Below are 64071 nucleotides of genomic sequence, written 5' to 3' on the forward strand. Positions count from 1 at the left end.
TTTTTGCTCTCTTCTCTGGAAGACCAACCCCAAGTATTTACTTCAGCAGATTATGCAGGATTTTGCTGATTAAAGAGATTGTACAACAAATGCTTTGGGAGCTATCATACCTCAAAATTTGCCCATCATATTTCAAAATATTTTGGCTCAAGCACTTAGAAATAAGCCTGACTATCTCTCTCCTTAGCAATCAACCCACAATTAGGGTTTAGCTTCTCTCAAAGATCAAATCATGTTCTAAGACCTCAAATGGATCCCATGGCCTCTTTTATGCTTCAAAGGGTCCTCATGCCAAGTTTCAAGCTCTTATTCATAAGATTGCTTAGTCAACAGCTCAAATGGTCAACAGTTGACTAGTCTGACCTAAAAGTCAACTATGGTCAAAGTACAACCAAAACTTTTGATTTTTGGTCAATATCAATATTTTAATGTTAGATTCATCATTTGATCAAGGATTGATCATGTTTCATCTAGAAGAGCTCCAAAATCATCAAAACCCTAAGTTTCTAAATTAGGGTTTTTTTAAGGAGAAAGTCAACCCAACTTTGACTGATCATATCTCTCTCATGCTTTATCAGAAATTCCCCAATCAAAGCTTATTCTCAAGGAAATTCAATTCTCTACAACTTTTATGTTGGACCCAAGGTCAAGAAATGCTTCCGCATAAGAGATATAAGTCAAAACATTACAGGTCCTTCTAGAAGCTCGCAAAAAGCAGTTTTTTGTCAAGAGCCATATCATCAAGATAAAATCCTCAAATGGAAAAAAAGGTCCCAGAGTGTCCTGTAAAGGATGCTTGGAGGTTTCCAAAAAGTCCTAGAACACCTTCATATGATATATATTGAATGAGTTAGGGATTGCAAAAGTTGGGCAATTCTAAGAAAATGCACATAAGGCAAAGTGGTCAATTTTTATTATTTTTATTTATTTTTATTTCATGATTTAATCACTTAAATTCAAATTAAATGGAATGAAATAATGAAAATAATATAAGATTTGATTGAGATTAAATTTCTATCAAAAATTGAGGAATATATTGACATAAAAGCAAGAGAATTTTGTGGAGAGAGAAGGAGATATGATTTGAACCAAAATAGTATGATTTATAAGACTTTTTTCAATCAAATATTCTATCATCCAATCATGGATTTCTTGGCTCTTTTGTTGACCTAAATTTCAAGCTATATATATGCAAAAGGAGTCAGCCACAAGGGACGAAAATTTTCAGAAGAAGAATAGGGGTTTTAAAAGTGCAAAATATTCAAAGTTTAGGGCAAAATCGTATGGCTCTTTCCAAGCAACATCAAGGACAAACACTTGTCCCATTCCACTCAGAAGGTAATATAGAGTAAGTCCAGACATTTTATAGAATGCAATAGCACTTAAAACTTGAGTTTCACAAGCTCCATAAGCTCCATATTCATGACGATTGTATCTCATAAAATATTGTGAAATCTTGTGGTTTAATGGTTTGTTTAAGTTTATAGGATGTTTTAGAGAAGAATAGACCCCTCATTCATAAGATTTGAGGCCGAAACCATGAGTTGCCATGGTGTTAGTTACCAATTTGTGTAAATATCTTAGGTAATTTTTGGTAACTCTCAAGTCTTTTTGTGGTTAATAGTAGTATTTTATTGTCATTTGGTATATATTTATTCTTATATTTATATTATTGTTGAATAGTTCTTATCTTTGCAATCTATGTTGGATTTTGTAGTTTTTATAGATAATTGGAAGCTGGGACCATGGAAAAAGCACTTTGAAGATGTTCCTAGACCAAAGCCAAGGATTGCTGAAAAGAGGTAGCGCGCTAAGCGAGGTTGAGCCCGCTAAGCGCGCTTTTGAAGAAAAGAAGGAAGTTCTGGCAGAGAGTTCCGCGCTAAGCGAGGTCTGGAGCCCGCTTAGCGCGGTTGGGCGGTTTAAGCAATTATTGATAGCGCGCTTAGCGGGCTGCACCGCGCTAAGCGCGGTCTGCGAAACTTTGTTTATTTGTTTATGGGCCAGATCACTTTTGAGAGTGTGTTGGAGATATTTTAGAGAGAAACAAGAGCAATATACACTGTAGCAAATATAGAGTTGAAGATTGGAAGCCTTGATCGTCGATTAATCGCCATTTAATGCTTGTTGATCTTCATCCTTACCTTCTTGTGCAAGCTACCATTCTCATGGATAGCTAAACCACTTTTGTATCAAGATAAGATGTAATCTTCCTAGCCTTTTGTATGTTTTTCTTGTGAATATATGTGTATGAACAAGTGATGATCAATATAGATGGTTTAGTTTGTTTATTAAAGCTTTTCCTTTGGTATAAATGTTTGAGACATCAATGTTTGTATCTAGACTTAACTAATCATCTTTCAAACTATAAGTTGCAGACATGGATTTAGAGTTTGATGTTTACTAAGTATCGGTTCTTAAAACGTTATTTGTATTGTTTAAACGGTGGAGAAATCGTCGGTTAAACAATGCGGTAAATCTAACTATATCGTTGCGGACACGGACGATATAGGTGTCGATACGTAATTATATTGATCGTTAGCAAGTTCATAAGCATCTATTTATAAGGAAACATACAAATTTAGGTCGATGAAATCGAATCTTGATACATTTTCTTTAACTTAGAACTTTCACTAATTTACTCTTTGCTACTAAAAGAATTGAATGATCTTTTGCAAACCTAAAACTAAAGTAACATTAACTCAAGACAAAATAGGCTATAGAACGGCGGTGATATCGCAATAATCCCTGTGGAGACGATAATAACGAAAGTACACCACAATACTCTTTCAACAAAATGGCGCCGTTGCCGGGGATTGTTGTTTAGATATTGCAAGCATTGCAATAGTTTGTTTTGTATTGAGTCTCATAATTAATATCTTGTTTCTAAATTTATTTTCCTTGTGTTTGTTAATTTGCTTGGTTAGTTTTTCAGATTACAGTTTATGCGAGGACGTGTACCCGCAGATCAACTCCTTTTTGATCCTGAGATTGAGAGGACTGCTCGTAGAGAGAATAGCAAAACTCGTAGGAGGAGACAACTAGCTAGGGAAAGAAGACAACAACAAGAGGCATCTTCTTCTTCAACTCCTGTTGAAAACTTGGTTGAGGAAGAAATGGCTGCGGATCCACCACCTCGAGGGCCATGTGTTAACAGCCCTCGTCTCAATGCACAATTTGCTCGTGATCAGGCCAATGGAAGAAACTCCGAGATGAAGACGGGGTTACTTCAATTATTATATCAAAATCCGTTCACAGGGGCAGATCACGAGGATCCATTTACTCATCTAACAAAGTTCTACGAGATTGCCGGAACAATTGGTGCTCCGGAAGACCAAGAAGAACAGGTGTTCAGGAGACTTTTTCCTCATTCCTTAATTGGAAAAGCTAAGGAATGGTACCTTGATCAACCTAATAATGTCATGACAAATTGGAACGAGTTAGAAGAGAAGTTCTTGGATCGGTTCTTTCCTCACAATAGGTTCATGGAAGCGAAAACTTCTATTGCGGTGTTCTCTCAAGGTTCGAATGAATCTCTCAATGAAGCATGGGAGAGGTTCAAGTCCATGGTTAGAAAGTGCAAAGGTCATGGGTTTGATGAATTGTCTCAAATCCATATCTTTAGAAATGGACTCCAACCTCAACCAAAAACTCTTTTAGATGCTACCGCGGGTGGTTCGTTGATGTCAAAAACTGCTGCAGAAGCGATTGCTATCATTGATAGAATGGCTTTGAATGATCATCAAGGGCAACACAACCGTAGTGCATTGCAAAGAAAACCGGGAGTTCTTGAATTGAATACTAGTGATGCAATACTTGCTCAAAACAAGTTATTGACACAACAAGTAGAATTGCTCACTCAACAAATGTCAAAACTCCCTCAACAAATCAAAGAGATAAATGGGAGCCCTTCTAAAAATCAACATGTGATGTGTTGTGAATTGTGTAGGGGTGACCATCAAACTGGTTTTTGTCCTCCACCGGGTGAAGAGGTGAATTATGTGTCTAATCCTAATCAAGGATATGGTGGAAGACAACAACAACAACCTTACAACAATAACCAAGGTTACCAACAAAGAGGTAATCAAGGTTATCAACAAGGATGGAGGCCGGAAGCGGGCCCATCGAATCGTCAAAATCCTTATCAAGGCGGTTACAATCAACAACCTCAACAAACAAAGCTTTCTATCGAGGACACTCTTAGCCAATTCATGCAATTGCAAATTGCAAGCCAAAAGAGTACGGATGCCGCAATTAAGAACCTTGAAACTCAAGTCGGGCAATTGTCAAAGCAACTTGCCGATCAAAACAAAGGTCCTTTTCCGGCTACTACACAAGAAAATCCTCGTGAGCATTGTAAGTCAATTCTAACTCGTAGCGGTAGAAATATTGATATGGGTGTAGGAGAAATAGTTGAGGAGGAGATTGTTGAGAGTGAAAAAGATAGGGTGATTGAAGTAGAAAAAAATGTTGAGGGTGATTTAGTTGAAAATGAGAAAGAGAAAGAATTAGTGGAAAAAGAAACTCTTGAGAAAGTTGTAGAAAAAGAGAGAAAAAAATTGAGTGTGAGTGAAAAGGGAAAGAAGAAGGTGGATGATTCTATACAAGTGAAGAAATTACCTTACCCTCCCGGTCCGTCAAAGAAAGAAGATGCAAAGCACTATGCTCGGTTCTTGGACATTTTTAGCAAGTTGCAAATCAATGTTCCTTTTTCCGAGGCATTAGAGCAAATGCCGATGTATGCAAAATTCATCAAAGACATCATCACTAAGAAGAGAAGATTCTTGGATCCGGAGGTAGTAACGGTGAGCTCTTGTTGTAATGCGTTAATTCAACGCACTACTCCGATAAAATCAAATGATCCTGGGCGGGTAACCTTACCGGTGTCTATTGGAAATGTTCACATAGGCAAAGGTTTGGTAGATACCGGTTCTAGCATTAATTTGATCCCATTGTCTATGGTGAGAAGATTAGGAATCAATGATTTGAAGCCGACAAGAATGACGTTATCATTAGCAGATAAATCCACAGCTCATCCTCATGGAGTTGCGGAAGACTTGCTTGTCAAGGTCGACAAATTTTGGTATCCTGTTGATTTTATCGTCATAGACATGGAAGAAGATCCTGAGATTCCATTGATCTTAGGAAGGCCTTTTATGAAGACGGCCCGAATGATGATCGATATTGATGATGGCTTAATGAAATTAAGGTACCAAGATGAAGAATTATGTCTTGATCTCTTTGAAGCCATCAAGCATCCTAATGATGAGGATGATTGTTTTAGAATCGATGCTACCGAAAGGGCTATTATGAAAGTGGAGAATCAAATGCACTTGTCGAATCCTCTTGAGAAGACTTTAATGGAAGCTCTCGAAGTTCTCACCAAAGATCAAGAGAAGGAAATTGAAGATTGCTTGAGAAATTTAGAGGCTTGTGAGGAGATGAATCCATTTGAAACTCAAATTGAAGAGTTGAAGGATGAACCTAAAGTTGAAGAGCAAAAGGTGGAGTTGAATGTGTTACCATCTCACTTGAAATACGTGTTTCTCGGTGACAATTCTACTAAGCCGGTTATCATTAATAGTGGTTTGTCTAACAAGGAAGAGCATCGATTGAAGGAAGTGTTGACGAAGAATCAAGAAGCAATAGGATGGGTTTTATCCGACTTGAAGGGTATTAGTCCGGCCTATTGTACGCATAAGATTATGTTAGAAGATGATTTTCGGCCCGTGGCACAACCTCAAAGGCGATTGAATCCAACCATGAAAGAAGTTGTTAGAAAAGAGGTTGTGAAGTTATTAGAGGCGGGGATGATTTATCCCATCTCCGATAGCGAATGGGTGAGCCCGGTGCATGTGGTTCCTAAGAAGGGTGGATTGACAGTTGTGAGAAATGAGAAAAACGAGTTGATTCCTTCGAGAGCGGTGACTGGGTGGCGAATGTGTATTGATTATAGGAGGTTGAACCAAGCAACAAGAAAAGATCACTTTCCATTACCTTTTATGGATCAAATGTTAGAGAGGTTAGCCGGAAGAAATTTCTATTGTTTCTTGGATGGTTATTCGGGATACAATCAAATATCAGTGAATCCGGCGGACCACGAGAAAACTGTTTTTACATGTCCTTTTGGCGTTTTTGCATACCGAAGAATGCCATTTGGACTATGTAATGCTCCTGCAACATTTCAAAGGTGCATGCAAGCTATCTTCTCAGATTTGATCGAAAAAAGCATTGAGGTGTTCATGGATGATTTTTCTGTGTACGGGTCATCATTTGACTTGTGCTTGAAGAACCTTGATGTGGTGATGGAGAGATGCATTGAAACAAATTTGGTTCTCAACTGGGAGAAATGCACTTTCATGGTGACGGATGGGATTGTTCTTGGCCACAAGGTTTCTTCAAAGGGTCTTGAGGTCGATCTGGCAAAAATTAAAGTTATTGAAAAGCTTCCCCCTCCGGTGAATGTGAAAGGCATAAGGAGCTTTTTGGGACATGCTGGGTTCTATAGAAGATTCATCAAGGATTTCTCCAAGGTTGCAAAGCCTTTGAGTAATTTGCTCAACAAAGGTATGGAATTTAATTTTGATGAATCATGTCTAAAAGCTTTCCTAGAACTTAAAGCAAATTTGACCACCACACCCATAATTGTCGCTCCTAATTGGTCGCTTGAGTTTGAACTCATGTGCGATGCGAGTGACTATGCGGTTGGTGCGGTCTTAGGCCAAAGGAAGAACAAACAATTCCATGCTATACATTATGCGAGCAAAGTTTTAAATGAGGCACAGGTTAACTATGCCACTACCGAAAAAGAATTGCTCGCAATTGTATTTGCATTGGAAAAGTTTCGCTCTTACCTCATTGGTTCTAAAGTTGTGTGTTATACTGATCATGCCGCAATCAAATATCTTCTCACCAAGCCTGATTCAAAACAGAGGCTTATTCGGTGGATTCTTTTGCTTCAAGAATTTGATCTTGAAGTGAAAGATAAGAAAGGTACAGAAAATTTGATTGCGGATCATTTGTCTCGGTTAGTGAATACCGAGGTGACAAACAATGAAAAAGAGGTGAGGGAAGAATTCCCCGATGAAAAACTGTACATGGTACAAGAAGTTAGACCCTGGTTCGCAAATATGGCTAATCATAAAGCATCTGGCTGGATACCTGAGGATCTAACTTGGAATCAAAGAAAAAAGTTTTTGAACGATGCTAATTTCTATGTTTGGGATGATCCTCACTTGTTTAAGTTGAGTAGTGACAATCTTTTGAGAAGATGTGTCGCAGATGAGGAGACAAAAAGCATTTTGTGGCATTGCCACAATTCGCCTTATGGTGGTCATTTTAATGGTTTGCGTACGGCCACAAAAGTCCTTCAATCGGGATTTTGGTGGCCTACTTTGTTCAAAGATGCTTACCACCATGTTGCCTCATGCGACAGTTGTCAAAGAACTGGTGGAATAGGGAAAAGAGAGGAAATGCCCCTCCAAAGTATTATAGAAGTTGAGGTATTTGATTGTTGGGGTATTGACTTTGTTGGACCATTCCCTTCCTCAATGTCAAATGAATACATCTTGGTAGCTGTGGATTACGTGTCTAAGTGGGTGGAAGCGATTGCTTCACCCAAAGCGGATGGTAAGACCGTGATAAAGTTTTTGAAGAAAAATATATTTTCGCGGTTTGGCTCGCCAAGAGTATTAATTAGTGATGGTGGATCTCATTTCTGTAATGCTCCGCTTGAAAAAGTGTTGGAGCAATATGGAGTAAAGCATAAGGTAGCTACTCCATATCATCCACAAACTAATGGGCAAGTTGAGAGGACCAATCGAGAGATTAAGAGAATTCTTGAGAAAACTGTGTCTAGTTCTAGGAAGGATTGGTCAATGAAGCTTGATGAAACCTTGTGGGCGTATCGGACCGCTTTCAAAGCACCGATCGGTCTTACACCATTCCAAATGGTGTATGGTAAAAGCTGTCACCTTCCCGTAGAACTAGAACATAAGGCATATTGGGCCTTGAAGCTTTTGAATTTTGACCACAAGTTGTGTGGAGAGAGAAGAAAAATCCAACTTAATGAGTTGGAAGAGATGAGATTGCATGCCTATAAGTCTAATTCGATTTACAAGGAAAAGACCAAATTCTATCATGATAGTAAGGTTAGAATGAAGGACTTTAAGGTAGGGCAATTAGTTTTACTTTTCAATTCCCGGTTAAGACTTTTTCCGGGAAAGTTGAAGTCTAAATGGTCCGGACCGTTTTTGGTCAAAGAGGTTAGAAGCCATGGGGCTATTGTGATAGAGGACCAAAAATCAAAGCAAGAATGGGTAGTTAATGGTCAGAGGTTGAAGGTTTATCGAGGATGCGATTTTAATCGTGAAACTTGTGTTTTATCGTTTGGTGATCCTTGATTGCCTTTGACCGTCGAGCTGACCGACGTTAAACAAAGCGCTTATTGGGAGGCACCCCAATTTGTAAATATTCAGCTTGTTTTATGTGTTTTTTACCGTTTATGTTTTTTGCGTTCTGGTCGAGCCAAAATCAGTCTACCGGTAAAGTTACACTTGCTGGTAGCAGAAAAAATTTTCTGTGTTCTGTCAAGGGCGCTTAGCGCGCCACTAGCCCGCTTAGCGCGCTTTTGCAATTTTGGAACCCCAAGTTCCGGAGACTTGCGCGCTTAGCGCGCTCCCTAGCCCGCTTAGCGCGGGTCAGTTTTAAAAAAAAAAAAATTATTTTTGATTTTGGGCCCTTTGTCTTTGACCCGGCCCAACACGAATTCTGGGTGAGGGAAGTAGGGTTTGCTGCTTTGGTTGCCTCATTTCTCCCATTTTCTTCTCCTAGTTTTCTTTCTTTCTTTCTTTGCTTACTTTTTGTTTGGCTAATTAATCATAGTTCTTGTGCCTTCTTCATCATCACCAAGGTAATGTCTTCATCTTCTTCTTCTTATTTCTTTTCTTTTATGCTTGCATTATATATTAAGGTTTAATTTGTGATTTTAGGAATATATGATTTGGTTAGGGTTTTGTGAATTGAAAACATAGTATAGATCATGTTTCCTGTGCCTTATAAGTGTTTAATCTGAATTTGGGTGTTGTTGAAGCATGGCTGAACCCCTGGTTCGCAGGGGATTTTTTCTGCAAATCGCAGAGCCCGCTTAGCGCGGTAGGCCCGCTTAGCGCGGTCTGGGGATTTCAGAAAAATCCCCTCTTCTGCCTGTTTTTGTTTGATGCAGGGAGGAGTGGAATTGTCTTTGCTTTTTCTTGGGCTGTTTATTATTTTTTTTTGTGTTATATAATGTGTTAACATGTTGGTTTTGTGGTGCCGTGTTCCTAATTATTTCAGATGGGACCGAAATTCCTGGGCTCTAAGAAAAGAAAGACCGGAACCGAAGGTGGCAGTTCTTCTCAAGCACCTAGGGCTATTCCGTTTAATCAAAACCGTTTTAAGAGTCATGTTCAGGAGGCGAGGTATAAGAAGTTAGAGGTTAGGACATGGTGGCCAGAGCGAATTGTGAGGATCAATCCTGAGGGAACCTATGGGTGGTGTCATCGCACCATTGAGGAGTATGGTTGGCTTAGACTTTGTGAGCCTGCACCTAAGTTTCATTTGGAGATTGTAAGAGAGTTCTATGCTAATGCCGTTCCAAATGAAGAATTTCCGGTTGAAGGTGTTCCCTTTGAGTTCAAAACTTGGGTGCGTGGTAAGGAAATTGATTTTTCTCGTCAAGCTATCCGTGAGTTTCTTGGAACTCAATTACCTTTTGAGGATGGTGAGCTGTGTGGGTATCATGTGCAATTGGCAAGGGGTAATTTTGATTGGGAGCATCTGAGGGAGGTCTTGTGTTCGGTTGGGCAATCTTATGATCTTAATCCTTCACAGCAGCCCCAGAAATTCTCTAGGAAGTCGTTGTCTACTAATGCTCAGATTCTAATGTCTGTGGTCCTTCATAATTTGAGGCCTAGGAGTCACACTTCTTCTTTACCCGCTGAGTCTGCTGCTTTGGTTGCTCGTATGATTGAGCATGAGCCGATTGATATTACTCGCATTATTGCGAATGAGCTGAAGAGGGTTGCTTTGAGTGGAACTCGCCATGGTGATCGTGCTCCCTGCAAGTTGATATTCCCGGGTTTGATCATGAATCTGTGCAGGAGAGCTAGAGTGCAAATTCCTTCTGAGGGGCTTATGTCCATTGACACTTTTATTGATGATACTTTTATTGAGCGTTATTGTTTGTCCAGGTTAACTGCTGTTCCTGTTGCTGCTGCTCGCCCTGCTCGCCGCCGTAGTGATCCTGATAGAGAGGAGAACTTGGCATTTCATATGGCACATCAGAGAGCATTCATGTTTATGCATGACGCTATGTCTCAGCTGAGGTTGCAGATGATGGAGCCCCATGTGGCTCATCCGTGGAGTTCTCGCCAAGATTTGGTGGATTATGCTAATTGGCCTGAGGTCAGTCCATTTCCTGAGGAGGAGGGAGATGGTGGCGAGAATGAGAATGTGGAAGATGATGATGAGGATGAGTAGTTCTTTTTAGTTGATACTTAGTATGTTTAGTTAGTATGTTTAGTGCTAGTTTTTTTTTATTTTTGACTTAAGCTTTGTAGTTTTTGTTCCGTCCTTTTATAGGATGAGGTATTTTGAACCTTAGGCATTGCTATGCCTTTTTGGATATTTTGACACCTGTTGGTGTTTGTTTTTAATTTATTAAGTTTTTAGTTTAATTGCTTTTATTTCTATATACATATGCAATTGTGTTTTTAAATTTTTGTTGTTGTTCTTGTGAAAGTGCTTCCTTTGATGAAGCAAGCTTTTACAACCAATTGGGGCGGTGATGATATAGTGTGAAATTAGCACGTGCAAGGTACATTTCTACCGTTCCTTTAAATATACCATGAATGAGATGCTTGTAACTGTACAATTGAGATGTCATATTTTCTTTAACAAATATAGTTCAATAATGAATCATTTTAGTTCTAAAACTAGTGTGAGGAGCCTTTCCATTGTACATATATATATTATTTTGTGGTTACCAACAATGTGCGTTTAACTCGTGTTTATTATGTTTAATCTTGCGTTTTTTATTTTAATTGTGTAAAGCATGAAAGTGATCAAAGCATTTTGTTTCGCATTACGAGTATAACTTCTCTTCCAAATATAACCTACCCGGTGAGTGTGTGAGTATTTGCTAACCACTTTGAGCCATTTTGCCAAGATTCAATCGGTATCATGTCATGCCTTATAATTGCCGATTTTTGATTTGAATCTTGATGACTTTCTTTGAACCTTGAAAAGTACCATGAAATGTGGTTAGGATTGATTCCTTTTCGCCTTAGAATAGGGAGCATTCGTGATTATGTGGTGGTAATATTCAAGTTGGGGAGAATAAAATTTTGATCTTGGTTGTATTGGTGTGTAGAAGAAAATAAATAATTGCTCAAGAGAGAAAAAGAAAAAGAGAAAAGAAAAAGAAAAAAGAAAAAGAAAAAGGAAAAGAGAAGAGCTTTGTATATAGCTAGTTCTTTTAAAATAAAAAGATGAACTCTTGAGCAATAAAATTGTGTGATCGGTTGATAAGGATGTGTGGATTTAATCATGATTTGAATGCTCTCTTAGGAATTGACCCCTTTTGTTTCAATGGCCTTGAGAAATGACACTTCCTTGTTAACCAACCCAAGTTTCAACCCTTAAGTCTTTGTGATTCTTGCTTCTACGCTTTTTATATAAATGTTGTGTAGATGATTGCATAATTAATTCTGGATGTTGGCGACATTGTTGTGTGAGTGTTAGGTCCTCAATTTTGTCTCTTACTAGAGAAGTGTGTAGGTTGTGATTCAATTTTGAACTTATTTTGTTTTAGGAGCTGTTTACATCAATTGTGTATTTAGTATTAGTATCTCAAGCATGGTATTATTTGAGCAAGGGTGAGATGTTGCTTGTGTGCTTATGGAATTTGAACCACCCATTTGTTCTTGTCTTAGCTTGTGCTCTCTTGGTTTTGCTTGTTGATTGTTTTTGTGTTTGTTTTCGTTTGAGGACAAACAAAGGTTTAGTTGGGGAGAGTTGTTAGTTACCAATTTGTGTAAATATCTTAGGTAATTTTTGGTAACTCTCAAGTCTTTTTGTGGTTAATAGTAGTATTTTATTGTCATTTGGTATATATTTATTCTTATATTTATATTATTGTTGAATAGTTCTTATCTTTGCAATCTATGTTGGATTTTGTAGTTTTTATAGATAATTGGAAGCTGGGACCATGGAAAAAGCACTTTGAAGATGTTCCTAGACCAAAGCCAAGGATTGCTGAAAAGAGGTAGCGCGCTAAGCGAGGTTGAGCCCGCTAAGCGCGCTTTTGAAGAAAAGAAGGAAGTTCTGGCAGAGAGTTCCGCGCTAAGCGAGGTCTGGAGCCCGCTTAGCGCGGTTGGGCGGTTTAAGCAATTATTGATAGCGCGCTTAGCGGGCTGCACCGCGCTAAGCGCGGTCTGCGAAACTTTGTTTATTTGTTTATGGGCCAGATCACTTTTGAGAGTGTGTTGGAGATATTTTAGAGAGAAACAAGAGCAATATACACTGTAGCAAATATAGAGTTGAAGATTGGAAGCCTTGATCGTCGATTAATCGCCATTTGATGCTTGTTGATCTTCATCCTTACCTTCTTGTGCAAGCTACCATTCTCATGGATAGCTAAACCACTTTTGTATCAAGATAAGATGTAATCTTCCTAGCCTTTTGTATGTTTTTCTTGTGAATATATGTGTATGAACAAGTGATGATCAATATAGATGGTTTAGTTTGTTTATTAAAGCTTTTCCTTTGGTATAAATGTTTGAGACATCAATGTTTGTATCTAGACTTAACTAATCATATTTCAAACTATAAGTTGCAGACATGGATTTAGAGTTTGATGTTTACTAAGTATCGGTTCTTAAAACGTTATTTGTATTGTTTAAACGGTGGAGAAATCGTCGGTTAAACAATGCGGTAAATCTAACTATATCGTTGCGGACACGGACGATATAGGTGTCGATACGTAATTATATTGATCGTTAGCAAGTTCATAAGCATCTATTTATAAGGAAACATACAAATTTAGGTCGATGAAATCGAATCTTGATACATTTTCTTTAACTTAGAACTTTCACTAATTTACTCTTTGCTACTAAAAGAATTGAATGATCTTTTGCAAACCTAAAACTAAAGTAACATTAACTCAAGACAAAATAGGCTATAGAACGGCGGTGATATCGCAATAATCCCTGTGGAGACGATAATAACGAAAGTACACCACAATACTCTTTCAACACATGGTTAGGGCATGGAGGAAGGGAGCTCTCGTATTCAAAGATTCAGGCCGTTTCGACTCAGACCAATGCCCCCATTGAACTCGAAATGTGTCAATTAGTGGATCTGGACACAACTTGTGGCTGCTTAACATGAATTGTTTGAGTTTTAATTGTTTCAGGAATTCCTAAGGAAAGTTGCGGCAAAATTCGCAAGAGATTCCACGAGAGAATCTGCAGGTAAAATGAGGACGAAGATGAACAGTAATGAGAACTCCTTTGGCCGTGTGTGTGGGGTCCTGAGTGGCCATTCAACAAGTCCACACTTTCTCTCAGCGTCATATTGGACGGTCAAAGAAAATATGGGACCCACGCGTTGGATTATTGATTTCAATTAAAATTTTGTTTATAATTTATTGATCTCGCTTCCACTAACAACCAAGAATTTCAGTGCAGCTGGCAGTGGAAAGTATTCTCAAACATTGAGACAGGGGTTCGATCCCTGGGGAAGTGTTTATATTTTTATTTGCTCACCATGTTAGTTCCAGCATAATCCGTGCCTCACGCAAAGGCGCTTACCATGCACTCTCAGCCTGGACCATAAGATCTCCACCAGATGCAAATCGAAAGACCCAACTTGCAGTCTCCATGGTACATCCTCCTGGAAGCGCCTCATTGGATCATACGCCCATCTCTTGTTAGTTTTTTTTCTTTCTTTCTGTTTGTTGTTTATTTATTTATTTTTTTGTGCTTTTTTACTAACCATTAATGGGATAATGATTAAAACTAAACAAACCCAATTAACTTTTGATTAACCACAAAATTAGCATAAAATTAGGATTTTTCATTTTAATTAATTAGTTTAGTTAAAAATAATTAGTTTTAACTTTTTAATTAAGTTAATCTACTTTAATTAATTAGGTAATTTAGGTCTTAATTAATTAGGTTAATTATTTTATATTTAGGCTAATTAATAATTTAGGTTTAATTTAATCTTTTAAATAGTTTAATTTTAGATTTAGCCTTTAAGCTTCACAAACCATAGATAATCCTAGAAGCCTTAAGGTAGGTGTTGTCCATTAATTGTAGGCTTAGGTTTTAGCCACAAGGTTCTTTAACCATTAGGTTTTTCCCTTAGGTGGATGTTGTCCACGAATTAGGGTTGGTGTTCTCGTCCATTCTTTTTAGGGTAGCATTTTATTTTTAGGCTTATACTTTTGCCTCTAATTTTCTTAATTGTAATTTCACCGCGATCTTCTCTTCTCATCTTAAAAATTATGTGATTGTCGCGTGCCTGTTAATTTTTATTTATTTAATTTTCGTTATTTATATAAAATTCTAGAAATTATGTATAGGTCGCAGAAGGTTTTTTTATGTAATAGTTGTAGGCTTTATTTTCTGCCTTTAATTTTTGCACTTTATTTTCTGCATTACACGGGTTTTTTGGCTATGTAATCCCCCACCCGAAGCCTTGTAATAGTTGTAGGTTTTATTTTCTGCATTTTAATTTCCGCACAATATAATTGCGTGGTTAGTAAACTAGGGAGTGATAAACCATGAACTGAACATAGAATCACTAATTTTATAAGATAAAATATCCGAACTGAATCACCTGATTATGATACACACACCTTTAATGGTAACCTTTCTTATGCTGCTTGTTGCCTTTTAATTACGATTCTAAAATAGTCTAGCCCCTCGATTCCGAGGATACCCAAGCAAAACAAATATTACTCTCAGTTCATCATCGTAAGATCGTAGTCCCTTCGAAGTTGCCTTAACAGTAAATGATCTTGTCCCTCGATGCCGCCTCAAAAATAAAAATGATTGTCTCATTGCTAAGGTATCCTCGCCTATTGCCTAAATGACTATTCTATCATTCCCTAAAGACTACCTACCCTCTATATGGTAGGGACAGTTATATGGCGAACGATACTTTCTCGATGACCCTTTACATCCAATAAAAAAACTACCTACCCTCTTATGGTATGGATAGTCTTCTCAAACTAAAAAGTTAAAAGAACAATTTTTCTAACTTAGGGTAGGTGCTCCTGATTACTTACTCTTTTCAAATTCAAAACTCTTTTTTCCCACTCATTTTCAAATACTTTCAAAAACAAGGCTACGGTTATTTACAAGCTAAAGTCCTTAAACAAGGTTTTTTTCTATTCACACACTACACTTCAAACATTTTGAAAACAAGTAAGCTAAGCAATTAAGAGCCCATGGATAACCATGGATACAAAGGGTTCTTACACCTTTCCTTTGTATAACCTACCTCCCGAACTCAAAGTCTTTTAAAAGGTCTTTTTCTGTTCTTTTAGCCTTTCTAATTGGATAAAATAAAAGTCGGTGGCGACTCTTGCTATCCGCAACATTTCAAAAAGTCAGTTCTCCTACCGTATTACAGGGGCTAAACATTTATGTATTGTTCACATGTTTGGAACCTACTCCTAATCTAGAAGAGGAGGCATCTGGGTATAAGAAGTTTCAAGGCTAGAAACTTGTTAGACATATATGTTGGTTAGGACATGAACAACATATATTGTACTTTTTGGATTAGTTTATTTCTGATCTAAGAAAGTATAAGTGCAGGAGCTGAGCTTTCTACTGTATTTGAAGGACATTTAATCAAGGTTCTTCATGTATGAAGTCTAATTCAAATGTCAAGGACGTTATCTCTGACATATGTTAGGTTCTCCTGACCAAAGGAACCAAAAATTTAGAGAAAAGGATTTAAGACAGCCGTTATCCAAAGGTTCGAGGTTGATAGCTTTTTCTATAAATAGAATAGAGGTTATTTACTCAAACTTGATTCATATGTTAAGTATATGAGAGCATGAAACTCTAATTCTGAACAAGAAGAACTATTATCCAATAAGGGATAATGAAAAGTGTATCAACCTAGGCTCAGTGGTTGATAAGTATATGCACTTTGGAAGTTTCATCCAAGATTTTGGATTGACTCTTCGGTTTTTTCTTGAGAAAAGAGGGTTGAGCATACCACATCAAGAGCAAGGTATGTACACTCAAAGGAGGTCTCTCTCACGTTAGTCTAAGTGTGATGTATCCTCACAGCTTGGAATCATTGGCTATGCACTAGGGATAAATTTCATTAGTGAGCCTTGAAGATGTTAAGGTGGTTATGGTATTGTACTGATATTATCATCTACTAGTTGCTTTTGCCTCAGATACCTGTTTAGATGGAATCTTCTTTTTAGGTGAAGAAGTTTGACTCCTACCACCTCAATGCCAGACATGACGTTTGTACATATGTTCCTGAGGTGTGTACCATGCATGTTACTTCATGAAGTCATTATTTGATCATGAACAATGATCAGTTGCTGAAGAATCATCTTGTATCCCCTACAAGAATTATACAAAGATTACTATGGAAGTTCCTCCATATACCATATTTGTTGAGTCTATGTATAAAAGGTAGATGTCGGATATGATATTAAGACATTTATCTCTTCAGCAAAGAAGGCCCAAATTGTCTAGAAGAAAGCACTAGGTCAATCCACTGACCAAATCTGGAGTTATTTATGATGAAAAAGGTTATCATGACTTTTGTCAAGGAGAATAAACAGCCTAAGCCATAGGTACGCAGAAGAAAATACTTGAAGGAATTTTGTGCATGAGACCAATGATGAATGCTTTGTGGGGATATGAAGTGTTTATCTGAAGAGTTATGCAATTATGCAGTCCGAACTCTCAAGGTTTCAGAAAAGTATGGAGAATTTATTTTTCTCTATGTGGCTGAGTAGCTTGATCAAAAGATCTACTGACTACTAAGAGGTTATTCTCTCAGTGGTGGTGTACGACAACCAGATTTAGCTATCAAAGACGATGTCCTAAATAATGGTGGAACATCATGATTACTGGTTGTTAACAATTTCATCACTATATTCAGAAGTGGTGCATCTGAATATGACAGGAGCAGTATCCTGAGCTTTTGTCCCTATCCACAAGGGTGTACAGTGAAAGCATTACTCTTGAAAGACAACAATGAAATCCAGAAATTGCTAGTGGTTATAAATCAGATAGGGGATCTGATCAGCATGACTTTCAAGGAAAGTTTCTTCTTCAACAAGGGACAGAGTGATAGTCTGGAGATTGTATAACAAAGAAGCTAAGTACATTTGCTTTGGAATATATGAAAATTACAAGTCAATTGTGTCCTTGCTCATGTGGACAGCTCAGGGTACTTGATAACTCTCTCAATGAGCTGTTGGTTCTAGATCTGTAAAAGTCAAGAGTGATTTTACAGTATGAAGTCATACTCAGCTGGTATGTCCAACCAGGAGTATATATTAGTGGTTACCCTACATTATGGGAAGATGAAGTACCTTAGGATTCTTCATTCCGTGCTTCAAGGTTCATCTTCAACTGAAGCATTATTGTCTATAACAAGAGAAGTATTAGACCTGTTCATGGACTAGAGCTGCAGTAATGCAGTTGTGGGGTGGAAATGTCAGTCAACATGTCGTGACATTTCAGTATGCTTGACAGGGCATAGATGGTTGAACTATATGAATATGATTGGTTTAATCATTTGATCGTACGTTTCTCAAGATGAACTCTGAGAGATTATAGGGAGTCAAGGAGAATTTTTTTCTCTGCAGAATCTGAAGGGGTATTGAGATCAGCAAAGACAGTGTACTTCTGCTTCTAATCATATGGAAAATCTTTCAAAGACTAATCTTTTCAAGCCAGAAGAATAATGTCGAACAAGGAGTCAGGACATACCTCAAGACATGTTTTATCTTCGAAGACCAGCATGGATTATTCTTAAAATATTATATCTAAGATGTGTATTGATGGTGTGTATCACGTGTTTTGACTTGGTGCATTTTTTGGAAAATGTCATTTCCAGAATAAACTGGGTGTATTAAAAGCATTCATTGCTTTCAGCCGGTGCACAGGCTTACCTGATGCATTTTTTGTGAAATAGCGGTTCTTGACCAAGACAATTGCTACAGTCTAGATACATTATTTTGGTTACTTAGGTATTTAAAGTGTCTTTATGTTTCTTTTTCTCCACTTCACTTTTTTATGTGTCTTTGTTCGTTTTGTTCTCATGTCCTTCGTTCGGATATGGGTAAGTTTAGAGTATATGAAGGTTATGTTTGTAACCTTGTGGTAAACATAGGGAAAAAAGGTTGTGTTCAGACATTGTTAAGTCTGAGGTCAATCTTTACAGGTGTTTTGCAAAGATGTCGAATAGAATGTTCTTTTCTGAGTCTGGTTTTTTTGCAGTTTTGCAAGTTTTTCTTTTTGTGTCTTGTTTTTATTCTAAACACAAATTGTATCATATGTTCTGAGTTATCCAATATAGAGGTCTGCTTTCTCTATGTCAGTGAATGGATAGTTCAAGTGTTTATTTCTGTTGGTGTGTTTCCTTTTATGCTCTAGAAGAGGATGTTGTGTCAATCTGTGTCTTAGCATAGTTCTCAGTTTGAGGGGGAGTTTTAAGTATCTTCTTCCTCATGTGCATCATGGCGTCAGTTTTTCTCCTTCTATGTGAAGTTGGTGTCTGTGGTGTTATGTTTTCTATGCTATAGTGATTTCTCCTTCAAGAAGCCTTTGTCATATTATGGCTAAAAGGGGGGAGAAGTGGTTATGTTATGTTATCTCTGAAGAGCATCTTTTAAGGGGGAGAAACTATTTGTTATCTGTGGGATCCTTAAGAGAGAGAGAGAGAGAGAGAGAGAGAGAGAGAGAGAGAGAGAGAGAGAAAGAAAACATTGGAAAGTGGGACTTCCATAAAGAAGTCCTGGTATGATGTCTCGACATCATAGACGAAGACTGAAGATTGTCTCATACAAAGATTGAAGCTCATAAACAGTGACTATCTGAAGACTTCCAAATTGATGTTGTTGTACTTAATTATTAAAGACCATTGAATTTGTTTAGCTTCTGTAATACAAAGGTTGTATAAATTAGTTTTAGCCAAAGGGGGAGATTGTTATTTCTCTATAATTTGAATTGGCATTTAGTTTAATAAAACTAATATAGCTGTAATTAATTAAGTAGGAATTATACTTGTAAGAGAAAACAGGTTGAAGATCTAGATGACAGAAGAACATGTTGTGTTGAAGTGCTTCAACATCTGGAAGAAATGTGTCAAAGAAGATGTTGAAACATGTTCCATTCGACATCGCGCCAGGGCTTATATTTCAGTTACTTCATACTCAAGTAATTGAGAGCTGCAGAATATTGCTAACCAATATTATGCAATCATGTGTGGCCTAAAGAAGAGTCTGGAAGAATTAAATCAGAATATGTTTGATTGAAGACTTTCTAATTTTGGAGATTTATTAGGAATATTTGATTGAAGACCTATTTTGTAGGAGAATCTTTTGGAGATTTGTAACAGCTAATGAAGTTGTAATTAGAAGCCCAAGTCTAGTTGGAAATAGGTTATAAATAGAAGTTTTGTATCCTAAGTTTAATAGGGAAACCAATATGTAAAATTATAAGGGTTGTGTTGGTTGGTGAAACCACCCGGTTTGTGGGACGGTCACCTTGTTCTCACTCAAAAGCCTTTAGGTAATGAGTTGAGTATTGTTCTTGGAGGAAGCTTTTAAGAAACTCCAAGTTGGTGTTCTTAGTCTAGAGTCAAGGCTGAGTATGGAGGGAAGTGCGACTTCCTTCCCGACATATGAGTGTGTCTCCTCATCATGGAAGTGTGTCTTCTATTATGTAAACACATGATTGTGGAAATTAGACTGTTGGTACAGCTCCTGGGACTGGAATCTGTATAACACGCACACAAGGAATGATTAAAGAATGCACAAGAAAAATCATGAATTCGGATTGAGATAATCAAAATTAGAAAACAAGTCAGAAGAGCACTAAGGCCGCCCGTAGCAGACACTAAGACCTATAGACCAACCCATTTTTCCCCATATAAATTCTGGAGGTCGGCTATGGCCACCCATAGTGGGTGCTACGGCTCGTAATCGTGCCTAGAAATTTCTTTTTTCTCATATTAAATCTTTTAACCTGAATTTTTCTCAATATCTCACCCACTACTCAGTATTACCACATTCTATTGTTGTTAACAGGTTAGAAAATTTTACCATTCATATCATGCAACAATAAACATCCAATTTCATGATCTTTAATAAATCAATGCATAATAGCGCAAAATAAACAAGAAATCATGAATTAGTGTTCTAACCCCATCATGCATCAATCCTAAAGTGGTCTAAGCCCAATCATAGCCTAAAAAGAACCCCAACTCTATATGGAACCTAAATTGGAGAGGTGAGATGGAGAGAATAATGATAAACAATTGGTGAATTAACCTCTCTAAGCTTGACTCTTCTTTAAAAGTGGTGAAACTTCAACATGCAAGCAAAAGTTCTGTCCAATTACCAAGCAACTTTCCTCACTTTTCCTTCCCTTTCTAGCTCGCCACTCTCACTCTCCCTTTACTCTCTCAAAATTTTCTGAATTGAGACAATGAGAAAAAGAATGGGAAATTGAGACTCTCTCCTGTTTATATACTTTTCCATGAAAATACTAAATCGTCCTTACATTTAAGCCTTATCCACTAAACATGCCACTAGCCACTAATGAACTTTGATTAGTGTTACAAGAAATCTTACAATTCAATTAATTCTTCATCATTCTACAAATCAAGATAATGAAACCAATGGATATTATAATATCATAATGCTTCTTCTTATATTTTTTTATGTTTTTGTTAATGATTGGTGTTAATGGATAATGAAAATGATGATCAGTGGCAGAGCCAGAAATTTTATGCAGCCTGGGCAAAAACTTTACACCATTGATTATTCATCTGTTTTAATTTTCACACCTTATTTTTACTAATTTTGCCCCTAATTTTGTCCCTAATTTTGTCTAAAAATCTACTATTAAATTTGGGGGAGTACAAAGAAAATAGGGATTGAGTCTAGACGCCTTCCCGGACTAGTTGGGACTTGGCTCCTCCCCTGATGATGATTTGGTTTTGCTAAATTTGTTGGTGTTATTTATTTAGTATAATGTCTAAAATAAAAAATGAAAAAAATTATAATTAAAAATATTTTCAATGCGTAGAGATTAGTTTTGGAGCTTTCACTTGTAACAATGGTGTAGAAACGAAAAAAGGATTGTGCACAAATTAATTTCATAATAAAAAATAGATAATAAAAATGTTAAACCACTTAACCTAAAAAGATAAAGAAAATATTTGCAATATACTCTTTTAATTTTTTGTGTGTTTGTTAATAAATGATGTTGGTGGATGATGATGATTCGATGTTGTTGAATTTGTGTTGTTCTTCTACTTTGACTTCTGTTTTGGAAGAAGAAAGTGAAGAAATTGAAGATGAATGTGATGATGAAAAATTATGTTTAAAAAATTATGTTTAAAAAATTATATACTTTAATAATATAAATAATTTATAGAAAAAATTTTATATTTAATACCTCATTCAATACTTAGTTAAAATCAAGATTATACAAAAAACTAGGAAAACGGGCAACAAGTTGCACAACTACTCCTTTTTGGATGACAAAATCAATCCCCTTAAAAATTAAATTCATTGTCCTAGGTGACGCAAGATTGTTATGTATAAACCTTTGAACTCTATGTAAAAGATCAACCATTTCTGATGCTAGAAAACCAAAAGCGTCAAAGGCAAATGGTATAAAAACATGTTGATTGTCGAAACATGATTTCTCATGCTCGGCCATTTTACTTGAAGCAGCTTTGAAGCTACCTATCTCACAATAAAACCTCCAGTCCTCAGTCCCACCAGTGGGGAAACTCTAGTCAAATTTACACATGCATTTTTTCCTCATATCCATCCATACACCAGAACATCTGCTAGACTAAGAGTCGACCTCCCCTCCTGTGGATCAGTCAAGAAATTCACACGCATCTCTTTCTTCATAAATACCCTCGCACGCCTAAATATATCAAATAGGACATCATTAACAAAGTCATGTCGGTATTTGAATCATATAAGATATTTACAATAAATAACATGTTACCCAAATATATCCAAGCACGCCTTGCGGAAAATAGGACAAACCTCATCAACGGGAAATAAGGGAATTATAAGCTAGTGTTTAAGGATGTTACAGTACTCTACCGGGGACATATGTTGGCCTAGACCGTCAATAAGGATAGCAAGAAGAAAATCTTAAGTATATTATGTTTCAAACAACCATAAATAACTTTCTATCTTATGGTTATGTTAAACTTTACTCTCATGTCATGAACACTTTTATTAAATAAGGCACTTGCCAAAACATGTTATGTAGGAGAGACAATTTCCTTTCTAGTAAAACCGCTAAGGTCAAAATCTGGAATCACAAAACTAAGACCATGCAAAGCTCTGTAGAAATAAGGTTCATGTCGTTTACCCAATTGTTTCTCAATATATGATCATATAACACCCAAGACTGAGCCCTAGAAGTAACAAACGTGAATGAGGATGCTTCTACTGCCGAGTATAAACCCAATCCCCCAACTCTAATAGGTAAAGAAGCCACCATCCATTGAAGGTCCACAAAAAAGACCTCCACCAACCACGATGACTTCAACTCCCCTTTGCAACTCTTTATCAAACCAAATAGTTTCTTTCTCCATATGATTAGGTTGACACATTTTAAGAACAAAAAATAGTCTGGCGATACCCATGCAAGAACGAAGTAGAAGAAACCCACTTTGAGGAACTCTTAGTTGTGGCAGGAGATCGATGAGTTCAATAGCCATGTCCGCTCTCTTCATTGACAACCCTCGATAAAACCTTCATCTCGTCTAACAGCAGCTCCAAGCAGCTTCAACCCTAACATTGGCCTCCCAACATCTAAAGGAAATAACTCCCCACAAAATTTACTATCCTCACACAAAGGGCAAACGATCTCAGTTTTATTTATGTTATTTAGTTTCAAAGTGACCTAATGACCTGCAATTGCAGATCAAAAACCATGGTGAAGAAAAATAAACGGATCCAGACTAAATGGTACCCCCTAACCACCACCAATGTCTCTTGCATGCGTACACTCTCTTAAAAATGGTGACAGAATCCTAGTTACTGGTCATTTTTGCCTTCTATAAACACACATGATTTCTCTCATGTGTTTTGATTTTTTTTCTTACATTTTTTTATTCGAGTTATCGTTTATCTATTAAAAATAAAAATATGATTGTCAACCTAATTAAATGTGTGCATTTCTTAGGTACACACTCTAATTTAATTAATTTGAGCCTTTTGAGTGAGAATATAATTTTTTTATCATAAATTATTAATTTAAAATTATCAACAACTTATTTACATTAGTATATTATGAAAAATACAAAAAAAAATGTTGCTTCCAACTATTGAACATGTACAAATAAGTTACACTCATCTAACTCAATTAACATATATATTTTGAGATATCTCACTTGCACCCACACGTCCACACCCAATTAATATATAACTAAAACTTAATATACATGGGTATAATAAACAAAAGGTAAGGTATATTTTAATTGCAATACTAATATTGTTACTTGAATTAATTTTTGTAGTTTCTCTATTCGGGTAAAAATGCAGAAAAATCCAGAATACAACTACCACTCCCAATGTGAGAAGGTAAAAATCACAAACCTTAGCTTTGCTGATGATTTACTCTTATTTGCTCGAGGAGACTTCATTTATGTGGATCTCATGATGAAGACTTTCCATAGCTTTTCAGCGGCTACTGGGTTAAAGATGAATGCTAGTAACTGTAAGATTTATTTTGGCAGTATGGATGAGAACACCAAGCAGGAAATAAAACTATTAACAGGTTTTCCTGAAGGGCCACTCCCATTCCGATACTTAGGAGTCCCTATAACAACTATGAAAATGAACTGTCATCATTATACGGGTTTGGTAAAGAAAATAGTTGGGAGGATAACTCATTGGAGAGCTCGAATATTAAGCTATGCAGGCAAAATTCAATTACTGAAGAGCATCACGTTTGCAGTCACCAACTATTGGATGCAATGCTTTCCCCTCCCTAAGCATGTGATCCACAAAATAGATGCGATTTGTCGTAGTTTTATGTGGACAGGTGGCAAGGAAATAAGCAGAAAATCACCAATCTCGTGGGATAAAGTCTGTAGGCCGAAATGCAATGGTGGAATGAATTTAATTTCTCTGCAAATCTGGAATCAGGCTACATTATCTAAGCTGCTCTGGAGCATAAGCTGTAAAGCCGACAGTCTTTGGGTTCGTTGGGTTCATGCCTATTACCTGAAGAAAGACAAAATTATGGATGTGAAGATTAGAATAAGCTGCTCTTGGATCTTAAAAGCAATTCTAAAGCAGAGAGACAATGTAAATAACATGCAGGTTTGGCATATGATGCGGTAGAAGAAAGTATTCCACATGAAGACCATGTATATCGCCCTGTTGAATATTGAGCAAAAGGTTAGTTGGAGAAATCTGATGTATCACAATGGTGCTAGGCCAATGGCCATTGTTATCCTTTGGCTCACGTGTCACGAAAGGCTAGCGACTAAAGGAAGACTCCATAAGCTGGGTTTTATGGATAATAACATGTGCAACTTCTGCCCCAATGCTGAAACAGTCCAACTCCTGTTCTTTGAGTGTGACAAGATGAAGCAGATTTGGAGGATAATGCTCAGATGGCTGCAAGTTACCCATGAACCTGAATATTGGATTGGAGATGTGAAATTGCTAGTCCAGAATTGCAAAGGGAAGGGAAAAGAGCCAATGTGATAAGGATGGCAATTGCGGAAACACTATACGAATCCTGACAGCATAGAAACGACATTAGCTTTGGAAAGATTGTGAATAATACAAACATTGATGAGAAAATTATAAACACCATAGTCTATAGAGCCTGTAACAATTTCAAGCTAAGAGATTATGTAGCTAGATTAATGCTATAAGAGTTCTTGATTTAGATTTGTCCTTTTTGGACTGGATCCAAACGATCGCCTTGTATAGCTTATTTTTTTGAATTAATAAAAGTCTCATTTAATTAAAAAAATATATATAGTATTGTAGCGGGGAAATTCTGAGATTGAAGCCATTATATTGACTCGGCTCATTATTTGTTTGAAATCGCCACCGCGCTTTATTATTTCCAAAGGAAAAGGGAAAGGAACGTAAAACCCAAAGTTTTGTTTTTAAAACAAAAAGAAGATATCTTAGGTACGGGTGTTGATTATACAAGGGGAAGGTTTTAAGCACCCCTCATATCTGTGGTACTCCACAAGAACCTTTTTGAAAATCTGTGTCATGTGTGCTAAAAAAGGGTTTGTTTAATTTTTAAAATAAGCTCGGCAAAGCGTTAAGCTTTGTGCCTACATACCTCCTCCGTGCAATGGAGAAGTCAGAGCTAATGTAGTTCCGCTTAAAGGGAAAATAGTTTTTAAAAGGGATAAACACTTTATCATTGTCGAAGAGAATACTCAGCCATTGATCTTTATCATGAGAACAAATGGATTCTTTGCATCACAAATGAAAGAAGGGCTCCAACTCGGATAAAAATCAACGAGTATGCCATTAGCTCTCTCACGTGGAAAATATCTCATTATATCAATCAATTTCAAAATCGTGGGGTATCGCAACTCACTACAACAATTAATGGTGTCTAAACTTTTGAAGAAAAGCCACTAAGGGCAAAAGATATTTTAAAGAAAATGTTTTAAAAAGGTTGCAAACATAAGAAGATTTTGGAAAAAGGGAGAATATTTTGAAAATCTAAGAAGGGGAGGAGATGAAGAGGCTATCCTAGTACATAAAATAAAAGTTATGGAAAGAAACGGTCTAACCGAAATAAGAAGCCAACACTTGACATTAAGAGTCAAGGTAGATTTCTCATCCTTTGGAATATCAATACAAAACCAATACATTACCACTTGGGGATCCAGATGAACTTATTGTCTTTAGCACAACTTCGCATTAAGCACATTAAAATTTTGACGAAAATCGGGCAGAGTAACGACTGTTTTCGGGTAAAATCCTTATCTCAATGCCTTGGAATTAACCATCAAGGACTTTCAAGGAAATACCTGCACACACAAACATACAACAATCCAATGCCAGACAGACAGAACAATCACAGAGTAATAACAGAATCATAGGGTCCAGAGGTACTAAGTCCATAAGTCCAAGTCTCCAAAATGCTTGGGATAGTAACCAATAGTCCAAAAGAGCCTTATGTGTTTTTTTTAGATTTTTAGTTGTTTATTAGTGTTTTAGCATAAAAGATAAAGTATGGTCCAAGTGGACAAAAAAAAATAGCGGAAACATAAACAATACGTCCAAATGGACAAAGAGAAAATAGCGGAATATAAATGTCCAAATGGACAAAGAGAAAATGGCGGAAACATAAACATGATGAAATGATAAAATAAAGCAATAAAGCGAAAAATAAAGAGAGATATAATAAAGTGCATAAATTAAAGTTAATTGTTAGATGTTAAAGATAAACGTCTTGGAACTTGTCAAGTATGTTATCAAAGTTAGTAGTAAAGATCGAGGGTGAGTGAAGGATGTTCTCGGATTTAAATTCAATGGACATTTATCAGAAGCTTGATAAAATCATAGTGACTGCACGATAAACCTTCATAAGTCTTAAATCAACCGCATACAATTATCTTCCATATTTGATCTTTTTGATTCGGGACACGAAATATTGCGCTATGTTAAGCAGATCGCCAAGTGATTTATATAGAAATCACCCTACAACGAGGCCGGTCAAAACTTTATGTGCTAATGCATGCGAGAAAAGCGATATGTAGATCACTCTCCGAAAGCAATAACGCACGAAAAGAAAATAGATAATGATCTAGTATTTACCAAGAATCCATAAGAATTCTCAAGGTGTTAAGACTTTCATCGATCAAAAGAAAAAAAGAAATAAAAGATGAACCACATTCAAAAGCTCCTTTCATCCATAATTTCAATCACTTAATATTGCGGATTCGGATTTTCATCCTACCAACGCCATAAGTCCATCGATATTAGAGAGAAATTAGGCCTCTAATTTGTGATTCAAAGAAAATATCAAAAGAATGGAGTAGAAGAAGGGTTAGAACCAAAAACAAGTCAAAAATAGCAAAAACAAGCATTCTGCCTCACTGGAAATCGATTTCCCTCTATAGGAAATCGATTTCCTGCCTGCAGAATTCAAATCTGGCGCAAAAAGCAGAGTGGAAATCGATTTCCCTCTGTAGGAAATCGATTTCCTGCGCACAGTTTTCAAAAAACAGCATTATGAAGCATAAAACTTGATTTAGACAAACATACAAACACCTTATGATCACATATCAATTGGAGCACGAAATTTCCATCAATTCACCATCAAATAGGGCCAATATAGCATCAAAGATGCATTGAACACAAGAAACAAAGATCTACATCTTAGAGTTTAGAATTTTACCACTTATTGAACAAAATGTTGGAGTAGCTTCATGAACAAGCACCAAATGAGTAGATTGTTCAAAATTGGAGATGAACAAACAAAGAAAAGAGTGAAATGTAGGAGTTTTAGTTCAAAACTAGCAAGATTCAAGGTGAATCTCACTAATTCTATGAAAATGAACTTTGGGTGAGGGTTTTGGAAAGGATGAGAAATGAATTTGCAAAATTTTTTTTGGCTCTTCAAGCTTGTGAAATGAGGGAGGCAAGGCCTCTATTTATAGAATTGGAGGAAGAGTAGTGGTAACTTGGTCATTTTGCATTTGGTAATTAATTTGTGCTTAATTGGTGTTTAAATGGTAAAATGAGACTAAAATGGGATTAATGAAGGGAATTATTTTTGATGAGGTGGAAAATTGGTAAAATGACAAAAATGATCAAAGAAAATAGGTGCCAAAATGATGTCATACTTCCCTCTTTATTTTTTTGAATTTTCGCCCCAGGAAATCGATTTCCCATATGGGTAAATCGATTTCCACCTTCAAATTTTCAAAAAAATTTCTTGCACTGTTTTGATTTTTGCCCGATCTTTTACCTGTAAAATATAAACAAAAGAGACAAAATACATTTTTTGGATTTTGGTTAGTAATAAACAAATTAAAAGCTAGAGGTGCTTGATGATTCCCCTCAACAATAATCACAGTATGAAGAATAGAGCTTCACAATACTGCTCTTAATTGATGATTAAAATGCAATCAATGTTTAATCTTAGGGTCAAAAATTGGAATATGACAAGTATAGTTAAGTATTGGCATTCACCTTTATAATATTATAATTTATATAAATTTAGAGTATCTAAACAGTTAACAGATTCCTGCTTTTTCTTACCTTGAAAAGTGAAAAAAATATCAACAAATAATAACCAACAAAACTATGAAATATCTTACCTAAGTCCTTACATTTTCCATCATCATTGTCTTCTTAAATGCAACTCCAATATTTTTCACTCTTCAACCACAAATGAATGAATCATCCGCGTTTAACCTTACCCATCAACAAGTAAATAAATTTCACATTCTCAACAAAATTATTAACAATTATTTAGAAAAACATATTGTTTCTTAAATAAAATTGTATACTTATTCATGTTTTAGATAAATAGGACTAAACTGGTGAGAAACGCCTCTTATATGATCAAAATAAAGACAAGCTGCAATTCTCCAGCATTCTCAAGAGATACAGTATTTGTTTGATAAGACATATTTTTGAGTTTATGTCTTCTAGTTTATAGCTTATAAGCTCATATGACAATTTATACCTATTTAGTAACGATATTTTTATCACTAGCTTATAATTTATTTTACTAACTTATAACTTATTTTCCAAATAGCGTTTTAGCTTATAGCTTATAGCTTATAATTTTATCTTCCTTATTTACCCTATTTATTTAAGCATAAACACATTTTTATTCTTTATCATTTATTTTAATTTCAAATTAAATAATTATGTATTAAATATCTTTTATATTATTATACATTTATAAGTTATTTGAACCACTAATTTTATCAAACACTTCAATTAGCTTATCAGTTATTAGTCTCAACTATCGGCCAAAAACTATAAACTATCAGTCATAAGTCATCAGCTTTAAGTTATAAACTGTCAGTTAGCTTATAAGTCAATTGCTATTTTTACCAAATAAACTCATAGTCAGTGTTTTATTTGGAGATGCTAGTGGCAATGAGGTTTTTTTTATTTTCAAAAATATTTATTTATTTAATTTTCAATTTTATTTTTTAATATTTAGACGGATAATTAGACTAGTTATTGACTGCACATTATTATTATTATTTTTTCAATATTTAGTCTAATATGTCTATTATGGACTGAAGGGCTAACATGTCCTATTTTATTTTATACTATCATTATCATTTTATTTTTATATGACATTTTAATATATTACATTATCATAATATATTTTATAAAATTTTACATGAATTCTGTTAAGAGTCCCACATTGAATAATATATGGCCTAAACATGTTCTTATAAGTGGGGACACACTACAAGAAATACTGCATTTTGCCAGGGGTTAAACCCCTCACTAAAGGCAAAACCCCCTCACAAATGCACAATTTGCGAGGGGACAGCTCCCCTAGCAAAACAGGGGGTCGCAAATCCATTACCGAGGGGCTGTCCACCTCGTTAATTTGCCAGGTGCTTTCCCCCTCGCTAAATGACAATTCAAAATTCTGCTCTGCACCCTACAGAAATAGGCACCAGCTAGCCGTCTGCAATGGGGCAGACTGCGTCAGAAAGTTTGCTTGGGGTTAAGCCCCTCGCAAATTGTAATATATTTTTTTTTTTGCTTGGGGTTAAGCCCCTCGCAAACTGTTTTATGTAAAAAAAAAAATATAATTTTCAAAACCGTAAATAACAATTAAAATATATATATATATATAATATAATTTAAATTAAAAAATATATATAATAATTCAAATTAAAATAAAATTATTATAATACATATAATAATTAATATTTAAGCAAATATATTAAAAATTAAATTCCATACAAAATTACAATAATATTTAAAAATAAGTTTAAAATAGTTAACACAAATTGTTCCATACAAATTAAAATAAACATAAATATGAAAATTTAATTATTCCCCCCATCTTGTTCCTCCTCTTCTTCATCAGCTCCTCCATATCCACTAGTTCCTCCAAATCCACCACCACCCATATTCTGTGAAGCAAAAAATTGATCAAACCTTTGTGACCGCTCATTTGCAATTCGCATTGCTTCTTGATACTCTTGTGCCTGCCTCCTCAATTCTTCCTGAAATTCTCTCCTCATTTCTTCCCGTAATTCTCTTTCTCTTCTTTGCATTTCCTCCTGCATCTCTAATTGTTTTCTCTTCATCTCTTCAATTTCCAAATTTCTTGCTGCTACTTGTTGTGCTGCCTCAGTATTTGCCAAGTTTCTCACAGTTTCAAGCATTTCAGCGGTTAATATAGGTGGAGTGGATGATCCTTCTCCATCAGCATATCTCATTTTGAAATCTCTACTACGCCGCTTGATATTTTTGGAATACCCTCCAGCACAATACACTCTCCCATTTTTCTTCTTTCCACCTGAAACCTTATACCAAGTTTGAAAACCAATACTAGGGTCAACAGGATACCCCGGTGGTGGTTCAGGTATTTCAGGATGCTCTGACAACTTTAGGGCAAGTTCTTTATCAAAATTCTCCTATAAAAAAATTAAATGTTATCATGATTCAAATAAACTATGTACATATAAAAATTATAAATAAAATATCTTTGATATAAAAATAACTTACTTGTGTGATTTTTGCGCGCTCGTCAATAAACTCTCCATTTCTCTTGAGATGAGTCTCCATGTGAAGCTCATTAAGAAGTGGAGTTCTGCCTAATTCTTCACGCTAAATAAGTAAAAAAAATTAATCATACATAATGCAACATTTAAATAATAGATTTAATAAAAAATTAATAAATTTATATACCATTCTTCGCGCAACTTCAGCCACACTAATACTTCCTGCTGCGTAGTTGCAGCCACCAACTTCAGATGCTCTATTTTTCTTTGCCTGCTCCGATATTTCCTTAAACTTATCAGAATTCCAATGATCAATAAGCTTTGGGAATATATCTTCTCCTATCCAACGTGGACGTGTCCCTTTTGCTTCCCATTTCAGTCTAACATTCCTCATAGTATCAGAAAATCGAGCAGCACATTTTGAGTGAAAGTTTTCTTTAATCGCGGCCTCATCTCTAACATCCCAAATACAATACTCCTACATTGTTGTATGAATTTAAAAATATTAAATAAAGTAGAATCATGAATATCACAAAAATTAAAAAGGAAATGTCAAAATGAATAAGTAAATTATACCTTAAATGCCTGAAACCATTTTTCCTTATCATCTTCATGTACAGCTCCATAAGACGGCCAGAATTGTGTGTACTTCTCTTTAATAATATTTGTTATGATCGATACTGCCTGATGTGAGGGAACAATTCTAAACAACAAAAATCTTGAGTTAGTATTGATTAAATAAAACTCATATTTAAAATATAATATAAAAACACAAAGACTTACGATCCTGCATCGGGATAAATGACTAGTCTGCCCTCATGATACTTAATTGTTTGAGTCGTATTTTTTTTCAAAATACGCTTCCTCTTCGTTTGCTCCTCAGCACTAGTATCTCCATGACAGCTGGTATCTCCAGGAGCACTGGTATCTCCAGGAGCACTGGTATCATCTTCTGAAGGGATGGGTAATGGCATGCTAGATCCACCTGTCTCCATATGCATGGGTAATGGCATGCTACCAGATCCACCTGTCCCCATATGCATGGGTAATGGCATGCTAGATCCACCTGTCTCCGTAGGAAAATATGTGGGGTAAGAGTATCCAGGAGGACAAAAAAAAACCTGATCCAGGGGGCATGGATAGTAATCCAGTGAAAGATCCAGACATGGGCGGTGTAGGATGCATAGGCGGTGTAGGATGCATAGGCGGTGTAGGATGCATAGGCGGTGTAGGATGCATAGGCGGTGTAGTATAGCGTGGAGTAGAGCGTGGCATAGGAACAAACATATCTGAGTTAGGAACCTCCTCTACAATGAATCTAGTGCGACGAGGCTTTTGTTGACCCTTACCTTTATCATCTTTTTTGGGTGGCATTTTTTCCTGTTACACAAGATAATATTTGAAAGATAATTGCACAAGATAATATTATCAAGTTAATATTACATAAGATGATATTTGAAAGTTAATATTACACAAGATAATATTTGAAAGTTAATATTACACAAGATACTATTACACAAGATAATATGTGAAATACTTAAGATAATATTACATATTCAATTTATTCATCATCATAATCTTCGTTGTCTTCATCGCATCTGATATTATTGTCTTCAGACTCTCCCAGCTCTTCATGCTCTTCTTCCATAGGATTTGTTGACAACAAGATACTTGCGTCAACTTGTTGACCATCAACTGCAGTATCACACAAACTTACAATCTCCTCGGTTTCAATTACCTCATTAACAGGTGAAATCTCATCATGTTGGTATGCAACATCTTCCATTAACTCATCAGTCTCAATGTGACCCATTGGGTTGGATTTGATTACAACACACCATTCTCGTTTCCGTGGGGTAATTGAAGGATAAGGTACATAATAAACTTGCCTAACATTATGTGCCATAATGAAAGGGTCATACTCTTTGTACTTTCTATCTCTTCGAATCTCAACAATGTTATACTTTTTATCAATTTTTGTTCCTCTAGAAGATGGATCATACCAATCACAATAAAATAAGACAACTTTATTTTCCGAGTCCATATAATTATAAACCAACTCGTAAATATGTGTGATAACCCCATAGAAGTCGTCCTCACCACCCTCTGTAACTCCTTTTACGACTACACCACTGTTTACGGTTTTCTTCCCTACACTCCATTCATCAGTGTGAAATTTGTAACCGTTTACAAAATATGTGTGCCATTCATTTACACGTTGACTAGGGCCTTCAGACAAATTTCGCAAATGTATTAAGTCAGGACTTAGTGTAACAATACATGATAATTGTTGCTTAAACCATGTTGGAAAATAGGCATGTGTGTAACCAGTCGATGGTTGTTCGCCTGTGCTTTGATAATAGTAGGTACCAAATGCCCTATTTCGAAAAGAAAAAAAGGTTAGAGAAGGTAAATCTTAACCAATTAAACATATACACTTAATTTAAAATATACTTACTCAAGATATGGTTTAACTTCAACGCAGTTAATCAGCACATGAACATGAGCAGATTGCATTTCTTTTTGTGAAAGCCAATGCTCACTCTTCTTCCCTGCGGGACGGCCTGGACGACCGAAAACTGATAAGGTAAATTGACTTCTTTCACTAAAGTGAACTTCGTTCCTTATGATTCTTGGAGACAACATCATGTGATTGAAATAATGAGAGCAAAAATGTGATGTTTCGCGATGTATATAATGTGCACAAATTGATCCCTCAACTCGTGCCTTATTTTTAACTGATCGCTTTGAATCACCCATGAATCGTTCAAATGGATACATCCATCTATATTGAACAGGTCCACCTAGAAAAGCTTCATAAGCAAGATGCACAGGGAGATGCTCCATAGAATCAAAGAAACCTGGCGGGAATATTTGCTCCAACTTGCAAAGAATGACAGGAATATTTCGGTCCAATTTAATGATGTCGTCTACTCTTAAAGTTGAAGCACAAATGTCTTTAAAAAATTGACTAATCTCAGTAAGTGGATTAAGCACATTCTTGGGCAGTGAACTGAATGCAATTGGAAGTAATCGTTCCATGAAAATATGACAATCGTGACTTTTCATTCCATGCAATTTACCAGTGTTGGCGTCAGCACATCTTGCCAGGTTAGAAGAATAACCATCAGGCATCCTCAATTCATTTAACCACCGACATACAGCTTTTGCTTCTTGGGGAGTAAGAGTGTAACAAGCCTTGGGTTTTAATAATTTTCCGTTTGGTCGAGGTTTCAACTCCAATTCTTTTCGATTACAATAAAGTTCCATGTCTTTCCTAGCCTTCTCATTGTCTTTTGTCTTCTCATTATCCATCACCGTGTTAAGCACATTATCAAAAAAGTTCTTCTCAATATGCATAACATCAAGATTATGACGCAACAAATTATCCTTCCAATATGGGAGGTCCCAAAAGATACTTCTTTTTGTCCAATTATGGTCAACCCCATATCCTTTAATTCTACGTGTTTCACCATAGTCTGTGAATTTTGGTAGGTCACAAACATTATTCCATACTTGAGTCGATGACAATCGAGGGGGAGGTAGATCTTTTACTTTTATTCCTTTTCTAAAAGCATCTTTATTCCTTCTAAATTCATGGTTGGTAGGTAAGAACCTACGATGACAGTCAAACCACGAACTTTTCCCACCAAAGTTCAAAGTAAACGCTTTTGTGTGATTCATGCAATGCGGACATCCCATTTTACCATGTGTACCCCATCCAGACAACATGCCATATGCAGGAAAGTCATTAATTGTCCACATCAAAGCCGCTCGCATATTAAAATTTTGTTTACGAGACACATCATAAGTCCACGCTCCCACCCACAGCCTCTTGAGATCATCAATTAAAGGTTGCAAATAAACATCGATTCCTGCCTTTGGACTCGACGGTCCCGGAATGATGCATGTCAAAAACATGTAAGGTTTCGTCATGCACATCTCAGGAGGGAGATTGTACGGGGTAACAATTACTGGCCAACAAGAATATGCATTTCCTGAAAAATTATAAGGAGTGAAACCATCTGAGCATAATCCAAGTCGGACATTCCTAGGTTCAAGTGCAAATTCAGGATGAACTCTATCAAAGTGTTTCCATGCCTCGCCATCAGATGGATGTCGCATCATGCCTGAACTAATTCTGTTTGTATGGTGCCATGCCATTTGGCTTGCACTGTGCATTGATGCAAACATTCTTTGCAACCTAGGTATTATTGGTAGATAGAACATAGATTTCACTGCAATGCGATTTTGTCTTTGGTCAACTCCTTTACTGCTAACTAAATACCTCGGACTCTCGCAAAACTTACATTCCTCCAATTCCCCATCATTTGTACCAAATTCGTTGTCATAAAACAACATGCAACCTCTAATGCAACAATCAATCTTTTTTACTTCTAATCCCAACTTCGACACCACCCTCTTTGCATCATAATAACTTATAGGCATGTTTTCTTTCATAGGAGTCGCGTCCAACATCATTTTCGCAAAGAATTCTAAACACTGATCAGGAACATTCCAATTTGACTTCGCAGCCAAAAGTCTCACACACATTGATAGCTTAGAGTCAGAAGACCCCTCAAACAATGGTATATTTATTTCTTTCAACAACTGATAAAACCTTTGAGCTTTCTCATTCGGGAGCTCTTCTCCATCCATGTCTTGTGGTTCATCATACGCCACATTCACCCCTAATGCGTCAGTGAACATCTCCTCGACAAAATTAAATTGCTCATGGCATTGCATTTGTGATGAACTACTCCCTGGATCAGCTCTATTTATATCTGGTTCTATATGTGTTTGACTACTAGAAGCCTCTCTATTCATCTCCTGCATTGTTTCCCCATTAGATGTCCAAACCCAGTAATTTGGCCTAAAACCCACTCTCTCCAAGTGACGTTTCACTTCACTAGGGTCACTGATAATATTTCTGCAACCACACTTTAAACACGGACACCTTACCCCTCCTTCCCTGCGACAACATTCTTGAGCAAACGCAAACGAGAGAAACGCGGCAACTCCTTCCATAAAAAGTGGTTTAAGCCCACGTCGTCCAGGAAACATTCTATCGTACATCCAACTACGATAAAATTGGTAATGTTTCATACTGCACATGTGAATCATGTTTAATTATATTAAATATTTGTCTTTTTCTAAACGTATATAAACTATATATATACTTGTTTTTAATCCTAAACATACATACTTGCTTTTAAAATATTTTTATACCGTTTTAATAAATATATTGTTTTTATATACTACTTTTTATTACATACAATAAACTATCAATATATATATATATATATATATATATATATATATATATATATATATATATATATATATATATATATATATATATATATATATATATATATATATATATATATATATATATATATATATATATATATATATATATATTAAATTTAATATAAACTATCAAATATAATTTTAATTTTAAAAGTACAAAATTGAACAAAATTGATTCTTTTAACTATCAAATATAATATATTATTTTTATATACTATTTTTTATTACATACAATTTTTATATACTACTTTTTATAAACTACCAAATATAATTTTAATTTTAATTTTAATTTTTTAAATACAGATTATTTTTAAAACTATTATATGAATATATATATTTGCAATGCTTTTTAAAAAAACTTATACAAAAAATCACATAAACTTTGAGGAGTTGTAATATACTATTTTTTTTATATACTGTTTTTTTAAACATATTGTTTTTGTGGAGTACTTTTTTATATTATATACAAAATATACTTTTTAAAACATATATATTATTTTTTATATTTTGCAAAATGTTATACTACTTTTTTATACATTGTTTTTTTAAAAATTTTATTTTTGTATAATGTTTAATATATATATATATATATATATATATATATATATATATATATATATATATATATATATATATATATATATATATATATATACATATTATAAACTATACAAAATAAATATTCTATTTTAATTTTTAAAGACACATAGTTTGTTTTTATACACTGTTTTTTATATATTATTTTAAAATATTTAAAATATAAAAGATATTTTTATATACTCTTTTTTAAAACAGATTATTTTAAGCATTAAATAAACAGTTTTATATAAACTATAAATTATATACTGTTTTTTGTTTTGATTTAACTAATATAAAAAAATTGTTTTATATAAATAAATATTTTGACAGTATATAAAAATACAGTTTTTTTTTAAATAAAAAAAATATCATTTTTTGAAATTAATAAATATACAATCTTTATATTTACTTAAAAAAACGAAAATACACATAAATACACATAAATATACACTCTTTAAAATTAACACAATAAATTTCTAATATAACACAATAAATTTATATACTATTTTAATTTAACAGTTTATATAATATATACACCAAATATTGTTATACAGTTAATAATATATAAATATCTAATAAATAATAATAATTTCGAAATTAACTTTTTTAAAAAATAATAGTTTATATTATTATTATACAAATAAAAAAACACACAAAATCAAATGTATAAACACCAAATATATCTACTGCACCTTTTAAAAACATACAAAATATATAAAAAGTTTAGTAATGTGCACCTGGAATTGATGAACAAATGGTTGTGTTTCTTGATGCTTTGAGTTCCAAAATTCTGCTCCCTTTAAGCAAATCATTTGATACATGAAAAACAAGAAATAATATTAAAATTTCGATTACAAATTAACTATAAAAATAAAATTATAACATAACAGAATAATTATGTTTACTCACCAAGAAGAACAATATTTGCAGAAGAGAAGATTGAAGGGAAGAAGAAGTAGAATATTTGCAGAAGAAAAAAATTTGGGGAGATAAAGATAAAGAAAACTTACCCTTTGAATGAGGAAGGGAAGGGAGAAGATAAAGAAAACTCTGAACGGTAACAAAAGCGGTGGTTGCGTGAATTAATTATGATGTCATTATTTCCGACGGGCAGCCCCTCGCTAATCAAACGCTACAAGTTTCCGTGGGGTAGCCCCTCGCTAAAAAGAAACGTTGGAAACATAAACTGCACGCGCAGTCTGTAACAGCAGAACGGTTCAACTTTGCGTGGGGCACCCCCTCGCTAATATACTAGTGGTTTATTGGGAGGGGTGTCCCCTCGCTAAAATCTGTCAAAATCCTATGCCTAATTTGACTTTTTAGCGCCATTCCCGTTTGCCAGGGGTTGCCCCTCGGAAAATGGTTTTTTCAAAATTTAAATTTCCCTCTTTCTCTTTTGCGAGGGGTTTCCCTAAGCTATAATTAATTTTTTTTGTTAACCTGAATTTAGCTTTGCGAGGGGCTTTACCCCAAGCAACATTGATTTTTTGTGAGGGGTTTTACCCCTGGCAAATATCCCTGGCAAATTCAACTTTTTCTTGTAGTGACAATCCTCACCCAACAAGCCGATTTTGTAAGAATGAGTTAGGTCAAACCACATTTCTTAACATGGTATCAAGAGCTTCGTTTAAGATCCGGTAGGCCACCTTATATGGTTTCCGCTATCGGACCACCCACCATTTATTTGCACGCTTCAGTTGTCTAGTCCTGAGCGTGAGGGGGGTGTTAAGAGTCCCACATCGGACAATATATGACCTAAACATGTCCTTATAAGTGAGGGCAATTCTCACCCTACTAGCCAGTTTTATAGGGATGAGTTAGGCCCAACCGCACTTCTTAACAAATTCTAAATATTAATTGAACTCAAGTTATATTCTTTCTATGGAGTCAAATTTATAATTTACAATGTATAAATTTTAAAGTTCTAACAGTTTAAGGTAAGGAAATGGTTCTTTTAGTAGAAATAATGAAGAAATAGTGACGTGAAAGAGAAGTAAGGAAGAGAGAGTAAATTAAACTTCTCTCAATTGATTTATAAATTGATTGATTTAGAATAGAGGGAGAAAAAAAGAGTGAGAACCACTACTTTTCATAATTTTCAAAATAGAGAAGAAAAATATGAGAAGTGTTGTTTTATAATTAATTTTATATTTATGTTTCTATTTTATACTAATTAAATATTTATAAAGATATTTTTATACTTTTAAAAATATATAACACGTATCTCCTCTCTATTTGTTTTCCTTCATACTCCCTCCGTTCCTTTTTAAGTGTCGTTTTAGAAGAATTTTTTTGTTCCTATTTAAGTGTCATTTTATAATTTAATGTTATAATTTGTCAATTATACCCTTATTTTTTCAATAACTCTACCCCATATTTTTCAATTAGTTATTGGAAAAAGAGAGTGTATTAAAGAATTTATTTGGAAAGAGAAAAATAAATAAGGGTATGATAGGAAAAGTAACTCTAATAATTCACTATCTTGGTTGAAGAACTTTTTGCTAAAATGACACTTAAAAAGAAACAGAGGAAGTACTAATCAATACCTCAATCTTGTCTTTGTTATTTCTCTGTTCTCATTTTTTCTTTACTACTAATTGCATCATAATTGTATTTAACTTACGAAATTTATATACTTAAATATATCTCTACTACTAATATTTCTTAAATTTACGAAATATTATTTTTACAAAAACACATAAATGTTGATAATGGTCTGACTCATAGCATAAATGGTCAGCCACTTAAATTCCAAAAATAACTTATAACTAATATGAGAATAATGTATTTATTTTACTTTTTTTCTTTGAATAGAATCATGGAATATATTGGTTTGATAGCTCTGCATATTTTATATAATTGCAGCTTACAATGTTAAATGTGGATAGCCTGATATTCATACATGAGCGTTGCAAGACGCTTACATTTGAATTATTAGGAAATTATATTGGAAAAAATTTCAAATTGTACGTAGCTAGGGTTGGACCAGACGGTTGGATCCCAGAGTCAATCACCACATACTATCGTGACAATCCTCCAATCACATTCAACTAAAATTATTTCATTCTCGATGATGAACAGCGATATGTTTTTGATTATTGCCAATCACCGCATGGAAGGTGAAAACAATGTTTTATTGGGAAATTCATCTGTTTGTAGGTAAATAAATGGATAATCATCTAATATTTATATAAAAGCCATGTGTGTGCATATTTTTGCAGATTTTCGCATGTTACCATAGATCAGATTGGGCTTATTATACAAAAGACAGATGATTTGTTTCCTGAAGCGGAACCAGAGAAGGAACTGCGTGACAAACGAAAATGCCATGGAAAAGTTGTTTCAAAGAAAACTCGGGCTACAAGTAGTGAAGCAATGAACATATTAAACTCTGTTTAAAACACTTTGCAAGATAGGTGAAACAAATAGTTAGTGTAAATAAAACGTAAACTTCCTTGCGTACTGTTTATTTCGTTGCAAGATATGGTGCTACTGGGTGGTGCTGGAAGGATGCGGAAGAGCTGCTCCACGGTGGCAGCAGCAGTGACTTTTTGTGGCAGGAGTTGGTTGATCAAATTGACAGTTCCCGGCCTACGGAGAGGACGTTTGACAGCTTTTTTTGGGGCTGCAACAGTGCAGGAATTTTCAAGGTAAATTCTTGCTATGATAGATTTGTTGAAAAGCTTAAAAGTCCCTCCTTAGATTCTTATATTCTCAAGAGAGTTGGTTTCCTGTGGAGCATTAAAGCCCCGCCGAAAATTCTTTTTTTCGGATGGAGACTCGCTCATAATAGATTGGCAACGAAGGACCAATTAATAAAACGGGGTATCTCTTTGGTAGAGGGAGGGAGTTTGTGTGTTCTTTGTCAAACGGAGGAGGAAGATTTATTGCATTTGAAGGGAGGGTGTTTTGTCATTGCGAGGATTTGGAGGAAGGTGTACGAGTGGATTGGCCCGGTGGACAATTTTGTGTTGGAAGAGTTTGAGGAGTTTTTTGATTTCTTTGAGAAGGTGAAGGTAAAAGCTAAGAGAATTATCATAGCGGTGATTTGGCTTTCAACGGTGTGGAATATTTGGTTAAGACGTAATGCGAGTATTTTTAGAAATGAGTCTTTTAGTTTTACCGAATGTATTTCGGGGATAGTTTTATTCTCTTGGAATTGGCTTCATTCGTATTATGTTGTTAGGGATCATTGTAATTTTCACATTTGGAATATCCATCCTCTCAATTGTTTTGAGTAGAAGGAGTTTTCCCTTTGTTCCTTTTGGTTTGGAGTATCCATAATACTCCCTTATAATCCCATTGCTTATTAAAAAAAAAAAAAAAAAAAAATGATGTAATATTACAATTTAATCACATTACCTATTTTTTTTATAGTTTCAATGATACACAGATTGAAATATTTTTTAGGAATGCGAAGATTGGGAGTGTTAAAAACAAAAACTATTATTCATACTTCTAACATGTTATTTATTTTTTGCTATTATTCATTAGGGTTATTTATGTATAAAATTATAGACGCTGTAAATGTTCATGAGAAGTTTTAATGACCTACGCGAACACATGTGGGATAGTCTGACTGAAAAAGAAAAAGAAGAGCTGAAGGTGGTCTATGAGCAACTATGGGATGATTTTAAGGACCTGATATAGATGTTCATAGCAGTGATTCTTATTATTCCGACAAGAATGATGAATTTATGTTCGATTACAAAGTTGGTATACTTCCATATGTTTGGTTGTGTTTGATCTATTGACTAATGCTTTTGTAACAATTAAAACATGATACTCATATTATATTTGCGATGACATGATAAGTAGTGTTTATGTAGATCAAATATTCAGAAAATTATTTTTATCACCATATCATATAAATATTAAATAGAAGGAAAGAGTTGTGTGGTTTGAACTAATATGGTAGGAATAATTAACACAATTGTTTTGAGAAACCAAAGTATGTAGCAGTTGTTTATATCTGTTATATTTCATCAGTGTATTTTGCTTTATCAGTTTATTTTATTAATCAATATTACATGATTATATATGTTTAAATACTATGCGAACTAATATTCGTTTTTTCCCTCCCCAATTTAATTATTTTTTAGATACAAATGTGCGTAACACAGCGGTACCCGTGCGAATGCACGAGTATCACAATAATAATAATAATAATAATAATAATAATAATAATAATAATAATAATAATAATTATTATTATTATTATTATTATTATTATTATTATTATAATAATAATAATAATAATAATAATAATAATAATAATAATAATAATAATAATAATAATAATAATAATAATTGGACATAGACAACAATTAAATATTATCTTTCAATAAAGAGAAGGGGCTAGTGAATTTCATTTCTTTCACAACAACCTTTGGCTCCCCCATAGAGTCTATATAGATTTTTTATTGAATGAAATCATTAGGTTTTCAAAAGATATAACCCATATATTCTAATACAAAAATTATAAGAAAATATTAAAATAGTGTATTGTTAGCATTTCATTATAGTGTAGTTTTTTTTCAAATAATATATATGGTAGTTAAATAATGACCCTTTATAATGTTAAAATTAATATAAATTTAGAGTATCTACACAATTAAGAAATTTCTCCTTTTTCTTCCCTTCAAAAGCAAAAAAAAAAAAAAAAGTAACAAGTATTACCTAACCAAACTATGAAATCTTTTACCTTAATCATCACATTTTCCATCATTATTGTCTCCTTACATGCAACACCAACAATTATCACTCGACTTCAACATCATATGTATCAATCTTCTGGGTTTAACCTTACCCAACAAGTAAGTAAACCTTCAAATCTTAACCAATTATTATTAACCAAACTTCTTAACTATATGTTTTATATCTTAAATAAAATTTTAAATTTATCCATTTTTTAGATTAATAGGACTAAATTGGAGAGAACCTGCACTTACATGATCTCAATAAAGACAAGTTGTAAATCTCCAGCAATCTCACAAGATACCGTCATAATTTTATTTGGAGATGCTGTTGGCAATGAGGTTCTTTATATTTTCAAGACATCTAATTTATTTATCTTTTATTTTTATTTTTTATTATTTAACATGTCCTACTTTGTTTTTCAATATTTAGGCTATACGGAATTATTCTGACACCTTTTAAGTTTTATCTTGCTTGCAGCTATAATTTTCGTACTACTAAAAATTTTATTCTAAATTTTTTCATCAATAACATGCCAAAATACCATCTCACATGTGAAAAACTTGGTATGTCATTTTAAAAATTCGGTATACTTTTTATCGAAATTTTTAAAAATTCAATATGTGACAAATTTAATGATTTTATTTTGAAAAATCGAAAAATAAAACAAAACAAAAAATAATACTAAAGCAAAAAAATGAACTATATGGTTTTTTAAACAATTGGAAATGACTATTTATTTACGAAAAAATGTGATATCATGCATGTATTTTACAGGCATTTTTGAAATTGTTAAGATGCGTGTATGTTTTATTATCGTCAATTAAGAAAAATCTGGTAAAAACACATGTAGGATACCATATTTTTCAAAAATATTGATAAACATGCATGCAAAAAATTAATTTTTACCTAACATTTCAAAAATATCAATAAAAAGTATACTTTTCGTGAAAAATACTATATAAATTTAAAGTTACGGTATAGATGCATAAATTTAATATAAAAAATATTTATAAATATCAGATAAAAGCTTTAAAAAATGCAATAAAAGTCCAAAAAATGACAATTCAAATAGTAAAAGTTATGTAAGGGTATTATGGTAAATGAGGAAGAGATAATGAGGCGAAAGAGAAATAGGAAAAAGAGAGAATTTCTATTAATTGATTAAGAATAGAGATAGAGAAAGATAAGAAAAAGAAGAAGAGTGAGAACTACCACTTTTCACATTCTTCAAAAGAGAGAAGAAAGATCTAAAAAGTTTTATTTTTTTCATTAATTTTATATTTATACCCCTATTCTATATTAATTTAATGTTTTTAGAGATATTTTTATACTTTTAAAAAAATGTATAGCATTTCTTTTCTATCTCTTTCTCTTAATTTTTTCGTATAACTTAAAATAACTAAAATCTTTTGTTTTTGGCTCACTTTTCTTTGCTATTTCTCTCCTTCTATTATCTCTTCACCATCAATTACAACCTATAAAAGCATCTAATTATGAAGTTTACATATTTAAATAAATGCTTATAAATATTTTTAAATTAGATGAAAATAAAGTTTTTTACAAAAAATTAATTTTTTCAAAAACATAGAAATGTTGATAGTGGATCGATTTGAACCATAAATGACCAGCCAGACAGATTCCAAAAATAACTTATAACTAATATGAAAATAGTGTCTTATTTTCCTTTTATTCTTCTTTTGAATGGAATCATGGAATGAATTGATTTGATAGTATACATATTTTATATAATTGCAGCTCACAATGTTAAACGTAGATAGTCAAGATTTTCATAAGTTTGAGCGGTGCAAGACGCTTAATTTTGAGGTATTAGGAGATTGTATTGGTAAAATTTGCAAATTGTATGTAGCTAGGGCTGGATCAGATGGTTGGATCCCGGAGACTATCACCGCATATTACTTTGACTACCCTCCTATAGGATTCAACTACAATTATCTCATTCCTGATGATGAACTATATGGCTTTGATTATTGCCAACATCAAACTTAATGTAACATCCTTAAATACTTATGTTTCATTTGTTGAACAAAGAATATACTTACTGCATTTGTTAAAGATGAATGACCAAGTTACACTAGATTCTTACACTACTATTAGACACGAAATTTAATAGGCTAGAAATATAATATTTTTGATGTAACAAATTCTAGTTTATCTTCTTGCCTCGTGTTACACTCAAACTTCATCAAAAAATGCTGTAAATTATAGATGTTTAACCAAAAAAAGGTTCGGATATGAATTGGTCACTCAGCTAATATGAAAGTATTTATGTATTAATTGAATAATAATTTACCAACATAGAGTCGACTGATGCAAAATAAACTCATGACCAAAAATGGCTATATATCAAATCTAGATGGACTTGAAGATCATTATCGACTTGAAATGCAGTCTTACAAAATAATTTTGAGTAAGAGTTCAAGAGATAATAATATAAAGTTCACCAAGTAAAAAATTCCATACAACCATGTTGCTAGATATTTGAGATGAAGTGGGAGAGAGCTATAGAGAGAAAAAGAGAATACAATTTGCTAGCGAACAAAGAGCCGAAAAATTACAATTAATTTTTTTTCTTTTTTCCCACGGTTTTTTTAATAAGTAAAGAGATATATTGAACGAAGACGAAGCATAAGGGGTGCTTCTCCCGATACAAAAAGAACACTTCCCGGTTTAGAATGTGTGAAGATTCATTTCTTTAAAAACAAAGTTATGAAAAACATAATTTTTTGATATGGAAGTTAATAAATCAATCAAATGATTTTGACTGTTAATTATTGATACAGGGTCGATCCAATCAAGACGGAGACCATGTTCTAATATAAAATATAGGCCTAAAAAACAATTTAATAATTAAATATAACACATAAAAATACCATTATAGATTAACTCAATAAAGCACTAAAAAACTCATAGTATTTATGAGAATTGGGTCGAACTCTAGTGGGTCGAAGAGTAGCTTTTTGTTTCGACAGAGAATGTGTCGAAGACCTACATACTATAATTGAAGTGTGTTCTAGTATGTGGGTGTCAAAATACTAGGATTGTTAGTATTTCGAATTGAGTTTGTTTGTTATGTCCAATTGTTTAAGTTAACTTGTACCCTAAGTTGGCTTGTAACGCGTATTTGTGAAAAGAGCCAATTAGTTTAGTATGTTAGGTTTATTATAAATAGCATACTAGTTTATCATCATTGCATACTGCAAATCCTAATTTAGGGTGAGAGGGTTATTTGTTATTCTTGTAACACTTGTAATCTTGATTAAAGAGAAAGTAAAGAATAGCAGTTATAACAAATCCTTGTTGTTCTTCTTGTTTATCATCTTTACTATCCTTGTGTTTTTCTTGATAACAAAGAAACAGTTTATCATATGTTCATCGAGGCATCCTTTTCACAACAAATTAGTGCAGTGAGCGTGTAGAAGATGCCTTCAACGAAGAATGAGATTGAAAAATTCACCGGAGTGAATGATTTCGGTCTGTGGCGCTTGAAGATGAAAGCCTTACTGGTTCAACAGGGTTGTTTGGAAGCGTTGAAGGGAGCAGCAGCTATGGACGTTGCGCTACCAGAAAGAGAAAAGATGACCATAATAGAGAAAGCCCACAGTGCAATTCTGTTGAGCCTTGGTGATAAGGTTCTTCGACAAGTATCAAAGGAGACGACGACATCAGGGTTTTGGGTAAAACTTGAAAGTTTATACATGACTATATCGCTGGTAAATCGACTCTACTTGAAGCAAGCTTTGTTTTCATTCAAGATGATTGAAGAAAAAGAGTTGGCTGAGCAGTTGGACATGTTCAACAAGCTGATTCTTGATCTTAAAAATATTGATGTGAAGATTGATGATGAAGATCAAACGCTGTTACTGTTGTGCGCTTTGCCTCGATCACATGCTCAGTTCAAAGAAACTTTCTTGTATGGAAGGGAGTCCCTGAACTTTAAAGAATTTCAATCAGTCCTGTATTCTAAGGACTTGAACGAACGAAAAGAGCACAAACCTTCGAATATTGGTGAAGGTTTGGTCGTTAAGGAAAAATTTCTTGCGAAAGGACGATAAGTATGACAAGAAGAAGGGTAGAAGTCAGATGAAGTCTTATAGTGGCGAAACAGCTAGTATTCGATGCTATCATTGTAAGAAGGAGGGTCACACAAGAAAGGTGTGCCCTGAACGCCTGAAAGATCATAGAGGTAAGGATAATGGAAACACAATCATTGTTCAAGATGATTTCGAATCATCTGATGTTCTTGTGGTTTCAAGCAGTGACTCGAGTAAGGAGTGGATTATGGATTCAGGTTGCACTTGGCACATGACTCCAAACAAATACTTGTTCGAGGAATTATGTGATCAAGATGATGGGTTTGTATTGTTGGGAAACAACAAAGCTTTCAAGATTGCAGATGTTGAATCTGTGGGATTCAAGCTCCACGATGAGTCAATTAGGTTGTTGACTGAAGTCATGTATGTTCCTGATCTGAAGAGAAATATGATTTCTCTTGGTGAATTCGACAAGAAATGATATGTTTTCCATGGAGAGAAAAGTATCCTAAGAGTCACGAAGGGGTCGAAGGAAGTCTTTATAGGCATGAAGAAACAAGGCTTGTATACACTTGAGGCTGAATTTGTAAGTGGTTTGACAAATGTTGCATTCACGAAACCTTTGTCGAAGATAGATATGTGGCACATGATATTGGGCCATGTAAGTGAAAGGGGTTTGGTTGAATTAGGAAAACAAAATCTTCTTGGTGAGACAAAGTTGAAAAGCTGAAGTTTTGTGAATTATGTGTACTTGGAAAATCTTGCAGAATGAAGTTCAACAAAGCAAAATAAAGAACACATGGATCCCTTGATTACATCCATGCTTATCTTTGGGGTCCTGCAAGGTGTCCATCACATTCAGGAACGAGGTATTTTCTATCCATAGTAGATGATTACAACGAAAAATTATGGGTATTCATCCAGAAGACTAAGGATGAAACTTTTGAGAATTTCAAAAATTGGAAGACTCTGGTCGAAAATCAGATTGGCAGGAAGGTCAAGACGTTGAGAACCGATAATGGCCTTGAATTCTACAATGAGGCATTCGATAGCTTTTGTGTTGCCTCTAGGATTGCAAGGTATAAAACTATTGCAGGTACTCCACAACAAAATAGTTTGGCTGAAAAGTTTAATCAAACTATTTTAGAGAGAGTCAGATGCATGTTGACTAATGCTGGGTTAAAGAAGGTGTTTTGGGCTTAGGCTGTTTCGACAGTAACATATCTGATAAACATATGTCCTTCAACTGTGTTAGATATGAAGACACCTGAAGAAGTTTGGTCAGGACATCCACCAGATCTCGACAAACTAAGAGTATTTGGCTGGTAGCCTATGCTCACATTAGGCAAGACAAGGTCGAACATAGAGCTCTGAATTGCATGTTCATGGGATACCTTGAAGGAGTCAAAGCTTATAGGCTATGGTGCCAAGAGCCAGGTCACAGGAGGACTATCACCAGTTGAGATGTAGTTTTCAATGAAGCTGAAATGACTTTTAAGAAATATAATGATGCTGATCGAAGTGCATAAAAATATGACGAAGAGCTGGAACGGGTAGAGATTCCTGTTGAGGTAATAGCTTAGGCCTTAATCTCTGCAAGTGAGATTCTAGACGAAGAACCTAAAGACTATAAGGAAGTTATGAGGAGTCGAAACAAGACTGAAGGGATGAAGGCCATGAATGATGAGATGAAATCTCTTCATAATAATCGCTCATGGGAACTGATCAAGAAACCTGCTAGAACTATGTTAGTCAGCTGTAAATGGATTTTTAGAGTTAAGGAAGGAATCGAAGGAGTGGCGTCGAAGAAATACAAGGAAAGTTTAGTTGCAAGGGGCTTCTCTAAAAAAGGTGTCGACTTTAATGATGTGTTTTCTCCTATTGTGAAGCATAGGTCCATTCGAATGTTGCTTGTTATTGTGGCACAGTTCAATCTTGAACTGGAACATATGGATGTGAAGAATGCGTTCTTGTATGGTGATGTAGATGAAACAATCTTTATGAGGCAACCTGAAGGGTATGTCGAAAAGGGGAAGTTTATCCATTGATTTATTTGACATCATTTTAATTTATTTATCTTGACTAAATATCTTCAAAACCAGATGGCACCAAAACAAACAGACTTAAACTATAAAGATCTCATCAAATAAACATGCTGAAACAAAACAATAATTGAAAATAATAAAGGAGTAAATTTTTATTAAGAACATGTCTTTCTAATAAAAAGTTAAACTAAAAGAATGAAATTGAAAATTTTATTATATTAATTAATTTCATAGAGAGATTTGAAGATCAAAGAAGGTTGTGTAATTAGCATAGAGAAGAATACAAAAGTTATTTTAAAAGAAACAAAAGCAAAAAGAAACAATTTACTACATATTATGTTGATTTGAAAGAAAATTTATTTACTATTAAAAAAATAAAACATGCTATATAGCATTAAAAGAAAATAAAGAAGTGATGTGAGTTTGGTAATAAATAAAAAGTATTTTTTTAAGTAGAAAAAGTAACTTGTGTTTTCAGCAAGTAGTGTTAAAGCAAAGCAACAATAGAGAGAGATTTGAAGGCATTTACGTGTCATCATTTAGAAGCAGAATGACTATTGTGTAATTTCCAAAGCATAAACTTTTCTTATATAGTAAATTTAGGATAGAGGGATAAAAAAAGAGTGGGAACCACTGCTTTTCATAATCTTCAAAATAGAGAAAAAAATATGAGAAGTGTTGTTTTATAATTAATTTTATATTTATACTTCAATTTTATACCAATTAAATATTTATAAACATATTTTTATACTTTTAAAAATATATATATTTTTATACTCTCTATTTCTATTTGCTTTCTTTCACACTAAACAATAACTCAATGTTCTTTCTTTTTTTCTTTTTTTCATACAATTATCTCTTCTTCCTCACATGTTGTCTTTGTTATTTCTCTGTTCTCATTTTTTCGTTACTACTAATTGCATCATAAGTGAATTTAATTTACGAAATTTATATATTTAAATATATTTTTACTACTAATATTTCTTAAATTTACGAAATATTATTTTTACAAACACAGAAATGTTGATGATGGTCTGATTCATAGCATAAATGGTCAGCCACTTAAATTCCAAAAATAACTTTATAACTAATATGAGAATAGTGTATTTATTTTACTTTTTTTCTTTGAATAGAATCATGGAATATATTGGTTTGATAGCTCTGCATATTTTATATAATTGCAGCTTACCATGTTAAATGTGGATAGCCTTGATATTCATACATGAGCGTTGCAAGGCGCTTACATAAAAGGTTATTGAAATTTTTTATAATTTTAATGAGTTAATAAAAATAATTAGAATATAGAAAGGTAAAATTAATAAAAACTTTCCCATGCATAAAGTACAAAAAAATATGAAATATATAGAGTTAGTTTTATATACATTAATAAAAAATAATTATTATTAAGTATTAACAAAACAAATTTTAATGAAATAATAGGTTAAATAATAGATCGGCTTAATATGTCTAAAATCCACCGTTCTATTTTCTATTCCAAGGGTGCAAGACTTTATGTATATTGCAAAGTAAATAACTTTTATTAGAGCAGTGTATATTATATAGAGAGAACGATGACCATCTCACTTCCAAACTTCAACCATGGACGGAGAGAAGGGAAACTCATCACGATCTAGGTATGAACTGTGTTTATAAATCATTCTTCATATTTGTTTGTTCACCAAAAACCGTTATCTTCTTTAGATCATTAGTGACAAGCGATGCATGTAGTTTTTTTATGTAGTTGTTGATATAAGTGTCATCATCGGAATGTGCTGCTTGTAACCTAAATCGAAGCTCTATCTTCAGAAGCATTTTCCGATCAGGAACAACGGCGGAAGGGAAAAGCAGTAGCCGAAGTTGTATCCAAAAATAATCACTAAATAATTTTTTTTTTGTAAGCAAGATATATTGAATGGGAGAACTAACATGTCTAAAATCCACCGTTCCATTTTTTGTTCCAAGGGTGCAAGACTTTATGTATATTGCAAAGTAAATAACTTTTATTAGAGCAGTGTATATTATATAGAGAGAACGGTGGCCATCTCACTTCCAAACTTCAACCATGGACGGAGAGAAGGGAAAATCATCACGATCTAGGTATGAACTGTGTTTATAAATCATTCTTCATATTTGTTTGTTCACCGAAAGCCGTTATCTTCTTTAGATCATTAGTGACAAGCGATGCATGTAGTTTTTTTATGTAGTTGTTGATATAAGTGTCATCATCGGAATGTGCTGCTTGTAACCAAAATTGAAGCTCTATTTTCACAAGCATTTTCTGATCAGGAACAACGGCGGAAGGGAAAAGCAGTAGCCGAAGTTGTATCCAAAAATAATCAGTAAATGATGTTTTTTTTGTGTAAGCAAGATATATTGGAAGGGAGAACTAACATGTCTAAAATCCACCGTTCCATTTTCTGTTCCAAGGGTGCAAGACTTTATGTATATTGCAAAGTAAATACATTTTATTAGAGCAGTGTATATTATATAGAGAGAGAACGGTGGCCATCTCACTTCCAAACTTCAACCATGGATGGAGAGAAGGGAAACTCATTACGATCTAGGTATGAACTGTGTTTATAAATCATTCTTCATACTTGTTTGTTCATCGAAAACCGTTATCTTCTTTAGATCATTAGTGACAAGCGATGCATGTAGTTTTTTTATGTAGTTGTTAATATAAGTGTCATCATCGGAACGTGCTGCTTGTAACCAAAATCGAAGCTCTATTTTCATAAGCATTTCCCGATCAGGAACAACGGCGGAAGGGAAAAGCAGTAGCCGAAGTTGTATCCAAAAATAATCACTAAATTATGTTTTTGGATACAACTTCGTTACCATTCAAAAATAATCACTAAATGATATTTATGTATAAAATTAAGGGGACAACTTCATTACCCTTCAAAAATAGTTGGATAATTTTACCCAACTGAATTGTCTCATTTATATTGGCTTAAAAATATAAAATTTCCCCTTTATTGTGGGAGATGCCAAAAAATTGGTCACAACTGTGACAAAGCTAAGCCAAGAGTCTTACAATGGAAGCCTAAGCCTAATCCCCAAGAGGAATGTAAAAACCCTGAGCCTGTTCAAGAAAAGAAGCTTGTTAAAGAAAAGGAAGATACACCAGTTGCTACTAAAGGGGTAATTGATGAAGCTCTAGAGGTGTGGACTGAAGTAAACAAGAGTAAGAAGGATAGAGGTAAGAGACCTATGATTGAACTTCCTACTACTAATGTGATTTGTGATAATGGGTTTGATTCTCTTGAGATTTTGAATAATCTGCAAGAGCTTCAAAATAATGGTCAATGATCGTTTCGTGGAATGTTAGGGGGTGCAATAAATTGGTTAAGCTAAGGAGATTAGCTCCCGTCTCCTTGAGCTTAATGCTAATACTAATGTGTTGATTGAAACAAGGGTTAAGGCTGGTCAAGCTTTATCTATTAGGAATAAACTCAATATTGGTGGGAAGTTTGTGGACAACTATAATTTCCATAATAATGGTAGGATATGGGTGCATTGGAACCCTAATAATGTTGATATCAAAGTCATATGTGGTACTAGCCAAATGTTGCACTATGAAGTCTATGATGCTCAGGGTGTTTTTAAATTCTGCATTACAGCCATATATGCTCTCAATAGATTGGACCAAAGGATACAATTGTGGCAAGATCTCCATAATCTACAGCAGCTTGGCCCTTGGTGTCTCATTGGAGACTTTAATAATGTCCTTATGGCTCAGGATAGGATTGGAGGGAGTTTAGTATCTGAAGCTGAATTTCATGATCTCCTAGTTTTTATGGATAACAATCAGCTGTCTGAGATGGGTAATAATGGTGACTATTTTACTTGGTCTAACAAACATTTGGCTGATCCTATCTACTCTAGGATAGATAGACTTATTGCTAATCCTGAATGGTTTGATAAGTATATGTCTCTCTCTGCAACATTTGCATCCTTTAGTATCAAACCAAGCCTTATTGTATGATGCCGAATAGCCTAGCCATAGCAAGAAGTACACTAGACTCAGATTTATTAATTGCATTACTGAGGTGGATGGCTACTCTGATATGGTTCAGAATAGTTGGAATGAGAAAATTAATGGTAGCCATATGTATGTACTCTGGAAAAAGCTGAAGAGACTCCAGCCTGTGCTTTATAATATGCATAAGCCACTCCTTCTTGCTAAACAGAATATCCTTCAAGCCAGGAATTTGCTAGCACAGGCCCAACATGCTCTAACTGATGGCAGAATGTGTAGTTACAAGATTACTGAAGTGAAAAAGTGTACAGATGACTTGATTAGGTGGAATGAGATTGAAATGGATATCTTGCAGCAGAGATAAAAAATTATCTGGATCACTAATGGGGATGAAAACTCTACTTTCTATCATGCTTCTGTCAAGGCTAGACAGAGTCACAAAGCTATGAATAGGCTTGAGAAAGAAGATGGCTCTATTGCTACCAACCAAGAGTGTCATACCCTAATTTTTGACCCCCCTGAGATGACATATCTTCAGGATTTTCATCAAGTCAAAGTAAGTACCCAGGGCAGTCTGGCATTCAATCGAGGGTGTTCAAAGACAAGAAAACTCAGGCAAAGGATCAATCAATAGTGGGATTAGTCTCTAATACAATCATAAGACTCAAAAGCCTCATTATTACACCTATGATTGATTAAGACACCCAGTCATCTAAGTACAGGATTACTCAGATCAACAGACTAGGGTTTAGAGCCTATCAAGGACTAAAATCAGGGATCACCTTTGGGAAACCCTAAAAAGCCCCAAGAGACCATTCAAAGACATTAATCATCTTCAAATAACTCTTATGACAAGATCCACTGGACATTACACCTCAATTCAAAGTCTACACTCATCATTGTCCTCTGGTCGACAATTAGGGTTTTTGACCTAATTCACCAAGATAGTTGATTTTTAATCAGGGCATGGATCCAAAACTCAAGACATGATTCAAGAGTCTCTACTACCTCAATATAATCCATTTACATCATTCATTTGAGGATAAGATCTTGTTTCTACACAAAAGCCCAAAAATTCACTTTTGTCAGGAAAAGTCAACTGTATGGGATCACCTTTGACTTTTAAGGTTTTTTGGTCAAAAAATGACTTTCAAAGATCAATATCATCAATATATGGATGTCAAAGTCATTTGACCAAAGAAATTCAAAGAAATTCATCAAGGAGCAAAAAGTCGGGAATTAGGGTTTTTGAGGGCATAGTGAGAACTCAAAATTTCACCTACACAACTCAAAAAACTTCCAACATGAAAGTTGTAGATCTTGCAAAATAAAACAACATCTTACAAAGGAACTTTTTTCAAAAGATCAATCATTTATGAAGTTTTGGAAATTTTGAAGTTTAGGTCATAAACACTTAGAAAATTTTCTAAGTGTTTTAACCTAGTTTTCATCCAACTTTGGGCTCATTTTTCACAAATTTCCCAAATGATTCTGAAGAAGACATAAACTAATGATTTAAAGTAGATGTTTAGGGCTTTCCAAATTGTGTTCAACCTTCTCCAAATTCAATTTGAGCTAAGAGTTATGCTTGTTCAAAGTTGGCCTCATAAAGTAAAATTATAGGTCATGGACACTTTTGGACTTTGCAAATTTTGTGCAAATAACCTCTCTTATGGATGCTACACGACCCATAACACATCTGAAACCATGCCATGCATTCATTTTCACCATGCCATAAGAATTGAAGAAGATTCTAAAAACAAGAACATGTGATTATGTAATGATTACATTTGTGAATTTATGGCAAATTGATGAATCACCCAAGGAATCTTCTCACCAACCAATTAGAGCTCATTTCTGGCTCAGAATTGTCCCCTAAGATTAAACAAAATCGAGGGCTAGGGGATTGATCAAATGGAATCAAAATTCTCATCATTGCATAAGAGATACTTGCAAACTTCCTTCATGGCTAAGAAAGCAAATCAACTTCACTAAGGAAGCTCACTCCTCTGCAGCTATACTGATCCATTTGCCTATAAATACAGATGCATTCCTCATTCAAAAACACACCAAAGCAACCATATTCCTTGCTTTCTCTTTCTCTTCTCATGTTCATTGTTTTTCAAAGTTCTTTGGCAAGAAGAATCGATTTCTTCAAACCAGAGCTCATCTTTGGGAAGTGAACATTCTAACATCTCAAGGGAGGTCATTTGAGGTGATCCAAGCACCTGGATCACTTCTGTAAGTGGAGGAACACCATTGTTGCTCTCACTTTGGAGCATTTGCAGTTGGAGGTCCATGGAGTAATTCAGGAGGTTCCGAGCCAAGCCAATCATCCAGGCACACTCCTCAGGTCATAGTGAAGCTAACCAGATGGCTGCAGCTCATCTGTAACTCAAGAATCAACACCCTCCATGTTCACTTGAAGCTGAAATCGAGGGAGGTCCATAGAACAATTCAGAAGGATTCAGGCTGCAATAAGCATTCAGTTAGCATCATTGAGTCTCAGGGAAGCTATTGAGATCATTCATTCAAGCCCAGGTGCTCTCCATCATCCTCACGACCTCCATTTTCAGAGGTAAGTTTCTGAACTCCACCTCTTTAATTTAAGCACTCTTTGTGGTAAAGCTCGATTCTATCTTGTTCAGCATCATCAGAGGATTGAAAACCCTCTATCATCATTCATTTATTCATCTTGTGCATCATTTAATTTTAAAATTAGGGTTTATGTGTTCTTCGTGTTCATAATGAAATTCGTTAGTTACACTTAGAATAAATGAATTCTGAGCCCATAATCATGTTCCTTGTCCAAAAACGAGTGAGATTGATGTTTACATCATGCCATTTAGTTGAGAAACCAGAGAGTTAGGAATTTGAAAATCTGAAGCTCGAGGAAGAAGATGAACATGGCGCGCGTAAAATTTGAATTTCCTGGCTTATCTGAAAATATAATATATTGAGTGTATATAGTTAACAAGCTGCGCGTGCAGCTCAGTTGGTTAAGTTTTGAAATGTGATCATGAAGGGCGTGGGTTCGAACCTCTCTAGGGCCAAACCAATTTTTTAGCATCCATTTTCATTCTTTTTTTTATACAAACTTCACACAATTAATAAACTTATCAAATTAAATCATTTTCACTTCATTTTTCACACACTTGCTATTTAATATACCTACTTTGTGAATAATCAAAAAAATCATAAAAATATTATTTATTTCATGTATTTTAATTAGGTTTAAAATAGTATGTTTTAAATATTTTCTTAAATACTTTAAAATATATATTTTCATTTTGTTTTAACCTAATTACTTTGTGAATAATTTTATGATAAAACCCTAATTATTTAGGTCTTAATTGGGTATAGATTTCATCTTTGCCTTAATTAAGTTGACTTTTGTCAATAATCAAAACTATTTTCAATCTCTGACTAAACGGATGATTAAGGTTTTCAAACAACAAAACCTTGCATCATTCCAAATCATTTTTCAAATTGCTTTTACACCAGTACTGTAAAGTACTGGGCCTCTAATAGAGTGTAAGTCCCAAAAACCTTCTCTTCTTAGCTTGTTTTCAAAACTGTATTTTCAAAATCTTCTTTCTGTTTTCAAAAACATTCTTCTGGTATTTGAAGGGCATTATTCCCGGTGAAACTCTTCAGATACCTATGTGACCTTTGTCCATCTTCACTTCTTCTGTTTTCAAAAACCATTAACTGTTTATCATATATATTCAACTGTTATCCACCAATTACTGTTGAGGCTCTGTACATACTTCTTCAATGGCCTCCACTCCATCCAGGTTAGGCTTTACAAGCTTTCAATTTACAGTCTTTATTTAAATTACTGCCAAATATAAACTGTGCATATATTAGTTTAGAACTACGTTTGAGTGTAAACCCTAGGACAGTTAAACTATATATATATTATAGGAATATGGCCTAGGATTGAGAATGTCTTCCCGGTGAAGGCTCTTTCCTAATTAGAGATATGTAGTTCAAACCCCCAAGATGAATTATTCCCGGTGAAACATCTTGGCAAAAACCTTAGAATCCAAAATAATAGGACACATCCACCCAAAGAGGAATTATTCCCGGTGAAACCTCTTACCCATTTGCTTAGAGCCAAAATAAGTTCAAAACTACATAGCTTTCTCTTGTGCTATAACAAGGACCCTCGATTAGCCTCCTCTTGGGCTTTGTACAAGGACCCACAGGCTTCTTAAAAGCATTTCCAGCTTCCTCTTGAGCTTGTATACAAGGACCCCTCAGGTTTCTTATAAACATAGGAACAGGTCTTTAGTCACCTTTTAGCCTACCCTGGTGAGTTTCTTCCAATTTAAACCAGACTTTAAACAAGCTAAGTTTGTCTCAATTTTGCATTGAGTACACCTTTTGGAATGAGAGACATGGACAGTCTCTGTCACCCTTATCTTCATCAATCTTCCTTAGCAGAGTCTAGGATCTGTGCTTATTTTCTCCTCAGCATGTGTCAGCCTTCATCTTGGGCTTTAAACAAGAAGTCTCCATTAGATAATCTTTCTGCCAATCATTTCAACAAAATCCCTGGAAAGGGTTAGCTTCCACACATTCTTTCATTTTCAATACCACCCCTGGAAAGGGTTAGCCTCCAAAGTCAATTAAAATCAACCTCCATTTCAACAAAATCCCTGGAAAGGGTTAGCTTCCACACATTCTTTCATTTTTAATATAAATCCCTGGAAAGGGTTAGCCTCCAAAGTCAATTATTAAATGTCAAAAAATAAAGATTCATTTCTCTTAGGAGATAATTTCCCCAAAAGAGTCAAAACCCCTGGAAAGGGTCAGCCTAAAAAAAAAAACATGATAAAATCAGTCTTTTACTAAATAATTTCTCCAGCTGAGTCAAAATCCCTGGAAAGGGTTAGCTTCCAAAGAAAAACAGTCTTTTAATAAATAAAATCTCCTCAGTAGAGTCAAAACCAACAAAAACAGTTAGCCTCAACCTTGGGCTTCATACAAGGCACCCAAACAATAAAACTCCCCTGTCAAGAGTCAGCCTCAACCTTGGGCATTGTACAAGGCAGATAATAGAGTCTCCCCAGTGAGTTCTTCATCATTCAGTAGCCACAACCTTGGGCTTTGTACAAGGCAGATAAACCATACTTTCATGTGTCAAAGATTCCTAACACCTAGGATCTTTTCCTCATAGAGTCATCCATACTCAGTTTATTTAAGAGTCTGCCACAACCTTGGGCTTTGTACAAGGCAAAAAATAATGTTTTCCCTAGCTAGAGTTAGCCACAACCTTGGGCTTTGTACAAGGCACACAAAATAGAGTCATTCATAGTCTCAAAAAATTCAGTTATCCTCAACAGTTAGCCACAACCTTGGGCTTTGTACAAGGCACACAAATAGAGTCTCCCTAAGTAGAGTTAGCCTCAATTCTGGGCTTTGTACAAAACACAAAAATACCCTGTAATTAATCCCCAGTGGAGTCATCTCCCAGAGTCAATAATATTAATTAATCAATCAAAAAGCCTCAAGCTTGGGCCTCATACAAGCCAGCTAAAATCAAATCTTTTATACAGTAGATAGACATAGCTTATCTCTATAGAGAGATATTTTTACTACTCTACCACATTCAAACAAACAAACATTTCATTTCAATTTTAATCAAGTCTCCCATTTAGGATTTTGAAAGGCATGAGCTGGCAGTAAAACCCAGACATGTGGTAACTTTCCCTAATTTGGATGAGCATCTTTCTTTCATTTAAGAGGCATTTGACTGGTATACTTGCACATACACAAGTAAGGTCCCCCTCTTGAATGAAATGAATTCAGTTATTCTGTCACTCCTTTAAATGTTTGTGGTAGAATAGTATAAATACCTCTCTGTAGAGATGATTTCATATCTTTTTACTGTAAACAGAGATTTAATTCAAGCTTCAACCTTGAGCTTTAAGCAAGGCACCAAAAACAGTTAATTTCTCTAGTTAGTTCCCCGAACTACATTAAGCTCTGACTTCCACTAGGGATATGTAGGCATGAGGTTCACAAGGAATCTCAGCGAGCTAATAAAATACCAAAAATAGTCAGTCTGTCTATCTGTCTGTCTTTTAAAATCAATTCAATTCCCTCTCCTAACACAAAGGAGAAACTTTCCCAATCATTAGCAGCAAACACAATCACAAATGACACAGAGAAGGTTCCTGTAGAGTACTATAGATATATAGGGTGTTTAAACACTTCCCTATGTATAACCGACCCCCCGGACTCCAGAATTTCTAGTCTAGGTGAAATCCCCACACTTAGCAAACTCCTAGGGTTTAGTTGAGATCTTTTTTCCCCTTTCCTACTCGTAGGACAAATAAGAAAGTTCGTGTGATATCGTAGGAAGAACTGAAACAAAATTCATCCCACCACGGGCGCATTCTCCTTCCAAATTTCGCGTGAAGGGTTTAGCGTGCCGTCCTCCCAAGTGAAACGGGGAGGTAAAGAAAACGAACACCACAGAAAAATGGCGACTCTGCTGGGGATATAAGTGTTAAAAACCTTGGTTTTTCGTCCAAACCAATGGTTGACCTGTTGCTGGTCCAGCCCCAATGAGGAATTAGGGATGCCAAATTCCCCCTCAAACAAGAGAGGTCCTGCCTAACCTCTGTGTCATATCATGTGTTTGTTGCATATATATTTGTTTATTTTGTTTATTCTGTATCGGGAAAGGGCTTGATTCCCCCTTGTGGTGAGAAATCCTATACCCGGATTTGAGTGCAACATAAGATAGGATGGAGGATGTCTTCCCGGTGAAGGCCCTCTAATCTTGGTTTCCAAGTCTACTCTTGGGATTTGCCTGGCTGGTTGTGATTAACTGCGCCACTGCATTCCGAGACTGATTTGTACCAGGAGGACCTAGAAACACATTAACCCCACTTAAAGCCTTTTTTTAGGACGTAGAGCGGTGATTACGGAAGTAATTGTCACGCAGATACTACACTCAGAGAAAACTCTCTTATAGATACCAATCAACGTATCTTTAAGGTTGAGCAAAAACTCTGAGACCCCTAGAACCCGTTCTACAGGTACAAAAATCCTTAACCTTAGTTTACCATTGGGGCGGGGATTGCGTTTGGACTTCATGACCACTATACCCTTCAACGCCATGTTTGTTTAAAACTCTTGTGTGTGCATTCATGCATTCATGCATCATTCATTAATAAACAACTAAAAAAAAGAGTCTTTTTCGAGTCGTTTTTCAAGGAAACTAAATAACGAACGTTTTGAACTTCATAGAAAGAGAGAAACGGAGAAAGGACTTAAGGATCTATATTATGGATTACGGAAGAAAGAGAGCTAGGAAATACACCTTCAAGATTCCCCAGGTCGAGGAACTGGGAAAGCTCGGAAAACTGGTGGTCAACCCCCAGGCTTTCAAGGAGAAGTATGGAAAACTTCTGCCTTTGTTCAATACCAACATGGTGGATGGAATCCTTCCCACCTTGGTACAGTTTTACGATCCAACGTATCACTGCTTCACCTTTCCAGATTATCAGCTCATGCCTACGTTAGAGGAGTACTCTCGTCTGATTGGAATACCCGTGTACGCACAAGATCCGTACTCCGGTTTGGAAAAGAATCCTGACGACATTATCATTGCTGCAACTACTCCTTTGAACGTAGTCGACATCAGAACTCATATGGTGAGTAGAGGAGGAATTTAAGGATTGCCCTCCAAATTCCTGTTTGATCAAGCTCGGTACTTCGTCAGCATCCAAGATATAAGTGCTTTTGAGGAAGTCTTGGCTTTGCTTATCTACGGATTGTTTTTGTTCCCTAACATTAACGATTTCGTCGACATCAACGCAATTAAGATCTTCTTAATTGGAAATCCAGTTCCAACCTTGCTTGCGGATGCTTATCACTCTGTGCATTCAAGAAACCTGCAGCGAGGAGGATTAATCACATGCTGCGTACCGTTGTTATACGAATGGTTCGTTTCACACCTGCCAAAGTCTAGCACTTTCTGGAATATGAGGGATGGCCTTTACTGGTCACAGAAAATCATGTCTCTCACTCATACAGACATTGATTGGTGTAGTCCTGACAACGACGAAACCAAGATCATCTTCAGTTGTGGAAGTTTCCCCAACGTACCCCTTATTGGAACTAAGGGAGGAATTAGTTACAATCCAGCTTTAGCCCGTCGTCAATACGGCTATCCCATGAAAAATATACCAAGTAACATCCAATTGGAGGGTCTGTTCTTCAAGAACATCGACGATCATGGCAACATGCTGAAGAAGGAAATTGTCCAAGCCTGGCGTCTTGTTCACAGCAAAGGGAGAAGATTGTTAGGAAAACATCTTTGCATCTCCCTAGATCCTTACCTTCAATGGGTACGCGGCAGGGCATTCAAGCTCAGGATGCCATATCAACATCAAGAACCTATTCCCCTAAGGGAACCAATTTACCTTTTCTCCACCGATGTTGAAAAACTGCAAGCGGCATTAAACAAGGTATGCCAAGAAAGGAATGCTTGGAGGAACAAGTATCGAATTGTCAACATGGAAAATGTTGAGATTCAAAACATCCTAAGAAGGAAGAATGAGTTACTTGAAGTACTCGATCGACAAGTGACACAAACGTCACTTTCTCATCATATCCCTCCTGCTTCCTGGATCATCGATCAGCTCACGTCAGAGAACGCTCAGCTCAAGAAACAGAAGAAGATGTTAGAACGTGAAGTCGGCTCTTCATCAAAGTTTTAGAGTCCTTTCTCTCAGTTTCTCTGTATTTCCATTTTCAAAGTGTGTAAAAACGGCGTTTTCGCTTAATTAATAAAAGTTTGATGTTTCATAACGTAATTATGGTGTTTCCTTGAAAAATAATTAACTTAATTGCATATCATACATCGCTTTAGTCGTACGCACTGACACGAGAATTGTCGCGGATCTAATAGTCACTTTCCTTTCTCCAGAAAGAGAGGAGGAGAAGGAGGTGAACCAAGACTTTCAAGCTGTCTCATCCATACAACACTCGTTCAAGTCGCAAGAAAAGAATGGAAGACTTTGAGCAAGAGAATGAAGAACTCTGAGAAGAGATTAATACTCTCAAAGGTACTGTTGAAAAGCTCAATAGTATGGTAGAAGCCCTGGTAGTTGCGCAGAATCGACCAACGCCAGAAGAACCGCAAAGGACTGTGGTTTCCGAGATTGTTTCTACTCCTATTCCTCAGTATACCATGCCGCCTGATCGACCTTGGGGCATGCCGTATAACTTTACTCCAGAAGGGTACATACCTCCAGCTTCTGAAGCTCCAAAAGTCACCATGGATATGCGTCCACCGGAGGGTTACAAACCTCTGGAAATTGAAGTTCCAAGAGCAACGGCAATGGGTTTCGCACAACAGAATGCTGAGATTCCAAGATCTGCTGTCATGGCTTCTCCACAGCCCATTATGCATACTTTTCCCCCGCAGGGTGGACAAGTATATCATCACGCCCCAAGTGAGGATGCTGGCGTGTATGAAAGATTGGACGAGTTCCAAGAACAGTTTCTGCAAATGCAGAAGGAACTCAAGACTCTCCGAGGACAAGATCTATTTGGAAAGAATGCTGCAGACCTCTGTCTGGTTCCAAATGTCAAGATTCCTCACAAATTCAAAGTACCAGAATTCGAGAAGTATAAAGGGAATTCATGCCCACAAAGTCATCTTGTGATGTACGCTCGAAGAATGTCAACTCAGACTGATAATCAACAATTGCTCATTCATTATTTTCAAGATAGCCTGACTGGTGCTGCACTCAAATGGTACATGAACTTGGACAGTTCAGAGATTCGTACTTTTCGAGACCTTGGAGAGGCCTTCGTCAAACAGTATAAGTACAATCTGGATATGGCTCCCGACAGAGATCAACTCCGGGCCATGACTCAAAAGGATAGAGAAAGCTTCAAGGAATACGCTCAGAGATGGCGTGAAGTTGCTGCTCAAATTTGTCCACCACTTGAAGAGAAAGAAATGACAAAAATCTATCTCAAAACTTTGAGTCCATTTTACTACGGACGAATGGTTGCAAGTGCACCAAGTGACTTTACCGAGATGGTAAACATGGGTGTACGTTTAGAAGAAGCAGTTCGAGAAGGACGCTTGAACAAAGAACCAGAATCTTCTATTGGTCCAAGGAAGTATGGAAGTTCTTTCCAGAAGAAAAAGGATCAAGATGTCAGCAATGTCTTGCACAAAACCAAGAAGAAATTCCAACCTCAAGTTGCAACAATAACTCCGGTTGTTAACTCAGCGCCAGCTTATCAACCTCAGGTCTCGCAACAACAAATTCAACAAAGGTCGCAGCAACCTCAGCAGCAGGTTCGACCTCCAAATTACAACAATCGGGCTCCAAGGTATCCTGCCTTTGACCCCGTACCAATGCCGTATGCAGAATTGTTTCCAACATTACTGGCAAAAGGACTCATTCAGACAAGGAGTCCTCTAAATCCTACAAACAGTTCCTCACCATGGTATAAGGCTGACCAATCTTGTCCCTATCATCAGGGGGCACCAGGTCACAATATTGAGAACTGTTTCCCTTTCAAGATTGACGTCCAACGATTAGTGAAGAGCGGAATGCTATCCTTCAAAGATACTAATCCAAACGTCCAAGCAAATCCTTTGCCGCAGCATAAAGAAGCTTCAGTAAATCTGGTAGATCAGCACCCCAACGTCATTCAAATCTACGACATTCGTCAGATAGGGGAAAATCTTGTCAAGATGCACGCTAAACAAGCTGGGTACGGTCATGTACCACCTCACAACTACTTCACATGTGAAATTTGTCCAAAGAATAATCAAGGATGTGCCGTAGTTCAAGCTGCATTACAAGAACAAATGGACTTAGGATGGATTCAACATATCCGAGTCAGAACTGAACATGACATCAACATGGTTCAAGGATGTCCAGGAGAATACAAAATCTACAAAGTTGAAGACCTTGAAGGATCGGTAGTCAGGTTCCATAAAACTTTAAATGGACTTGCCTACTTTGGAACAGATTTCCACGCTTACAGTAGATGCAGAATCTGTCGAAGAAATTCACGAGGATGTTTGCGTGTTCGCAACGACATTCAAAAATTGATGGATGATAATACCATTACTGTTCTTGCCAACAGAGAAGATGACGAAGTCTTTACCGTATCTCCTCAAATTAATCAAGATGAACCTATGCAAGTTAAGTATGATAGCAGGAAGACAGCAGTTGCACCACTAGTCATCTACTTACCAGGTCCTGTACCGTATGAGTCCAGCAAGGCTATACCATACAAGTACAACGCTACATTCATTGAAAATGGTAAGGAAATACCATTACCGTCTGTTGTCAACATTGCTGATGTTAGTCGAGTCACCAGAAGTGGACGAGTCTTCAACAGAACAACA

The 64071-nt window shown here is 35.2% G+C and overlaps 4 protein-coding genes across 4 annotated transcripts; 2 read left to right on the plus strand and 2 right to left on the minus strand.

Annotated features, from left to right (window-relative positions):
• The first annotated feature begins 23827 nt into the window (after positions 1-23827).
• LOC131639335 (uncharacterized) lies at positions 23828-24637 on the plus strand. The gene has a single exon (XM_058909837.1). It carries the CDS (start codon positions 23828-23830, stop codon positions 24635-24637), a length of 810 nt encoding a protein of 269 aa, XP_058765820.1.
• Positions 24638-30151: 5514 nt separating this feature from the next.
• On the minus strand, positions 30152-32370 carry LOC131639336 (uncharacterized). Its single transcript, XM_058909838.1, has 6 exons — positions 32118-32370; positions 31856-32023; positions 31573-31811; positions 31184-31474; positions 31001-31102; positions 30152-30909 (listed from the first exon to the last, which is right to left on the minus strand). Exons 1-6 carry the CDS (start codon positions 32368-32370, stop codon positions 30316-30318), a joined length of 1647 nt encoding a protein of 548 aa, XP_058765821.1. The 3' UTR covers positions 30152-30315.
• A 210-nt stretch (positions 32371-32580) lies between these two features.
• Positions 32581-36060, minus strand: LOC131639337 (uncharacterized). Its single transcript, XM_058909840.1, has 4 exons — positions 35392-36060; positions 33455-35310; positions 33319-33374; positions 32581-33103 (listed from the first exon to the last, which is right to left on the minus strand). Exons 1-4 carry the CDS (start codon positions 36058-36060, stop codon positions 33093-33095), a joined length of 2592 nt encoding a protein of 863 aa, XP_058765823.1. The 3' UTR covers positions 32581-33092.
• A 6407-nt stretch (positions 36061-42467) lies between these two features.
• Positions 42468-45252, plus strand: LOC131639340 (embryo-specific protein ATS3B-like). Its single transcript, XM_058909844.1, has 3 exons — positions 42468-42704; positions 42804-42926; positions 44344-45252. Exons 1-3 carry the CDS (start codon positions 42579-42581, stop codon positions 44593-44595), a joined length of 501 nt encoding a protein of 166 aa, XP_058765827.1. The 5' UTR covers positions 42468-42578; the 3' UTR covers positions 44596-45252.
• The last annotated feature ends 18819 nt before the right edge of the window (positions 45253-64071 follow it).

Source organism: Vicia villosa, unplaced genomic scaffold, assembly GCF_029867415.1.
Source record: "Vicia villosa cultivar HV-30 ecotype Madison, WI unplaced genomic scaffold, Vvil1.0 ctg.002598F_1_1, whole genome shotgun sequence".
Classification (NCBI taxonomy): domain Eukaryota; kingdom Viridiplantae; phylum Streptophyta; class Magnoliopsida; order Fabales; family Fabaceae; genus Vicia; species Vicia villosa.

What these genes read in the sequence shown, in the direction of transcription:
- LOC131639335 (XM_058909837.1), top strand. Translation starts at nt 23,828, where the DNA reads ATGCAGAAAAATCCAGAATACAACTACCACTCCCAATGTGAGAAGGTA.
- LOC131639336 (XM_058909838.1), bottom strand. Translation starts at nt 32,370, where the DNA reads ATGCCACCCAAAAAAGATGATAAAGGTAAGGGTCAACAAAAGCCTCGT. An exon ending in AATGGTTTCAGGCATTTAAG is followed by an intron (nt 31,475 to 31,572) that starts GTATAATTTACT and finishes ACAACAATGTAG; the next exon opens with GAGTATTGTATTTGGGATGT. An exon ending in CTGAAGTTGCGCGAAGAATG is followed by an intron (nt 31,103 to 31,183) that starts GTATATAAATTT and finishes TTACTTATTTAG; the next exon opens with CGTGAAGAATTAGGCAGAAC.
- LOC131639337 (XM_058909840.1), bottom strand. Translation starts at nt 36,060, where the DNA reads ATGTTTCCTGGACGACGTGGGCTTAAACCACTTTTTATGGAAGGAGTT. An exon ending in TGTCGAAGTTGGGATTAGAA is followed by an intron (nt 35,311 to 35,391) that starts GTAAAAAAGATT and finishes GGGGAATTGGAG; the next exon opens with GAATGTAAGTTTTGCGAGAG. An exon ending in GAAGTTAAACCATATCTTGA is followed by an intron (nt 33,375 to 33,454) that starts GTAAGTATATTT and finishes TTTTCGAAATAG; the next exon opens with GGCATTTGGTACCTACTATT.
- LOC131639340 (XM_058909844.1), top strand. Translation starts at nt 42,579, where the DNA reads ATGAAATCTTTTACCTTAATCATCACATTTTCCATCATTATTGTCTCC. An exon ending in GGTTTAACCTTACCCAACAA is followed by an intron (nt 42,705 to 42,803) that starts GTAAGTAAACCT and finishes TCCATTTTTTAG; the next exon opens with ATTAATAGGACTAAATTGGA. An exon ending in GAGATGCTGTTGGCAATGAG is followed by an intron (nt 42,927 to 44,343) that starts GTTCTTTATATT and finishes ATATAATTGCAG; the next exon opens with CTCACAATGTTAAACGTAGA.